Source organism: Sycon ciliatum, chromosome 11 (genome assembly GCF_964019385.1).
Source record: "Sycon ciliatum chromosome 11, ocSycCili1.1, whole genome shotgun sequence".
In the NCBI taxonomy this organism is placed as follows: domain Eukaryota; kingdom Metazoa; phylum Porifera; class Calcarea; order Leucosolenida; family Sycettidae; genus Sycon; species Sycon ciliatum.
Genome location: NC_088653.1, coordinates 2,944,565 through 3,002,181, shown reverse-complemented (window position 1 = coordinate 3,002,181; position 57,617 = coordinate 2,944,565). Strand labels below are relative to the sequence as shown.

General features: G+C 46.8%; 1 protein-coding gene and 2 long non-coding RNA genes across 3 annotated transcripts; 1 reads left to right on the top strand and 2 right to left on the bottom strand.

The window, feature by feature from the left end:
• Positions 1–685: 685 nt before the first annotated feature.
• Positions 686–35,420, bottom strand: LOC135827692 (sushi, von Willebrand factor type A, EGF and pentraxin domain-containing protein 1-like). The gene is made up of 20 exons (XM_065340147.1): positions 35,334–35,420; positions 33,144–33,213; positions 29,356–29,661; positions 25,719–25,865; positions 23,610–23,780; positions 22,387–22,692; positions 20,323–20,493; positions 18,744–19,049; positions 17,659–17,793; positions 15,796–15,966; positions 14,573–14,878; positions 12,512–12,682; positions 10,932–11,237; positions 9,847–9,981; positions 8,000–8,170; positions 5,968–6,138; positions 4,388–4,693; positions 3,303–3,437; positions 2,270–2,454; positions 686–1,366 (listed from the first exon to the last, which is right to left on the bottom strand). The coding sequence occupies exons 1-20, from the start codon at positions 35,418–35,420 to the stop codon at positions 686–688; spliced, it is 4,437 nt and encodes a 1,478-aa protein (XP_065196219.1).
• Positions 35,421–39,578: 4,158 nt separating this feature from the next.
• On the bottom strand, positions 39,579–41,467 carry LOC135827517 (uncharacterized). Its single transcript, XR_010555476.1, has 2 exons — positions 40,559–41,467; positions 39,579–40,242 (listed from the first exon to the last, which is right to left on the bottom strand). It is a non-coding gene; the product is annotated as an uncharacterized LOC135827517 (long non-coding RNA).
• Positions 41,468–54,347: 12,880 nt separating this feature from the next.
• LOC135827767 (uncharacterized) lies at positions 54,348–56,322 on the top strand. Its single transcript, XR_010555552.1, has 3 exons — positions 54,348–54,507; positions 54,804–54,835; positions 55,907–56,322. It is a non-coding gene; the product is annotated as an uncharacterized LOC135827767 (long non-coding RNA).
• Positions 56,323–57,617: the final 1,295 nt, after the last annotated feature.

The following is a 57,617-nucleotide window of genomic DNA, read 5'->3' as shown; positions in this document are numbered from 1 at the left end:
CCTGGTACGACGACGCTCGACGCAAAGGAGAGTTTCCCCAGGAAGTGAACGAGTTTGTGTTGCGTGGTCTGGGTGCAGCGTGACAGCTCGCTGAGGAGCTCGCGGAGGTCCGTCGGTTTGTCGTCTGGGAGACGGGCTTCCATGCGCACCGTGTCCAGCACAATTCCGAGGAGGGCAGTAATGTGTGAAAGCGGACAGTGTTCAGGGGAGTGGAAGTCGGCTTACTTTTTCTCAGTGGGCTTCGAAGTCTTCTCGTGGCTATCTGCAGGGCGCTGCCACCTGAAGCGGGTGGTGCTGGTGCAGGATGTGGCGGCATGTCCTTTGTCTTCACATGAGCTGCAGGCGTAAAGACGGTCGCAGGGTGTGCGGGAACAGGGCCTGCCGCGGTTGAAGTTAAAACAGACTTGGCGGGTGCTGCCCGCCACTGATGGAAAGGGCTGCGCGTGTTGAGCTGCGGCATGTGGGCAGGCAGCGGTCGCGGCTGTTTTGGAGCGTGCATTTGGTGCATGACAGACGGGGAGAGCGGAGTAGGCGAATACTCCACAGCGTCTGATTGATCACGTCCCAGCGCAGTGCCATGCTGGCGGTGTGTTGGCGAAATGCTCGATCATAGTTCAGCACAGGAGACGTCTGCATGACAGACGTGGAGAGCGGAGTAGGCGAATACTCCACAGCGTCTGATTGATCACGTCGCAGCACAGTGCCATGCTGGCGGTGTGTTGGCGAAATGCTCGATCATAGTTCCGCACAGCAGACGTCTGCATGACAGACGGGGAGAGCGGAGTAGGCGAATACTCCACAGCGTCTGATTGATCACGTCGCAGCGCAGTGCCATGCTGGCGGTGTGTTGGCGAAATGCTCGATCATAGTTCAGCACAGCAGACGTCGTGAACTGTTGGTTCGCAGTACAAAGTATGTGCTGGTAGCAGACGAGCTCATGAGCTCGGTCAGGACGAGCAAGAACGACGATGCCCATGTAGATCGTCCAGGCCTCCAGCCAAGCCGAGAAGTCGTTGATCGCGCGCGTGTGCTTTGCGCTGAGGTTGAGCGAGAGCTGAGCCATGTCGCCGCCAGCTGTTACCAGTTGTATTGGCTCCTGTCCCTGGGAGCTGAAATTTTCCAGCAAGAGTTCCTCAAGTTCCACAAACTCTCCGCGCTGGATTTTTTCAATCGCGCGACGTGGCGGTGTGGGTAGAACCGAGGGCTTGGAGAGAACTGGAGGTCCTGGCAAAGTCAGGGTTCCGATAGAACTGGAAGTTCCGGGCAGGATAGGTCCGGAGCTTGACGCTCGGAGCGTGGGAGCGATCTTTCGGGTGCGGAGCACGCGCGTGGGAGAGATCGGCTTCCAGATCAGACTCAGCACTGTCTGTTCTCCAGGCGTTCCACACGTTCGAGGAGAGAGTGGAGGGCGTTCATCTTCATAACGGCTGAGGAAATGATGTCCGGGGAGAGCAATGAGGGCTCGTCCTGCATAGAAGCGTCGGTGCCTGGAGCGGGGTCAGAAGTCTGAACTAGCTGCTGACGGTGTGTCGGAGGCATCAGGCGCGAAGGCGCGCATGCCGTCAGTCCGCGCGTATGGCGAGGTCGAAGCCCTACCCGAGCGGCGACGGGTAACCTCGACGGCATACCCGCGGCCGCGTCCACGTCTGCTTCCTCGTACAGAGCCTCGTGGCATGGTGAAAGAGAGAGAAAGGCAGTGAGAAAGGAGAAAGGAACAAACCGGTGTTCTTCTCACTACCCAAGCAAAGCAAATATCAAGTAGCAATGTGGCCAGCGCGAAGTATGGTGTATGCGTTACGGGTTCAAGCTCCGATGTGTGCTGCAGCCGCATATGGCTGGTTGGCTGGCGAGTTCAGGTGAGTTCCGGCGTACGCATGTTACATGCCACCACAGCGTGCATGTACGTGTTACTTGACATGCATCAATCAATAGCGTGGGATCTGCGGGCTCTTTGGAAGCCGCTGGAGCGCGTGTGAAGTGGTGGCTTGTGCAATGTGTTAACCTACATTACCGCAAGCTCTAATGTGCTACGTAGATTATTTTTTTATTTTACTATTTTTTATTTTCGGCAAACGCAGCTGATGATGATGATAATTATACAAGTATGTCTGCTGCAACGCAACCGCTGTATCAACAATGACGAAAATACCAGTTGGTGGTCCAAACCGACAACGATGGTGGCGATTCTGACGGCCTCACTTGGCTTTGTGATCTGTGTTCTACGGTATGGCAAGAGACTAGGATTCGATCAGAGTTCTACACAACTAACCAAGTAGAACTCACAGTCACAACGCGGAGCCACTGACGACAGACTCCCATTCTCCAAGCAACTTTGAACGGCATCGCCGATCAGAGCCAGATTGTTAAGGCAAGAATAGGTGACGGCTTCCTGGAACTGAATTACCATCCTATTAGCAATGCCACCGGCAATTTCAGATACATTACATTTAACAACTGCAGACAGAAGAAGAAATGGGAGAAACGTAACAGGCTATAAGTAAATCTGGTTTGTCATATCACATATCCACTTCAGACTACAGATTGTAGGCTCACAATGACAACATGATTAAGACCCGTGTTCTGACAACACTTCTACCAAGTACACCGCCTTTTCTGCGGAATATCTTCACTATAAGAACAACAATGGAGGAAGATAATACCTATACAGGTTTGATGTGATGTCTCTTCTGTAGCTGAGGTATCTCAGTTGTTCGTGCAACCTTCGCTCCATGTAAAGCAGATGAGGCCCGCAGAACCTTGCCCGAAAAATATCATCACACGTCATCAACTTTTTGCAGGCCGGAATAGTGGGATGGTCTCTAAGACCATGATTGGGAAACAGACGGTCCCAGGTTCAAGTCCTCCCGAAGGGAGCGGAAGGAATTTTTCTAGCCGTGCTGCAACCCACAGTTGATTGGGGATTTCGGTTTTCACCACTTTGGGATTGATGTGTTCTACATCTACTACCCTCCCTCCCCCTCCCCCCCCCACCACCCCCACCCCCCCCCCCACCACCCCCCCCCCCCCCCCACCAACATTTGTGCGTTCTGATCCTAGAGGGTGGTTGCGTTCCTGCATATGCGTTCCTGCGGATGCGTTCCTGCGGATGCGTTCCTGCAGCTTCCAGCCGAGTCTCAAACTTTGACGTCGCTGAGTACAGATCATGCCGGTATTCAGTGCAAATGGTGAAGTGTTAACGGACTCCAGTCTGAATAGAGAGTACAGAGTGGGAAGTGGGGAGTGGAGTGAGTGAGGAGGGGGATGCGCGTGGACAGATCAACAATAACCAAGCTTAAACTTACTGGTGCAGGTATGGATTTGCGTAGTTGCATTACTGCACACTGGTTGTGCATGGAGGTATTCATAACCACGTTCACATGTGACAGTACCGTTCTCTGAAATATTAGATATTCTGTCTCCATCCGTACGTTGGCAAGCTTGGAGCACAAATAGAACAGTGGAAAATCGAATGATCAGATTGGGCGGAAAACTCTAGAGATCAAGAGGATAATTCTTTTGGCATGAAAACGTCCCATAATTCTCCCTAGGATGGCTTATGATTCACTATAGGTGACATATAGAGCGTGTGCAGTTCATCCACCATCTGTATGGGGCTCAATTTGCCAAAGACTGGAATACACAGACAGCAGAACAATCAGCTGCGGTTTCGTAACTCTGAGTTTCACGAGCTGAATCGAGCATCAGACGAAAATTGGTAGTGACCCTGCCCTGAGAGTACTGCTATTAAACCGTAAAGTACCGTTGATCCGCCCCCTCTCTAATTCCCGCCTCCTGTCGATGTTCTACCTGTGAAGCGACTTCGGCTTATACAACGAAAACACGATGTTGAGCCGACGCATGCACTGCTGTACAAAATATTTGCCAATCCAGCATGTAAATGTGCACACTCCAGTCTGAACTTCTGCGTTGTTGTACATCGTACTGCACTTGACAGCCTTGATCTAATTCCCACCGCCTGCCGAAAACCCAGCTGAGAAGCGACATGGCGTGGTCCTTTACGGTACATGTACCATGAATGCGGCAAGCCCAGCATAGCAAGCACGATGTTAAATGCGTGAGCAAGAATTACCTATCTGTGTATTGTTCATTCCCATGGAATCAGGGGACAAAGCTTGACAAGAGATGACACAATTATATGACACATGTGACATTTAAGAACTGTGTATTCGATATTATGCTAGGATCCACCTCGTAGCCAGAACAGCTCATTGCTAAAAACTGAGCAAAACCAGTGTGCATTGGACCCATCAGCCCATCCTTTATTTCCCATCTTCTCCTTATAGCATATCATTATAATGGCAGTCACTTCAATCCTCATATATAATTATATAATGATAAAAAGAATTGGCACTGGGTTTTCTCTTACGTATTTCGCAAGTGACGTATATGGAGGCGTTCACGAAACGGGTGGAAACAGGGTGGGCTAGTGTTCCGGTTGCAAATGCAATCTCATCGGTTTTTCCATCTTCAAACTGGTTGATCCAGGCTATGCGGGTATCACCGAGCAATGTTGATGTGCATCCCGACTCGTACGCGTTCGCACTTAGTAATATGCCATTGCGTACCCTGCATATGTCATGGCCATCTGTAAAGTTGAATACCTTAGCATCGTGCGTCCGTTTCAGGACTGCGCCAACCTGAGGACAGTAGCTGTACCCAGTCAGTGACGTATCTGGGTGGAAGCACATATAGAAACAGATATAAAGATACAAGAACTGAGATTGTGAGCAGGGGCGTAGGAGGGGTTTTGGAAGTGGTACGACCAAAGGCAAAGGTCGGCGCGGCCGAAGGCCGTGTTGGAGGGGGTCCGGGGGACTTCCCCCGGGAAAATTTTGTAAAAAAGACACAAAATCCTGCGTTCTGGGAACTTCTGGCACACTTCACACACACTTCTGGCGCAGTGTGCATGCAGTCGAGTCGAGTACGGTAGACTCAGTCCGACTGCAGATGCATAACAGATCTACGAGTCTAGAAAAAGGTCAAAGTCTGATGCGCATATGCATCGATGGATCCTGATTTTTTTTTTATTACGGTTTTGCACATTCCGGACGGACCACACTTTTCGAAAAGTGGTACGGCCATGGTCGTACCAGTCGTAGCGGGTGCTACGCCCCTGGTGAGCCAAGGAAAGAAAGTTGTAACAAGGAAATCGTGGGCACGAGTCATGCTCTTCATGCCGTGGAATGTCTCAGTACTCCTAGTCACGTTTGTGCTAAGTTGTGCACGTCTGACTCTTCAAAATCTGGTTTAGTTAGCCGACGCGATCGCATGACTTGTGCCAACAATTTTCATGTTACAAGAAGTTACAAGTGGTTTCAAATACTTATCATCTCTGCTGGTCATTTTTGCAACACATCACTCCGTACTTGAGCTACTGTGGTTTGGGTTCGCAAGAAGACATAAAATGGCACAGACCATCATTGCACCCGGTCTTGTGAGGACAGGTTTTGAGAATTCTTTCACTATCCATGCACTGTTAAAATGTCAACCGTGACCCGTGAATTCAGCAAGTAAATGCAGGGCCATATAAGGAACGACCTGCATTGGCAATGCGGTTACAGTGGCCCACGTAATGACAAATAACTGTCCCAGAGAGTTGCTAATACACACAGTGTTTAAATGTGATGAACTACAAATTAATGTGTGTGAAAAGAGAAAAAGAGAGGTTGAACAAATCAAACACCAAAGTGGAAATTCGGTAACGGTGACTGAATGACTCCAACATACCACAAGCATTATGCAAGAATTGTAAGTGATCATCACCACTCTGCTACTGCAGTAAAGACCTGATGGGCAGATTCCAAAGGTGGCCTGGGATGAGCGGACCAGAATTGGCTTCTGATGTGAGTCAAAATGTTGGCGTGTGTTCATTTTTTGTGTTTCATGTCGCATTTTGTGACTTTTGTCAAAGTTCAAGACAATACATGCACATCGAACAGAACTTACTGGCACAGCGTGGCGGCACTGAAGACAGATTTCTGTCAGCCATACAACTTTGCGTGGCTACACCCACCACAGCTAGATTGTGAAGGCAAGAATAGGTGACAGTTTCCTGGTATTGAATTACCATCCTGTCGGTCAAACCATTAGCAATTGGTTGTACATTACATTTCACCGCTGTATAAAGCATGCGAAATGGAAGGAAAAAAAAGAGTTTCAAAGGTGTATGACATTCTGCATTTGGTCCAAAAAACAGATTGGAGGCATGGAACAAGGATTGATTTTTAGTCATTCTTTGTCTAGTATCAAGACAACAATTCACACAGTTGACCCAGTACACGTCGTGCCCCCCCCCCCCCACACACACCATTTGTCAAGAGGACTACGGCAATGGAGGAGGACCACATGGCCTATGACTGCAGGAGAGCGGGGGGGGGGGGGGGGTGGGGGGGGAAGGTATTATACGATAATGTATGTCCCACATCTACCCACGCCAACAAACTCTCATTTTGTGACTCATTGGCCTAAAATGATTTTGTCGTTCTTCTTGCCTTAAAAACTGCATGCAACACTCCAGTCAACGGGAGCACCAAAACGTGTCGGTATAACATGGAGAAACATTAGTTTTTGAGTTGCAAGTGCTCATAGCTTTTTTTAGTCGAAAATACACTTTAATCTGCAGCTTTAGGTGTAGTGCTAGAGATGTACTTACTGTCTAGACAACGCAACATGTTTCGTGCTCAGATATGAGTTTGCACGTACTTTAGCATGAGCATGAACCTAAGAGCTTGGCACCGGCAATTGACACCAAGTAAGCCTACCCGAAAGAAAATGAGGAAAATCAAGTTAAAGAAACAGCGAGGAGACGCACTGACACTAACAGTGAGATCAACACCTCACGGCTACGAAGCTGCGGGACTCTCCGCTGATCGTCTATCCGTGTGGAGGCAAAGTAAGCGCGGGCAACATTCTGCTGGAGCGAGCGCTGAGCTGAAGCTGGATTGGTGACTGTCATACCTGCTGTTTACTCCTCCACACCGGCGCATAATGATGTACAAAACTCAGGGCCTGCTAGAGAGCCGGGTCACGCGCCCGGCTGGGGAACTGCATGACCTGGCTGAACAGATATCACCGGGTCCAGTCTCACCCGGCTGAAAAAAATGTCTCAGACTGACAATGGATTCCTAAAATACTGGTATTTTACGACACGCTGACCCCATCTGTTGCAAATCTAGCGCAACCGTACACACTACAATCTACAAGCGACAGACTCGGCTAGGGTCAACTGGGGTCAACTGGTTCCAGCGCGATCTGGCCAGCGGCGAGCAGGAAGTCGTGACATTCAAAGTCGATGGGGCAGGCAGTCAAAAGCGTAACTAATTACTTAGGCTATAGCTTTTGACACAGTTGCAAGTTTTCATCCGACTGGTGATTTGGACGATGGAGCTCGCAGCGAAGAGAAAAAGAACGCACGCTTTCCAAGACTTTTGGAAGAAAGGTCGACCCTGGCTGGACTACGAGCATGTCAGTCTATCCATGTCATACGCATTTCCAAACTTTGGAAATCCACCGCCGCTCGTGTTCCGGGAACGCGAGCGGCGGTGGATTTGGTCGCGATGCGTGGTTGAAAGTTCATACATGTCACGTGCCTGTTGTCAGGTCGTTGCTAGCATTTGGCCAATCAGAGCAGCACCGTACCAGGGCATTATCGTCTGGTACTTTGGCAGGTACTTTGGCAAGAGATCTCTAGTTAGAAGCTGCAGATCAGAGATTTTCACTGGTGTGTGCCATGTCCGGCATGCAACGAGACTACGGCACGATCAGAATTCTACACAACAAATCAAATAGCGTATCTCCCAGATTGTAAGTCGCTCCTTTTCACACTAAACTTCAAGTGCAAAGAAGGCGGTGTGACCTACAATCAAGTGTGACTCCTTACTTATGTGAATGCATTGAGACGATTTGGTTCGGACGTGAGAATGGGCTGCGACTTATAATCAAGTGCGACTTGTAATTGGGGAAATATGGTAGAACTCACAGTCACAACGAGGCGCCACTGACGACAGACTCCCATTCGCCAAGCAACTTTGCGTGGCAATGCCCACAAGAGCTAGATTGTCTTGGCACGTATAGGTGACCGTATCCTGGAACTGTATCACCGTACGGTTAACAGTAGCATTAGCAATAGCTGGTACATCACACTTCACAGCTGTACAAAGGAATACAAAAAAAGGAGAAAAGCACCAGCCCGAATGTAAAGCAGTCGTGTGATCTCAAATCGTTGTAAGCTATGTTTGGACGACACTTCAACACAGCACACTGCCTCGCCTTTGAATTCTCCTCACAATAAGAACAGCCATGGAGGACGAATACACCCAAAGTATACAGGTTTGATGTTAATTTGATATCATATTATGCCTCTTCACTAACTGAGGTATCCCAGTTGTTCGTACAACCTTCGCTTCCTAAGCGTCAGGCGAAATAGCACGTCATAGTACATTCGAGATCAGCGGGAAGAAGATGACGACGTCCACTAATTTAGTATCTGTGCACACGAATCTGTTGTGTGTGTTACTCTGTGTGTCAGCTATGGCATCATCGCCTGTGGTTCCATGCCTAGCCTGTACGTCTGAATCATCCTGCAAAGTTTGAATGACGTAGGTTGAGCGATCGCTCCACGAAACATACTTTTTGAAATTCTCTTCATAGTATATCTTCCACCACTGAAATTTCGAATTTCTTCGAATTTTTAGCTGAGAGGGGTGGCTTGCAACCTCGATATGGCTTGTTCCAGGCTTGCTTTGGAGCCATCGCCTGTTGAAACAGTGGCGGGAAGCTGCCCTGCAGCTGTTCCAACAGGAAATTAATCGATCCGAGAAAGCGTGAGTCCGCGAATCTCGGTTGAATATTGAGTATTTCAAGCCTTTTCACGACGAAGATGGAGTTCTTTTTGGAGATGGACGTCGCGGCAAAGGACATGGTGTCCGACTTCTGGCGTCTGGTGAAGCCAGGGATCATTTGTCCAGTCAGGTCGGCAGCCTAGCCGTCGGTAAGCTTGTGTTTGGATCCCGTTCTGCTCGATGTGGTAGATCACAAACAATTTGATATCGCACAAATTGATCTAAGCATCGTGCGTACGATATTTTATATTCAGAAAATCCCAAAGTGTCTCTGTGTGGTCGTCCTATGCCACGAGGAACTCCAATCAGGCTCCTGTGTCCTCTGCCTTCATGATTGAATGTCCACTTCGTTTGAACAACGAACACAACAATCGAGGACGGCTTTGCAATGAAAAATACAGCTATACTGGAGCTGAAAAAAAAGAAGAAAAAAACGTGCTCAGGATGAGACTCGAGTACACGCATACTCTCCCAGCAGGTGAAACGCAAATTTTTGTGAAAAATGCGTCTCTAAGACCATGATTGGGAAACAGACGGTCCCAGGTTCAAGTCCTCCCGAAGGGAGCGGAAGGAATTTTTCTAGCCGTGCTGCAACCCACAGTTGATTGGGGATTTCGGTTTTCACCACTTTGGGATTGATGTGTTCTACATCTACTACCCTCCCTCCCCCCTCCCCCCCCCCCCCCCACCACCCCCACCCCCCCCCCCCCCCACCACCCCCCCCCCCACCAACATTTGTGCGTTCTGATCCTAGAGGGTGGTTGCGTTCCTGCATATGCGTTCCTGCGGATGCGTTCCTGCAGCTTCCAGCCGAGTCTCAAACTTTGACGTCGCTGAGTACAGATCATGCCGGCATTCAGTGCAAATGGTGAAGTGTTAACGGACTCCAGTCTGAATAGAGAGTACAGAGTGGGAAGTGGGGAGTGGAGTGAGTGAGGAGGGGGATGCGCGTGGACAGATCAACAATAACCAAGCTTAAACTTACTGGTGCAGGTATGGATTTGCGTAGTTGCATTACTGCACACTGGTTGTGCATGGAGGTATTCATAACCACGTTCACATGTGACAGTACCGTTCTCTGAAATACTAGTTATTCTGTCTCCATCCGTACGTTGGCAAGCTTGGAGCACAAATAGAACAGTGGAAAATCGAATGATCAGATTGGGCGGAAAACTCTAGAGATCAAGAGGATAATTCTTTTGGCATGAAAACGTCCCATAATTCTCCCTAGGATGGCTTATGATTCACTATAGGTGACATATAGAGCGTGTGCAGTTCATCCACCATCTGTATGGGGCTCAATTTGCCAAAGACTGGAATACACAGACAGCAGAACAATCAGCTGCGGTTTCGTAACTCTGAGTTTCACGAGCTGAATCGAGCATCAGACGAAAATTGGTAGTGACCCTGCCCTGAGAGTACTGCTATTAAACCGTAAAGTACCGTTGATCCGCCCCCTCTCTAATTCCCGCCTCCTGTCGATGTTCTACCTGTGAAGCGACTTCGGCTTATACAACGAAAATACGATGTTGAGCCGACGCATGCACTGCTGTACAAAATATTTGCCAATCCAGCATGTAAATGTGCACACTCCAGTCTGAACTTCTGCGTTGTTGTACATCGTACTGCACTTGACAGCCTTGATCTAATTCCCACCGCCTGCCGAAAACCCAGCTGAGAAGCGACATGGCGTGGTCCTTTACGGTACATGTACCATGAATGCGGCAAGCCCAGCATAGCAAGCACGATGTTAAATGCGTGAACAAGCATTACCTATCTGTGTATTGTTCATTCCCATGGAATCAGGGGACAAAGCTTGACAAGAGATGACACAATTATATGACACATGTGACATTTAAGAACTGTGTATTCGATATTATGCTAGGATCCACCTCGTAGCCAGAACAGCTCATTGCTAAAAACTGAGCAAAACCAGTGTGCATTGGACCCATCAGCCCATCCTTTATTTCCCATCTTCTCCTTATAGCATATCATTATAATGGCAGTCACTTCAATCCTCATATATAATTATATAATGATAAAAAGAATTGGCACTGGGTTTTCTCTTACGTATTTCGCAAGTGACGTATATGGAGGCGTTCACGAAACGGGTGGAAACAGGGTGGGCTAGTGTTCCGGTTGCAAATGCAATCTCATCGGTTTTTCCATCTTCAAACTGGTTGATCCAGGCAAAGTGGGTATCACCGAGCAATGTTGATGTGCATCCCGACTCGTACGCGTTCGCACTTAGTAATATGCCATTGCGTACCCTGCATATGTCATGGCCATCTGTAAAGTTGAATACCTTAGCATCGTGCGTCCGTTTCAGGACTGCGCCAACCTGAGGACAGTAGCTGTACCCAGTCAGTGACGTATCTGGGTGGAAGCACATATAGAAACAGATATAAAGATACAAGAACTGAGATTGTGAGCAGGGGCGTAGGAGGGGTTTTGGAAGTGGTACGACCAAAGGCAAAGGTCGGCGCGGCCGAAGGCCGTGTTGGAGGGGGTCGGGGGGACCTCCCCCGGGAAAATTTTGTAAAAAAGACACAAAATCCTGCGTTCTGGGAACTTCTGGCACACTTCACACACACTTCTGGCGCAGTGTGCATGCAGTCGAGTCGAGTACGGTAGACTCAGTCCGACTGCAGATGCATAACAGATCTACGAGTCTAGAAAAAGGTCAAAGTCTGATGCGCATATGCATCGATGGATCCTGATTTTTTTTTTATTACGGTTTTGCACATTCCGGACGGACCACACTTTTCGAAAAGTGGTACGGCCATGGTCGTACCAGTCGTAGCGGGTGCTACGCCCCTGGTGAGCCAAGGAAAGAAAGTTGTAACAAGGAAATCGTGGGCACGAGTCATGCTCTTCATGCCGTGGAATGTCTCAGTACTCCTAGTCACGTTTGTGCTAAGTTGTGCACGTCTGACTCTTCAAAATCTGGTTTAGTTAGCCGACGCGATCGCATGACTTGTGCCAACAATTTTCATGTTACAAGAAGTTACAAGTGGTTTCAAATACTTATCATCTCTGCTGGTCATTTTTGCAACACATCACTCCGTACTTGAGCTACTGTGGTTTGGGTTCGCAAGGAGACATAAAATGGCACAGACCATCATTGCACCCGGTCTTGTGAGGACAGGTTTTGAGAATTCTTTCACTATCCATGCACTGTTAAAATGTCAACCGTGACCCGTGAATTCAGCAAGTAAATGCAGGGCCATATAAGGAACGACCTGCATTGGCAATGCGGTTACAGTGGCCCACGTAATGACAAATAACTGTCCCAGAGAGTTGCTAATACACACAGTGTTTAAATGAGATGAACTACAAATTAATGTGTGTGAAAAGAGAAAAAGAGAGGTTGAACAAATCAAACACCAAAGTGGAAATTCGGTAACGGTGACTGAATGACTCCAACATACCACAAGCATTATGCAAGAATTGTAAGTGATCATCACCACTCTGCTACTGCAGTAAAGACCTGATGGGCAGATTCCAAAGGTGGCCTGGGATGAGCGGACCAGAATTGGCTTCTGATGTGAGTCAAAATGTTGGCGTGTGTTCATTTTTTGTGTTTCATGTCGCATTTTGTGACTTTTGTCAAAGTTCAAGACAATACATGCACATCGAACAGAACTTACTGGCACAGCGTGGCGGCACTGAAGACAGATTTCTGTCAGCCATACAACTTTGCGTGGCTACACCCACCACAGCTAGATTGTGAAGGCAAGAATAGGTGACAGTTTCCTGGTATTGAATTACCATCCTGTCGGTCAAACCATTAGCAATTGGTTGTACATTACATTTCACCGCTGTATAAAGCATGCGAAATGGAAGGAAAAAAAAGAGTTTCAAAGGTGTATGACATTCTGCATTTGGTCCAAAAAACAGATTGGAGGCATGGAACAAGGATTGATTTTTAGTCATTCTTTGTCTAGTATCAAGACAACAATTCACACAGTTGACCCAGTACACGTCGTGCCCCCCCCCCCCCCCCCCACACACACACCATTTGTCAAGAGGACTACGGCAATGGAGGAGGACCACATGGCCTATGACTGCAGGAGAGCGGGGGGGGGGGGGGGGGGGGGGGGGGAAGGTATTATACGATAATGTATGTCCCACATCTACCCACGCCACCAAACTCTCATTTTGTGACTCATTGGCCTAAAATGATTTTGTCGTTCTTCTTGCCTTAAAAACTGCATGCAACACTCCAGTCAACGGGAGCACCAAAACGTGTCGGTATAACATGGAGAAACATTAGTTTTTGAGTTGCAAGTGCTCATAGCTTTTTTTAGTCGAAAATACACTTTAATCTGCAGCTTTAGGTGTAGTGCTAGAGATGTACTTACTGTCTAGACAACGCAACATGTTTCGTGCTCAGATATGAGTTTGCACGTACTTTAGCATGAGCATGAACCTAAGAGCTTGGCACCGGCAATTGACACCAAGTAAGCCTACCCGAAAGAAAATGAGGAAAATCAAGTTAAAGAAACAGCGAGGAGACGCACTGACACTAACAGTGAGATCAACACCTCACGGCTACGAAGCTGCGGGACTCTCCGCTGATCGTCTATCCGTGTGGAGGCAAAGTAAGCGCGGGCAACATTCTGCTGGAGCGAGCGCTGAGCTGAAGCTGGATTGGTGACTGTCATACCTGCTGTTTACTCCTCCACACCGGCGCATAATGATGTACAAAACTCAGGGCCTGCTAGAGAGCCGGGTCACGCGCCCGGCTGGGGAACTGCATGACCTGGCTGAACAGATATCACCGGGTCCAGTCTCACCCGGCTGAAAAAAATGTCTCAGACTGACAATGGATTCCTAAAATACTGGTATTTTACGACACGCTGACCCCATCTGTTGCAAATCTAGCGCAACCGTACACACTACAATCTACAAGCGACAGACTCGGCTAGGGTCAACTGGGGTCAACTGGTTCCAGCGCGATCTGGCCAGCGGCGAGCAGGAAGTCGTGACATTCAAAGTCGATGGGGCAGGCAGTCAAAAGCGTAACTAATTACTTAGGCTATAGCTTTTGACACAGTTGCAAGTTTTCATCCGACTGGTGATTTGGACGATGGAGCTCGCAGCGAAGAGAAAAAGAACGCACGCTTTCCAAGACTTTTGGAAGAAAGGTCGACCCTGGCTGGACTACGAGCATGTCAGTCTATCCATGTCATACGCATTTCCAAACTTTGGAAATCCACCGCCGCTCGTGTTCCGGGAACGCGAGCGGCGGTGGATTTGGTCGCGATGCGTGGTTGAAAGTTCATACATGTCACGTGCCTGTTGTCAGGTCGTTGCTAGCATTTGGCCAATCAGAGCAGCACCGTACCAGGGCATTATCAGACGATAATGCCCGGATACGGCGTACCCATGCCCATTAGGAATGACCCCAGGCGTACTACGTACGCTGGTGCACTGCCAAATATGCAACAAGCCATGCCTTTTACGGCAGTGACCTGGTACAAAATTGGCAGTACTCCAGCGCAAGTAGAACACATGGGACCATCCCTAAGGACACCACATGCACTCGCACACACCACACAAAACGAAACTACTTACGTGCACCATGAGGAGAGGAGGAGGAAGGGGAATGAATAATAGTCATGAAACATGTGAGAGACGTAAATTTAGTAGTGTCGTAATGAGGTTGGAGATGTTAAACCTTTCAATGATTGGAGTGCTTCACTTACGTATTTCGCACACGACGTATACTGACGCGTTCACGAAAAGAGTGGCAACAGGTTTGGCTGGTGTTCCGGTGACAAACGCAATCCTATCGTTTGCTCCATCCTCAAACTGGTTGACCCAGGCAACTCGTGTCGCACCAAAAAATGTGAATGTGCAATTGCTCCCGTACGCTTTTGGACTTAGTAATCTACCATTGTGCAGCTTGCATATAAAATCGCCATCTGTAAAGTTGAAAAGCTTGGAGTCGTGTGTCCGTTGCAGGACCGCACCAACTTCAGGACAGTAGCTGTACCCAGTCAGTGATGAATCTGGAGAGGAGCACAACATATATATGCAATTAAAAAAAAACTTTATATCTCTGCTGGTCGATAATCTTAATTAACCGTCCACCTCTCCACATTGCGCTCGTGGCCCACATTCACAACACTATATTCCATAGCGAGAAAGTTCGCTCTTGGATAGAAGTTCCATATCCTCCAGACAGCTGTTTTGCTCATTAAGAGCTCCTCAGTGGAGGTAGAGAAGGAGTGAATGGCAGATAAAGGCCAAGAACAAACTTCCTCGCTATGGACTGGTGTTTTGAGTGAGGGCCAAGAGCGCAGTTTGAAGAGGTGGACGGTTAAGATTATTTTCAAATTACCGAGTTTGTCGCTACATCTGAGTCATCTGTGCAGGTCATTTTGCAAAACATCAGTACTTGTGCTGCTGTGGGCTTACCAGGAGCAATGGCATGGCACATATTCTTTCAAAATCTAAGCAGGAAGTCGAGTTGTTGTTTGTCATTTTGTTAGTTTGTCAGAAGTTACTGCCACAATTGCATTGGGTGTTAGAGGTGATGTGCGTCTTGAAGAAGCACTCCCTATTCCCTGCAGAGCAATTTCCCAGTGGCAGTCGTCACACGACGGAAGATGCAGGTACTTTGGCAAGAGATCTCTAGTTAGAAGCTGCAGATCAGAGATTTTCACTGGTGTGTGCCATGTCCGGCATGCAACGAGACTACGGCACGATCAGAATTCTACACAACAAATCAAATAGCGTATCTCCCAGATTGTAAGTCGCTCCTTTTCACACTAAACTTCAAGTGCAAAGAAGGCGGTGTGACCTACAATCAAGTGTGACTCCTTACTTATGTGAATGCATTGAGACGATTTGGTTCGGACGTGAGAATGGGCTGCGACTTATAATCAAGTGCGACTTGTAATTGGGGAAATATGGTAGAACTCACAGTCACAACGAGGCGCCACTGACGACAGACTCCCATTCGCCAAGCAACTTTGCGTGGCAATGCCCACAAGAGCTAGATTGTCTTGGCACGTATAGGTGACCGTATCCTGGAACTGTATCACCGTACGGTTAACAGTAGCATTAGCAATAGCTGGTACATCACACTTCACAGCTGTACAAAGGAATACAAAAAAAGGAGAAAAGCACCAGCCCGAATGTAAAGCAGTCGTGTGATCTCAAATCGTTGTAAGCTATGTTTGGACGACACTTCAACACAGCACACTGCCTCGCCTTTGAATTCTCCTCACAATAAGAACAGCCATGGAGGACGAATACACCCAAAGTATACAGGTTTGATGTTAATTTGATATCATATTATGCCTCTTCACTAACTGAGGTATCCCAGTTGTTCGTACAACCTTCGCTTCCTAAGCGTCAGGCGAAATAGCACGTCATAGTACATTCGAGATCAGCGGGAAGAAGATGACGACGTCCACTAATTTAGTATCTGTGCACACGAATCTGTTGTGTGTGTTACTCTGTGTGTCAGCTATGGCATCATCGCCTGTGGTTCCATGCCTAGCCTGTACGTCTGAATCATCCTGCAAAGTTTGAATGACGTAGGTTGAGCGATCGCTCCACGAAACATACTTTTTGAAATTCTCTTCATAGTATATCTTCCACCACTGAAATTTCGAATTTCTTCGAATTTTTAGCTGAGAGGGGTGGCTTGCAACCTCGATATGGCTTGTTCCAGGCTTGCTTTGGAGCCATCGCCTGTTGAAACAGTGGCGGGAAGCTGCCCTGCAGCTGTTCCAACAGGAAATTAATCGATCCGAGAAAGCGTGAGTCCGCGAATCTCGGTTGAATATTGAGTATTTCAAGCCTTTTCACGACGAAGATGGAGTTCTTTTTGGAGATGGACGTCGCGGCAAAGGACATGGTGTCCGACTTCTGGCGTCTGGTGAAGCCAGGGATCATTTGTCCAGTCAGGTCGGCAGCCTAGCCGTCGGTAAGCTTGTGTTTGGATCCCGTTCTGCTCGATGTGGTAGATCACAAACAATTTGATATCGCACAAATTGATCTAAGCATCGTGCGTACGATATTTTATATTCAGAAAATCCCAAAGTGTCTCTGTGTGGTCGTCCTATGCCACGAGGAACTCCAATCAGGCTCCTGTGTCCTCTGCCTTCATGATTGAATGTCCACTTCGTTTGAACAACGAACACAACAATCGAGGACGGCTTTGCAATGAAAAATACAGCTATACTGGAGCTGAAAAAAAAGAAGAAAAAAACGTGCTCAGGATGAGACTCGAGTACACGCATACTCTCCCAGCAGGTGAAACGCAAATTTTTGTGGAAAATGCGTCTCTAAGACCATGATTGGGAAACAGACGGTCCCAGGTTCAAGTCCTCCCGAAGGGAGCGGAAGGAATTTTTCTAGCCGTGCTGCAACCCACAGTTGATTGGGGATTTCGGTTTTCACCACTTTGGGATTGATGTGTTCTACATCTACTACCCTCCCTCCCCCCTCCCCCCCCCCCCCCCACCACCCCCACCCCCCCCCCCCCCACCACCCCCCCCCCCCCCACCAACATTTGTGCGTTCTGATCCTAGAGGGTGGTTGCGTTCCTGCATATGCGTTCCTGCGGATGCGTTCCTGCGGATGCGTTCCTGCAGCTTCCAGCCGAGTCTCAAACTTTGACGTCGCTGAGTACAGATCATGCCGGCATTCAGTGCAAATGGTGAAGTGTTAACGGACTCCAGTCTGAATAGAGAGTACAGAGTGGGAAGTGGGGAGTGGAGTGAGTGAGGAGGGGGATGCGCGTGGACAGATCAACAATAACCAAGCTTAAACTTACTGGTGCAGGTATGGATTTGCGTAGTTGCATTACTGCACACTGGTTGTGCATGGAGGTATTCATAACCACGTTCACATGTGACAGTACCGTTCTCTGAAATACTAGTTATTCTGTCTCCATCCGTACGTTGGCAAGCTTGGAGCACAAATAGAACAGTGGAAAATCGAATGATCAGATTGGGCGGAAAACTCTAGAGATCAAGAGGATAATTCTTTTGGCATGAAAACGTCCCATAATTCTCCCTAGGATGGCTTATGATTCACTATAGGTGACATATAGAGCGTGTGCAGTTCATCCACCATCTGTATGGGGCTCAATTTGCCAAAGACTGGAATACACAGACAGCAGAACAATCAGCTGCGGTTTCGTAACTCTGAGTTTCACGAGCTGAATCGAGCATCAGACGAAAATTGGTAGTGACCCTGCCCTGAGAGTACTGCTATTAAACCGTAAAGTACCGTTGATCCGCCCCCTCTCTAATTCCCGCCTCCTGTCGATGTTCTACCTGTGAAGCGACTTCGGCTTATACAACGAAAATACGATGTTGAGCCGACGCATGCACTGCTGTACAAAATATTTGCCAATCCAGCATGTAAATGTGCACACTCCAGTCTGAACTTCTGCGTTGTTGTACATCGTACTGCACTTGACAGCCTTGATCTAATTCCCACCGCCTGCCGAAAACCCAGCTGAGAAGCGACATGGCGTGGTCCTTTACGGTACATGTACCATGAATGCGGCAAGCCCAGCATAGCAAGCACGATGTTAAATGCGTGAACAAGCATTACCTATCTGTGTATTGTTCATTCCCATGGAATCAGGGGACAAAGCTTGACAAGAGATGACACAATTATATGACACATGTGACATTTAAGAACTGTGTATTCGATATTATGCTAGGATCCACCTCGTAGCCAGAACAGCTCATTGCTAAAAACTGAGCAAAACCAGTGTGCATTGGACCCATCAGCCCATCCTTTATTTCCCATCTTCTCCTTATAGCATATCATTATAATGGCAGTCACTTCAATCCTCATATATAATTATATAATGATAAAAAGAATTGGCACTGGGTTTTCTCTTACGTATTTCGCAAGTGACGTATATGGAGGCGTTCACGAAACGGGTGGAAACAGGGTGGGCTAGTGTTCCGGTTGCAAATGCAATCTCATCGGTTTTTCCATCTTCAAACTGGTTGATCCAGGCAAAGTGGGTATCACCGAGCAATGTTGATGTGCATCCCGACTCGTACGCGTTCGCACTTAGTAATATGCCATTGCGTACCCTGCATATGTCATGGCCATCTGTAAAGTTGAATACCTTAGCATCGTGCGTCCGTTTCAGGACTGCGCCAACCTGAGGACAGTAGCTGTACCCAGTCAGTGACGTATCTGGGTGGAAGCACATATAGAAACAGATATAAAGATACAAGAACTGAGATTGTGAGCAGGGGCGTAGGAGGGGTTTTGGAAGTGGTACGACCAAAGGCAAAGGTCGGCGCGGCCGAAGGCCGTGTTGGAGGGGGTCCGGGGGACCTCCCGCGGGAAAATTTTGTAAAAAAGACACAAAATCCTGCGTTCTGGGAACTTCTGGCACACTTCACACACACTTCTGGCGCAGTGTGCATGCAGTCGAGTCGAGTACAGTAGACTCAGTCCGACTGCAGATGCATAACAGATCTACGAGTCTAGAAAAAGGTCAAAGTCTGATGCGCATATGCATCGATGGATCCTGATTTTTTTTTATTACGGTTTTGCACATTCCGGACGGACCACACTTTTCGAAAAGTGGTACGGCCATGGTCGTACCAGTCGTAGCGGGTGCTACGCCCCTGGTGAGCCAAGGAAAGAAAGTTGTAACAAGGAAATCGTGGGCACGAGTCATGCTCTTCATGCCGTGGAATGTCTCAGTACTCCTAGTCACGTTTGTGCTAAGTTGTGCACGTCTGACTCTTCAAAATCTGGTTTAGTTAGCCGACGCGATCGCATGACTTGTGCCAACAATTTTCATGTTACAAGAAGTTACAAGTGGTTTCAAATACTTATCATCTCTGCTGGTCATTTTTGCAACACATCACTCCGTACTTGAGCTACTGTGGTTTGGGTTCGCAAGGAGACATAAAATGGCACAGACCATCATTGCACCCGGTCTTGTGAGGACAGGTTTTGAGAATTCTTTCACTATCCATGCACTGTTAAAATGTCAACCGTGACCCGTGAATTCAGCAAGTAAATGCAGGGCCATATAAGGAACGACCTGCATTGGCAATGCGGTTACAGTGGCCCACGTAATGACAAATAACTGTCCCAGAGAGTTGCTAATACACACAGTGTTTAAATGTGATGAACTACAAATTAATGTGTGTGAAAAGAGAAAAAGAGAGGTTGAACAAATCAAACACCAAAGTGGAAATTCGGTAACGGTGACTGAATGACTCCAACATACCACAAGCATTATGCAAGAATTGTAAGTGATCATCACCACTCTGCTACTGCAGTAAAGACCTGATGGGCAGATTCCAAAGGTGGCCTGGGATGAGCGGACCAGAATTGGCTTCTGATGTGAGTCAAAATGTTGGCGTGTGTTCATTTTTTGTGTTTCATGTCGCATTTTGTGACTTTTGTCAAAGTTCAAGACAATACATGCACATCGAACAGAACTTACTGGCACAGCGTGGCGGCACTGAAGACAGATTTCTGTCAGCCATACAACTTTGCGTGGCTACACCCACCACAGCTAGATTGTGAAGGCAAGAATAGGTGACAGTTTCCTGGTATTGAATTACCATCCTGTCGGTCAAACCATTAGCAATTGGTTGTACATTACATTTCACCGCTGTATAAAGCATGCGAAATGGAAGGAAAAAAAAGAGTTTCAAAGGTGTATGACATTCCGCATTTGGTCCAAAAAACAGATTGGAGGCATGGAACAAGGATTGATTTTTAGTCATTCTTTGTCTAGTATCAAGACAACAATTCACACAGTTGACCCAGCACACGTCGTGCCCCCCCCCCCCCACACACACACCATTTGTCAAGAGGACTACGGCAATGGAGGAGGACCACATGGCCTATGACTGCAGGAGAGCGGGGGGGGGGGGGGGGGGGTGGGGGGGGGGGGGGAAGGTATTATACGATAATGTATGTCCCACATCTACCCACGCCAACAAACTCTCATTTTGTGACTCATTGGCCTAAAATGATTTTGTCGTTCTTCTTGCCTTAAAAACTGCATGCAACACTCCAGTCAACGGGAGCACCAAAACGTGTCGGTATAACATGGAGAAACATTAGTTTTTGAGTTGCAAGTGGTCATAGCTTTTTTTAGTCGAAAATACACTTTAATCTGCAGCTTTAGGTGTAGTGCTAGAGATGTACTTACTGTCTAGACAACGCAACATGTTTCGTGCTCAGATATGAGTTTGCACGTACTTTAGCATGAGCATGAACCTAAGAGCTTGGCACCGGCAATTGACACCAAGTAAGCCTACCCGAAAGAAAATGAGGAAAATCAAGTTAAAGAAACAGCGAGGAGACGCACTGACACTAACAGTGAGATCAACACCTCACGGCTACGAAGCTGCGGGACTCTCCGCTGATCGTCTATCCGTGTGGAGGCAAAGTAAGCGCGGGCAACATTCTGCTGGAGCGAGCGCTGAGCTGAAGCTGGATTGGTGACTGTCATACCTGCTGTTTACTCCTCCACACCGGCGCATAATGATGTACAAAACTCAGGGCCTGCTAGAGAGCCGGGTCACGCGCCCGGCTGGGGAACTGCATGACCTGGCTGAACAGATATCACCGGGTCCAGTCTCACCCGGCTGAAAAAAATGTCTCAGACTGACAATGGATTCCTAAAATACTGGTATTTTACGACACGCTGACCCCATCTGTTGCAAATCTAGCGCAACCGTACACACTACAATCTACAAGCGACAGACTCGGCTAGGGTCAACTGGGGTCAACTGGTTCCAGCGCGATCTGGCCAGCGGCGAGCAGGAAGTCGTGACATTCAAAGTCGATGGGGCAGGCAGTCAAAAGCGTAACTAATTACTTAGGCTATAGCTTTTGACACAGTTGCAAGTTTTCATCCGACTGGTGATTTGGACGATGGAGCTCGCAGCGAAGAGAAAAAGAACGCACGCTTTCCAAGACTTTTGGAAGAAAGGTCGACCCTGGCTGGACTACGAGCATGTCAGTCTATCCATGTCATACGCATTTCCAAACTTTGGAAATCCACCGCCGCTCGTGTTCCGGGAACACGAGCGGCGGTGGATTTGGTCGCGATGCGTGGTTGAAAGTTCATACATGTCACGTGCCTGTTGTCAGGTCGTTGCTAGCATTTGGCCAATCAGAGCAGCACCGTACCAGGGCATTATCAGACGATAATGCCCGGATACGGCGTACCCATGCCCATTAGGAATGACCCCAGGCGTACTACGTACGCTGGTGCACTGCCAAATATGCAACAAGCCATGCCTTTTACGGCAGTGACCTGGTACAAAATTGGCAGTACTCCAGCGCAAGTAGAACACATGGGACCATCCCTAAGGACACCACATGCACTCGCACACACCACACAAAACAAAACTACTTACGTGCACCATGAGGAGAGGAGGAGGAAGGGGAATGAATAATAGTCATGAAACATGTGAGAGACGTAAATTTAGTAGTGTCGTAATGAGGTTGGAGATGTTAAACCTTTCAATGATTGGAGTGCTTCACTTACGTATTTCGCACACGACGTATACTGACGCGTTCACGAAAAGAGTGGCAACAGGTTTGGCTGGTGTTCCGGTGACAAACGCAATCCTATCGTTTGCTCCATCCTCAAACTGGTTGACCCAGGCAACTCGTGTCGCACCAAAAAATGTGAATGTGCAATTGCTCCCGTACGCTTTTGGACTTAGTAATCTACCATTGTGCAGCTTGCATATAAAATCGCCATCTGTAAAGTTGAAAAGCTTGGAGTCGTGTGTCCGTTGCAGGACCGCACCAACTTCAGGACAGTAGCTGTACCCAGTCAGTGATGAATCTGGAGAGGAGCACAACATATATATGCAATTAAAAAAAAACTTTATATCTCTGCTGGTCGATAATCTTAATTAACCGTCCACCTCTCCACATTGCGCTCGTGGCCCACATTCACAACACTATATTCCATAGCGAGAAAGTTCGCTCTTGGATAGAAGTTCCATATCCTCCAGACAGCTGTTTTGCTCATTAAGAGCTCCTCAGTGGAGGTAGAGAAGGAGTGAATGGCAGATAAAGGCCAAGAACAAACTTCCTCGCTATGGACTGGTGTTTTGAGTGAGGGCCAAGAGCGCAGTTTGAAGAGGTGGACGGTTAAGATTATTTTCAAATTACCGAGTTTGTCGCTACATCTGAGTCATCTGTGCAGGTCATTTTGCAAAACATCAGTACTTGTGCTGCTGTGGGCTTACCAGGAGCAATGGCATGGCACATATTCTTTCAAAATCTAAGCAGGAAGTCGAGTTGTTGTTTGTCATTTTGTTAGTTTGTCAGAAGTTACTGCCACAATTGCATTGGGTGTTAGAGGTGATGTGCGTCTTGAAGAAGCACTCCCTATTCCCTGCAGAGCAATTTCCCAGTGGCAGTCGTCACACGACGGAAGATGCAGGTACTTTGGCAAGAGATCTCTAGTTAGAAGCTGCAGATCAGAGATTTTCACTGGTGTGTGCCATGTCCGGCATGCAACGAGACTACGGCACGATCAGAATTCTACACAACAAATCAAATAGCGTATCTCCCAGATTGTAAGTCGCTCCTTTTCACACTAAACTTCAAGTGCAAAGAAGGCGGTGTGACCTACAATCAAGTGTGACTCCTTACTTATGTGAATGCATTGAGACGATTTGGTTCGGACGTGAGAATGGGCTGCGACTTATAATCAAGTGCGACTTGTAATTGGGGAAATATGGTAGAACTCACAGTCACAACGAGGCGCCACTGACGACAGACTCCCATTCGCCAAGCAACTTTGCGTGGCAATGCCCACAAGAGCTAGATTGTCTTGGCACGTATAGGTGACCGTATCCTGGAACTGTATCACCGTACGGTTAACAGTAGCATTAGCAATAGCTGGTACATCACACTTCACAGCTGTACAAAGGAATACAAAAAAAGGAGAAAAGCACCAGCCCGAATGTAAAGCAGTCGTGTGATCTCAAATCGTTGTAAGCTATGTTTGGACGACACTTCAACACAGCACACTGCCTCGCCTTTGAATTCTCCTCACAATAAGAACAGCCATGGAGGACGAATACACCCAAAGTATACAGGTTTGATGTTAATTTGATATCATATTATGCCTCTTCACTAACTGAGGTATCCCAGTTGTTCGTACAACCTTCGCTTCCTAAGCGTCAGGCGAAATAGCACGTCATAGTACATTCGAGATCAGCGGGAAGATGACGACGTCCACTAATTTAGTATCTGTGCACATGAATCTGTTGTGTGTGTTACTCTGTGTGTCAGCTATGGCATCATCGCCTGTGGTTCCATGCCTAGCCTGTACGTCTGAATCATCCTGCAAAGTTTGAATGACGTAGGTTGAGCGATCGCTCCACGAAACATACTTTTTGAAATTCTCTTCATAGTATATCTTCCACCACTGAAATTTCGAATTTCTTCGAATTTTTAGCTGAGAGGGGTGGCTTGCAACCTCGATATGGCTTGTTCCAGGCTTGCTTTGGAGCCATCGCCTGTTGAAACAGTGGCGGGAAGCTGCCCTGCAGCTGTTCCAACAGGAAATTAATCGATCCGAGAAAGCGTGAGTCCGCGAATCTCGGTTGAATATTGAGTATTTCAAGCCTTTTCACGACGAAGATGGAGTTCTTTTTGGAGATGGACGTCGCGGCAAAGGACATGGTGTCCGACTTCTGGCGTCTGGTGAAGCCAGGGATCATTTGTCCAGTCAGGTCGGCAGCCTAGCCGTCGGTAAGCTTGTGTTTGGATCCCGTTCTGCTCGATGTGGTAGATCACAAACAATTTGATATCGCACAAATTGATCTCAGCATCGTGCGTACGATATTTTATATTCAGAAAATCCCAAAGTGTCTCTGTGTGGTCGTCCTATGCCACGAGGAACTCCAATCAGGCTCCTGTGTCCTCTGCCTTCATGATTGAATGTCCACTTCGTTTGAACAACGAACACAACAATCGAGGACGGCTTTGCAATGAAAAATACAGCTATACTGGAGCTGAAAAAAAAGAAGAAAAAAACGTGCTCAGGATGAGACTCGAGTACACGCATACTCTCCCAGCAGGTGAAACGCAAATTTTTGTGAAAAATGCGTGTCGCCGACTGACCAGTAATTTCGCCTGACGAATGACTTGCCCAGGACAACTTGATAGTGACAACAACTGAGCTTGCTTACTGCAAGAGCTGCCATTGTTAGCATAGCGAAACTCCCCAATGACAGTTCATGTGATTATTTTACTGCTGTAATTTCCCAGCGTACCCAACATCAGCTCTTTCACTCTTTAATGTCCCTGAGCCCTGATCATAACAGTGATCAGATGTTTGCCTCGGTCGGGGGGAATAAGAAGGAGACAACCAGCTCCAGTGGCTGTCACCTTTCACCACTGCTGTCATTCGCACTTTTCGATGTGCCCCATGATGCATTCATTTATGCTTTGCACTGCCGCCATTCACAACTTTTCGATTTACGCTGTGATTCAGCTCCAGATTTACTCATTAACGTTTTCTGATGATCGCTTAGCGCGTGAAACTCAGAGTTAAAACGCTTTCTCTGTCCTTTTATTGTTTAAGTAAAAGTGGGGAGGCTTCCTGCAGTTTCATGAACAGTTAAGTTGTAGAGCCCACACGCTCTCATCCATTAACACTGCAATAGTTCAACTCATTTCACAATATTATTGTGAACCTGATGAAGGCAATTTGCCGAAACGTTGTAATAATTATTGTGAAATGAGTGGAACTATTGCAAGTGTTAATGGAAGAGAGCGTGTGGGCTCTACTACTTTTAGCTCTTATTGTTTGTTTCAGGTGTACGTACATGTGGACAAGTGTACACTTACGTGTGCAGGGAGGAATTTGTGTACTTGCATCATTACACACGGGTTGTGCATTAAGGTATTCATAACCAGGATCACATGTAACGCTACCGCTCTCTGAAATATTAGTTATTCCATCTCCATCTCCAGTCGTGGTGATACGTTGACAAGCTTCAAGCACAAATAGACAAGTGGAAACCAAATCAACAGATTGGGCAGAAAGAAAGAGGGTTTTATTCAAAATCTCGATGATGCTCATGAAGACGGAGACGTTCTAACGATACTTCTAATGGATTTGCGTGTAATGCAGTGCTCTCTTGAGTGTAGGCAAGTTGCCTGCAAACTATTTCAGGGTTGTATTGGTCACGAACCCGACCCTGGTTTCAACTACGATGCCTCTTGATTCACCACACATTCCATATGTAGCACTTTGCAATCGATAGTCATGTTCGGATTCAAAGCAAAGAATTTAGGAGCTAGTTATGCCCAAGCAGCCATCATGGCCACTCACGGAATCCATACGCCACGCAAACCTTTTGCCTAGTGAAACAAGCAGAAGAGAGATGGCTCTTAGTTCCTTTGATGCATGTAGTCAGGAGTAGATGAACAAGAGCGTGCAACTCCCCCCGGATCTCTTATTCACAATCTGCAGATACCCCGGCCCACTGCGGAATTTGTTTGTTGACGTCACCTTCTTTTTCAGAAAAACGCGCTTTTGCCGCAGAGCAGTGTGAGAGCACGTGCTGGGCACTGACCTTGCAAGGTAAAACCCGGTCAAGTGGACGAGGCAAAACTTTCCAAAAGACTGGCAGCGCTTGTGTCATGGAAAAGATGACGTCAACAAAAAGTTTCGCAGGGGGCGAACCCATCTTGGAATTGCACACTCTTGTTTATCTACTCTTGATGTAATCCAAGTGTTTTAGGCTAATTTTGTTTTTACCAGTCGAACTGTTTGTCTTCCAACATGGTTGACGTGCCACACTATAGTCAGAGTTTTCACTCAGAGGTTTAACACCTCGTTTTGGACATGGGACCCAGGCATCTGAAAATTAAAAGCCTTTGAACCCGAGTGTTTGCTTCAGAACTGTTCTAGTTTGTATCCAGTAGCCGAGACCGGTCATTCAGAGAATCCAAATAATAAAAAATCAGGTTTTGGTCCAAAACGAAGGGTGGTGAAATGGGTAGTTAAGAATGAAGAAGTAAAAACTGAAACAAATCACTGTGGATAGACATGTTACTGGCTATAATCCTATTTCCTCTGGTCCCGTTTTCACCTCGTACACTCGTAACTTGTCATCATGGCAAACAATCAAACAGGAATTTCGAGGATGTAGATACAGTGTATGCTAGCTTGCATGTGATGACAGCCTAGATTAATGTGTACCTGCTTAGCGAGCTGGCGGTAGCTGAAAGCCGGATCTAAACCAATTGCTCGTTTAACCCTTTCACTGCTGCAGGGTTGTGCACACAGGCTCTGGAAAAAATCCGAAAAATGGGGCCGATGGCCAACTCCACTACGTTATGGTTCAGGCAACTGGGTCGGTGAACTTTCGGGAAATGAAGGCCAAAGCTACCAACACCACACTGACAACTCGATAGGTTCCCCAAAACGAGGTACAAAGCTGTATAGGACACGTAAGTTTGCTGAATTTGCATAAAATACGGCAAAGCCGGCAATTGCAGTTGAAAAACCAGACGAAAAAAGGGAAAAAAGAGACATAGAACGTAACTAAGCGGGATCCGTACCCGCAACCTCTCGTACATGAGGCAGGAACTGTACCAACTGACCAGCAGTGACTACACACATGAGGAGATGACTAAAACCGGGTATTTAGACCATGACGTACATGTACGTCATCAGAGCCTGGACGTCATCTAGGATGACATACATGTACGTCATCCGCGGTGAAAGAGTTAAGTGTAAACCTCTCACACCTCTCAAGGGACATTATGTTACAGACCTGCGTGATTTCCTATCATACCCTGGGTTCTCATCATATTGTGTTACTTTGGTAAGTGTGCCTGCGGAGTAGGAAATAGGGACAACGTTGAGTTCCGTTGCACTTTAGAAAGCAGGAGCGAGTCAGGAAGAGTTACTATTTGATGTTGTTTTTTACATTAAAGGGGAAGTTAAGGCAAAAATTAAAATTTCACCAGTTGTAGTCTTCGGGGTGCTGAGTCGAATGGTCTTGGTCCGAGGAAGCTGAGACGCTCCCTTCCTACTTGAATCCCAATCGAACTCGCGCACTTCCACCGAAACTGGGTGACTGCGCCCTACTAGATGGGGATTTGTATGCAAAATGTCACTAAAAGCGCCATTTCGTTCTTATAAAAGCACGGGTGACCGCGATTGGCCCATATGTTGTAGTCTTTTGGACGCTGAGTCGACTGGTTTTGGTCCGAAAAGGCTGCGATGCAGCGTTCCTCCTTTATTCCCAATCGAACATGGTTGAACAAGTGGTCACGTGCTCCTGCGTACACCAGTCACCTGGTCACCGTGCCTGCAGGGTACAACTTACTAGCCTGTTTGACCTTTTTTGGATGCACTCCTGTCACTCGAGTTGAACCTTGGTGTGAAATTTGTCGCCTGCTGGCGCGGTGACCAGGTGATTTGGGCACCCAGGAGCACGTGACCGCTTGTTCAAGCATGTTCGATTGGGAATAAAGGAGGAACGCTGCATCGCAGCCTTTTCGGACCAAAACCAGTCGACTCAGCGTCCAAAAGACTACAACATATGGGCCAATCGCGGTCATCCGTGCTTTTATAAGAACGAAAGGGCGCTTTTAGTGACATTTTGCATACAAATCCCCATCTCGTAGGGCGCAGTCACCCAGTTTCGGTGGAAGTGCGCGAGTTCGATTGGGATTCAAGTAGGAAGGGAGCGTCTCAGCTTCCTCGGACCAAGACCATTCGACTCAGCACCCCGAAGACTACAACTGGTGAAATTTTATTTTTTGCCTTAACTTCCCCTTTAACTTGGTCAGTTATACAGTTAAACCTGTTGTAAGTGACCTCTGCTTTTGGCGACCACCTGCTTTTAATGACCGTTTTCCATGCACGGACAGTTCTACACAGAAACTGCATCGGACACAGCGATCACCTGTCTTGCACGACCAGCAACCGACTTTTAGTGTACCAAGTGCCATACGGAACCTGCACACAGCGACCAAAACTAACCAAAAATGCCATCTCGGCTGGCAGAGCTGACTGCAACAGGGTTGAAGTGCGCTCTGAAGCAAGTGCACGCAGTCGACTGAAGTGACATGTGACAATGCAGGATGCGCTGCATGTACTTGAGTGAGGTGTTCTCTGCCTGCATGAGAGTATTCTATGCTCCACACCTGTCAGTACGAATACATGGAAGTTCAGTCATGCACATTTATGTATAATCCGATGGGACCTGGCTCTTACTTGCAGCGTGGGGTGGTCTGGGTCTTGCTTGCAGCGTGGGGTGGTCTGGGTCTTGCTTGCAGCGTGGGGTGGTCTGGGTCTTGCTTGCAGCGTGGGGTGGTCTAGGTCTTGCTTGCAGGGTGGGGTGGTCTGGGTCTTGCTTGCAGCGTGGGGTGGTCGTTTACACCCGGTTTACTGTAGGTAGAAGAGCTGAGCAAAGGGTTAAAAACAGAGCAAAACCAATTGCTATTGGCACTGGGCTTCACTTACGTATTTCGCAAGCGACGTATATGGAGGCGTTCACGAAACGGGTGGAAACAGGGTGGGCTAGTGTTCCGGTTGCAAATGCAATCTCATCGGTTTTTCCAACTTCAAACTGGTTGATCCAGGCAAAGTGGGTATCACCGAGCAATGTTGATGTGCATCCCGACGTGTACGCTTTCGCACTTAGTAATATGCCATTGTGTACCCTGCATATGTCATGGCCATCTGTAAAGTTGAAAAGCCTGTGATCGTGTGTCCGTTGCAGGACTGCACCAACTTTAGGACAGTAGCTGTAGCCAGTCAGTGATGCACCTGGGTGGAAGCACATATAGAAACAGATATAAGGTTGTTAGTGTTCTCAAATGCTTAGCATCTCTAAAGTTCATCTTGCAACACGTGAGTACTTGAGCTGCTGTTTTGAGAAACCCTACCGCTATGCCGACAGTGTTAAAATATCAACTATACATCATCCCAGCACGTAAAGACAGTAACAGTCCATTTCAAAGCTGTAGACGCGTACCTAGACAAAATCGTTATGGCAGCATGTATACCACATAAAATCTGTGATCACTTTGTGCATAATTTTTTCCAAATTGGGCGTCTGTTATCCAATCGTTTAGAAACTAAATGAGAGTAATTGTGGAGCTGACCTGAGCAATATTTCGAAAACTATTCTAAAAAGGTTCCAGCCAAATTTGACAGATTTCAACAACACTGTGCGTCTAAAAATGGCCTCTGCTGGGATGACGACTACACCATAGTTCAGCGGTTAGAGCATCGCTGGCTACAAGCGAGGGTCCCTGGTTCGAGTCCTGGTGGTGACAGTCAATATTTTCTTCAGACTTTTCCCGTTTGTCTCTTTCCCTCAAAGTTAATATTCTAAAAATCTTCCAGCCAAATTTGAAATATTTCAAAAACCCTACACGTCTATAGTTTTGAAATAGACTGTAGGCAAAAACCGTTATGCCAGCATCTATACCACATCAAATCTGTGATCACTTTGTGCATAATTTTTTCAAATTGGGCGTTTGTTATCCAATCGTTTAGAAATTATATGAGAGTAATTGTGCAGTGGACCTGAGCAATATTCCGAAAACTATTCTAAAAAGGTTTCAGCCAAAGTTGAAATATTTCAAAAACCCTACGCGTCTATAGTTTTGAAATAGACTGTAGGCAAAAACCGTTATGCCAGCATATATACCACATCAAATCTGTGATCACTTTGTGCATAATTTTTTCCAAATTGGGCGTTTGTTATCCAATCGTTTAGAAATGATATAAGAGTAATTGTGGAGTGGACCTGAGCAATATTCCGAAAACTATTCTAAAAACGTTCTAGGCAAATTTGACATATTTCAAAAACACTGTACGTCTGTAGTTTTGAAATGGACTGTACATGCGAGGCCATACAAAGACCAAACTATATTATCGCATGCTTATAGTGGCAAAAATAATGGCAGGTGAATGACCTACTTCCTCCGCGTCATCGAAATTGTCGCAGTTTGACTTTTGACATAAAACGGGGTATTTACTCACCAGCACTCGTGATGCAGGCAAGAAATCGGACATAGGCGATAGTCATCAGTATAGGGTGACGGCAAAGTTCTATTTTCTGTTATTGGAAGCTGAAATTTTTGAACTAGACCCAATTTCTTCGCTGATGTCGCTGCGATGGTAATTTCGACTCGCTGAGATCAGCCAGGCGTTGCCGCCTGCACATTTCTTGTGCTTATGGCCATTCACTCAAGCCTCATCACTGGTTTACCTTAGCTGGGGTGAGAATGACTTCGTGGAACAAGTGGCAGTGCTTGGAGAAACATCGAGGGGTCAGCAAACTAAATGCATGCAACAGCAATAAAATGTGTCGCTCTGGCTGAGACACTCAGTACATGATTGTACCTGCAAGAGCCGTGTCGACTCTACGCGTTGTGCTAGTGATGCACGCGCAGGTGCCGTACCAGTGATGCTGAAAAAGAGGTCGTGCTGGACGTGATAGTACACTTACCTCCACGAGCTGTGACCACACAGCTAAAATAAATGGGCATGCCACGGCTAAAAAAAGTTCATTTCAAGATCGAGGTGATTCCGCCGACGGTAATCAACCGACCTCGCAACGATCATGTATTTTTACTAGGCTTCGTTGGTGGTGAAGTAGAAATCATCTAGAGCTAGCAGACAACAAGCATAGCAGCCCTTGTCCTGTGGAGAAAGTCAAAGCGTTTGAGATGAGGCGCGACCAAATTTCAACCTTCCTTGAAATATTTCGGAACGATATTTTTTCGTCCATTGACATCAGCGACGACGAGGACTTCATCTCTGCGTGAAAAATCTCAGTCCAACTGTCCTGGAACGTTACTCTAGTCTACAGACTATCATACTGTGTTATAATTTTTGAATAGTTTTAGCTTATGGAGTTGTCAGTAACAAGTGACAAGTCACCAGTCAAACTGCGACAATTTCGATGACGCGGAGGAAGTAGAAAGTTGACAATAATTTGTGCGAGATCTCGATCGGCTTTAAATATTGCAGTGGATAAAACAGAAGGAGGGCAATTTCAAACGGCAATTATCTTTTTGCCCATAGGTAATGCAGCTTAGATCTTCCCGTACGGTTGTTTCGGTTTACTCGGATGTGGTAGTGTGCAGTTGCCATTCCCTTGAACTGCAATGCTACCCAGGACTCGCACGAGAACTCGAAGTGGGCAGACTGCCGTAATTTTAATAATAACATGTCTTCTATCTTTGCATTTGGCGAGACATAGGTGAGGAGACAGGCAGATTATCCCACAATCTTCCTCTTTAGATCATAATCATGTTGTCAGAATATGCAGCCAAGCGTGCCAAGACTAATGAAATAGGGACGTCGTGTATGTACAAACCCTTGACTTTAAACTCCATATTTCGATGTCACGCCTCCAAATTATCAAAAAAAAACATTCTTACTATCGAAATGAAGCTGGCACAGGGCTCTCTTCCACTTGGGGTACTCGCATAATATTGCTATCAAGAACATTTAAAAGCTTTATGGATTTCCTTGAAATACCGTAAAAGCCCATGTATACGCCCACTCGAAATTACGCCCACCCTCCGTGTACACTCGCAGTCAGGGGAAGTCAACACTTTTGTTTTCAAAATAGTGCCCATGCCCATGGTTACGCTCAGGTATGCAGGCAACACTGATACCCAATACGTACTGCTTTCTCTATTTCAAGTATACGCCCGGTTCCAAAATAGCGCCGTGCCCTTGTATATGCCCAGGAAATCAAGGCTGCTATTCTATACACCCGGGGCCTATACACGGGATTTTGCGGTATGACAAGCATATTCCTGTATTGATGACTAATTGTCGCCAAGTTTCATGGTTCTACTTCCGATGTCTCTGAACTCTGGTTTTTCCGCCAAAGCACCGAATAGGGAAAACCATGAAATGTCAGGCCGTTTGCCTCCGCTTGCAACAGTGTATTGTGCGTTTAGAACCCCAGTTGAGGAAGTTACCTTTTTGGAACCTTTTTCAAATTTCAAATTTCGCAGCACTGTGCTGTGTAGAATAAAATCACTTAACATTGCCATTCAGAAGAGCTCGCTAGGTGTGTGTCTGTGTGTTTGTGTGATTACAGGGTATGTTTTTTGACATCGCAGAAATTCAGTTGGATAAATACAGACTCACTGCATGGGTGATACACGAAACTGCACAATAAAAAGAAATATAAAAAAAAGTTAATTATCGTGTCCGTTCCCAAAGGGAATTCACGACGGCCGCTAACACCCGCTAACTGCACAATGCAAGGTGCTAACCTGGCAAGACTATTCCATCGCACGAAATGATCAGTGTTGCCACAAAGCAGAGTGCCAGTAAGCCTCTCATCTGAAAACACAGGAAGAGGTTAAGTTGACAAGAAAGCATACACCCGAAGTTAAGTCATGGGGGAAATACAGGCAAAGACGTGACAATAATGTCAGCAAACAATGGATCACTCGTATCGTTTTGCTACTCTAAGTTTCATGCACTATGTGCAATCATCGTCCACGGTAAAAACATGACAATATTTCAGGCATGACCACACAAAACCTGTTTCATCTACTTCAAATGAACAAAAAAAACGTACGTTGTGACTCGGAAGTTTAGCCAATAGTTTTTTTTCACTAAAGAGAATAGACCAATAAGTTTGGAGCTATGACTAAAAGTCCAAGTAGGCACAAGTCAGATGGGGAGACAACAATGCACGAAACTGACAAGGAAATTGAAACATTCAACGACCTGATACCTAGCTCCAAAAATCTACAAAACCCAAGCCAACCACCTTCCGACTTGGAAGGCTCACGTGGGGAAAGTTCCAATAAGGAGAATTCTAAGCGTGAAGGTTGTTGGTTTGTATTTCGCTGATTTGTTGGAGCTAGGTTTCAGATCGTTGCATGTCTCAATATCCATGTCAGTTTTGCCCATTGTTGATACACTATCTAACTGTCTCGTCATAACTCGTAACTCCTCGGTTCTTTCCATTTACTAAGAAATAATATAGCATGGCTTTCAAACCTGTTAACGTTTGTCCAGTGAGACATTGTCAATGGACATTTACTTTTTTATTTTTTTACTAGAGCCATGTAAACCCGTCATGTGTGAGCAATGAATACGAGGAGTGGTGGCGTGGTCTGGGATGCTCTGCCGACCTTGGGTCTCGGCTTCATCACAACCAGGCGCGCCAATAGCAGAGAAAGAGAGAGAGGGAGAGACAGAGAGAGAGAGAGAGAGAGAGAGAGAGAGAGAGAGAGAGAGAGAGAGAGAGAGAGAGAGAGACAGAGACATCGTCAGATAGTCAATATCATTCACCGAAGGCTCCTTTTATCACGTGGTGTATTTCCTTGATAGAACATTCGCCAAATATGAACGTTTTACGACAGGTCAGTTCCTGGGATAAGGCAAAGTCTAGAATCCAACATTATTTCCAGACCAATCCAAACCTCAATGGGGCACGGTAACGGAGGGCCAGGGCTTCGCATTACAAAAACCACGACACTACATGAATGTCTGCATGCCAACCGAAGTTATTGTCATTCATCAAATAATCGAATCGACAATGGAGAGTCAACTAACTAACTAACTTGTAGCTCTCTTACCATCTTAGTTATAGGAACAAGTCAAACCTAGAAGGTGCTGACAAGTTTTTCACTCCAAATGCATACTGGCCAACCCTCCCGGTTTCCCCGGGGAAATCCTGGGAAATCAACACTACTCCCGGGGTCCCGGGGATTTTCACCAAACTCCAGGGGTCCCGGGGATATCAACCAAACTCCAGGAAGTCACAGTTTTTTTCTGATACAGGATTTTCCTGAAAACTACATGGATTTGCCCCGAATGTCCCGGTTTTTTCCAAAATATGTAAGGTGCCCATTCGCACTTCGAAATGTGCACGGCAGTTTCAATACCTGGCTAGCTTAGAGCTAGATAACGTGCAAGATCTGCACTGACAAAGTGACAGGCGGGCGCCGACTGATCCAACTGCACTGCAGAGTCGAACTGTGCTGTACGCAGATTTGCAGAGTCGAACGTTTTTTTGGCGGGAAATGCTGATTTTTGTGCCGTCCAGTGATTTTGAGAGAAATCTAGGAGTTCTGCATGACTGGTCAAGGGATTGAGGTTTTGGTGGTTGGTCAGTATACAAGTGCAGCTCACAACACGTGCTACACATGGTCATGGCACTGATCCTTTGAATTGGAAGTTTTCCAATATTCTGCGCATACATAAATGTTTCGGCTTATGCCATATCAGCCAAAGCGTTGGAACAATACATTTTATTATGGTTGTATAGTGCACAGTAAGTAAAAAAGTAAATGATCATGTCCGTTCCTGAAGGGAACTCACGACGGCTGCTAACACCCGGTAAACCCTTGCGGCAGATGCAGAGCCTAACGATGGGGGTGAGTGGATAAGTCTCCAACCCACTGGCATAGGTGCTGAGAAAGACCTCATTAGCCGTATCCATGTACCCCTTGTGCCTGGCCACAAGTTCCCAGTTGACGGTGGGTAGCAGCACGGCTGGAAAACCGCTCCAAGGCATGACTTGAACCAGGCATCTCTTGCATCGCAATCATGAAGCAACCGAGTGTGCCTGCCTGGTCGGCCTGGTAGTGCGCGGAAGGGCTTACTTAAGAGTAAAGGTAGAGGCGGTGACATTTCGAAGAAATCTGTGCCCGTGAAATATAAAAAGAAGAGTGAAAATTGATCAAAAGGATTTTCCAGGTTGACTCGCTTTCAGAATCCGCCTGTTTCTAACTACTGTCCAACATTTTATGTCAACTCGGTTTGTCAAATCTGGACTAGTGTGTAAAAACTAGGGGCATGTTCGTTTGGTAGGATCGGGATCCCGATCCACCAGATCCACAGGATTCGCACCCTTTCGATTGATCGAATCCGGATCCGGATCCTTCGGATTTGGATCCGATCAACCCACCTCGGGGAGAAGGGTTGATGGGATGCAAATGTGACCTTTGTCCGTATATGGCAGGTAAAAATCATTTTTCCTCACATTGTGGTATGCACACGTGGATGCAGATAGAGCGTGTTGACTTTTCGTAAGACACACGCGATGAGTACGACGTTCACCCTTTTGGGTGACTTTTGAGCGTCAATATGGCACCCCCAAAATAAAGTGTTCAGTTGAAATCTGAAGGATCCGATGGATCTGAGATCTGGATCCCGATCCTACCAATCGAACATGCCCTTGGGTAACCTTTTGAAATTTTCATTGTTCTTTTGATTTCAGGCTATTTTTCCGAATCCTACACATATTATTATAATAGTCCTAATAAATGTAGAAAGGAAAAGGACATATGGAGACGAGTTTAGAGTAACTCTCCATCACTGTAACTGGATACTATACAGTCAGAAAGTAGTCCTAATAGCTGAAGACTATGTTGACTTGCATCACTATCCGACTCCACAACATCCAGCAAAGCAAACACCATAATCTTCTTGCGGCACTTTCTCATCCCTTGTTCATCACAAAACTCTGCTCAACAATTCAATTCTTGACACAACAAATGCTGGCCCTGATATGACACCCACCCACTGAAACATACCGTTGGAATTTGCTAGTGCGGCTCGCTGCCCAGGCTGCTCGCTCTGAGGGCTGAAAATAACCTGGCAAGACACCAAACCTCTCCTGTTCAGCACCCGGAGGAATTCACGGTGATGACAAACTCAAGAAGAAGAACTTGACAGACAGGAGCCTGATCGGATAGACTACTCTACGCTCATGGTCTATCTTTCCACTCCTTCCTCTCCTCTCCTTGCTATCTGTACTGTAGTCTTGGTACTACTGATCAAGAGTACTTACTCTTGCCTTGGTGCTATCCAACATCAAGTAGGTTACTGGGAAAAACTGGGGAAAATAGTAGCTTACTGTTGTTGCAGTTGAAACTGATTCAAATGACCGACTTGAAAATTCGAAAGATCTGGATCTGGATACTGATCCAATTCGGAAAATTCGCCAGGCAACGTCTTTCCAACCGCGCTTCAAGTAGTGTATAGCATGACCTTTCCGTCACTTTTGGCGGAAAAGCAGCACCTGAAACAGTACACCATTGTGTACCATGTCCAATGTGGGGTCAAGAGTCCACGCTCTACTGCCACAAGTCTTCAGCGCTTTGCGCTGGTGGCTCTCGCGTGCGCGCGCTTCTGGTTGCCATGGTGCGAGAAATCCGGCCCACCTAGACCACGACAACGCACGGCCAGTTTTCCGTTTTCAGTCCCGCATTTCTTTTTTCGTTTTCGTACGTTTACACGATCAAAGCCGATCCGATTTTGGTTGGTTCCAGAAAAATTCTGGAACCAACCAAAACATCTGTACAAACCTACAACTTTCACCTACAGTTCCTAGTTCAACCCTATGGTTCATTTACTTTTGTACAGCTTTACAACTTTTCACCTAGCTATTTCCTAAGGTTCACGCTACCCATGTGTATTAGCCACATTTGCGCCAAGACAATTATTTTCAAGTACTGCATTGCTACACGCTCAGCTACTGGTGCATAGCGCAACCTGACTAGCAACCTTCTCCACTTTACACTACAAGTATGCCAATTCATGCCTACCGTGTACATAAGCTAGTGTTTTCTACCTCATTCTTCATCCTCTGATGAAGCATTCTAATTGCAGAAACCGGTCAGGTATCCATTAAAATGTAAATGTATGAATTATAACTAAAATTACTGTGCTCTTGTTGTGTCGGGAGTTCAATGCATCTTCCCCACACAGCACTCGTGAAGGCTTGTACAGAGTGAGGGGCTTCTCCCCAGTGATGCAGGCTACCTTGAAGCATGATGAGCTACGTGAAAAATACCGCGCGGTGTGTTGAAGCGAGGAATGGAGCATGCCATTCAGCTTGCACTGGTGATTGTTTTACTGAACGATGATGAACTGCACGTGGCATTTGATAGGGCTTGTGCAGGGTGAGTGTCTTCTCTCCAGTGATGCAGGCCACCTTGAAGCGTGAATCCACTGCATCTCTCTCTCTCTCTCTCTCCAAATTCTTTGGTAATGCAGCCTTTCACTAACATTGTCCGGTTGCACGCCTACTGTCACTCAAACAGGACCAATGATGCAACATGTGCCTAGCAGATACACTGTTGATCATAAACAACTCCAATAACACCCCCCCTTACCATTATCTTCAATACACATCCAACTAGAACTTGAAGTATATCAGTCGAAGCTGCTTGTATAGTCTCTACTTCTTGATACTACCCACTCTCTTTTTCTGTCTGTCTTTCTCTTTCTGTGTATGTATGTGTGTGGGTGTGTGCGTCTCTCTCTCTCTCTCTCTCACTCTCTCTCTCTCTCTCTCACGCACACACACACACACACACACACACACACACACACACACACACACACACACACTCCCTCACTCACTCACTCACAAAGCATGGATCCACTGCACTTTGTCGTTGAACATCTCAACACGCATGTTGACGTACACTCTCTCTCTCTCTTCTCTCTCTCTTTTTCTCTCTCTCTCTCTCTCTCTCTCTCTCTCTCTCTCTCTCTCTCTCTCTCTCTCTCTCTCTCTCTCTCTCTCTCTCTCTCTCTCTCTCTCTCTCTCTCTGTGTGTGTGTCTCTCTCTCTCACACACACACACACACACACTCACTCACAAAGCATGGATCCACTGCACTTTGCCGTTGAACATCTCAACACGCATGTTGACGTACACTTTCTCTCTCTCTCTCTCTTCTCTCTCTCTGTCTCTCTCTGTCTCTGTGCGTGTGTGTGTGTCTCTCTCTCTCTCTCTGTCTCTCTCTCTCTCTCTCTCTCTCTCTCTCTCACACACACACACACGCACACTCACTCACTCACAAAGCATGCATGGATCCACTGCACTTTGTCGTTGAACATCTCAACACGCATGTTGACATACACTGTATCTCTCTGCGTCTTTTGATTTCTGTGTCGCTCTTTCTCTTTTTCTCTCAACCTGTGGATCTACAATGTACTTTGCTGTAATAAATTCTTTTGAAGTTCTGTCCTTATTTGATTGGATTATTGATCGCGTATTGATGAAGCTCGGCACGAAGTATTGGCTTGCTTTCTCACATACTTACCCTCTTTTCCTGTCTGTCTCTCCATCTCTCTTTCTGTGTGTGTGTGTGTGTCTCTCTCACTCTCTGTTGACGTACACTGTATCTCTCTTTGTCTATCTCTGTGTCTCTCTTTGTCTGTCAGTTTCTATCTCTCTCTCTCTCTCTCTCTCTCTCTCTCTCTCTCTCTCTCTCTCTCTCTCTCTCTAACACACAGGCACAAGCTCTTTCTCTCTTTCAGTTTCTCTTCTTTTGTTGCTTTCTCATGAACACTAGCACACACACACTCTCTCAACATTGATCACTTATTCCCATCATGCATTTTTGGGTTTCGTTGTGATAGAATATTGTACTACTAGTACTACTGATGTACAACACTATTCTCATGCAACTGGAGGGTATATATTCGGGTGCTATTTGTTGTTGTGGCTAAGAGTGCATGTGTGCGGCCAGCTAGTTCCAGCATTCAAGGTGTTACATTTGCTACACTGTGGTCTTACAAGCACAGAGAACCATATGTTCTAACTTTCCTTGATACAACTATGAACCGAAGCACAACTGCTGCAAACATTAACTGCCCATTTAGGCAAGATAGCAACAACTCAAAGTAGAAGAAGTAAGTAAGACTAGCGTCCTTCCAGCTCCAGGACAGTATGAACAGGCAACAACATAAATTTTAACAGCATTGCATCGTACATGCATGTAGCCATGCAGAAATAATTGTACATTTAGTTGTGAATGCAAATCCACGGCGGAAAGCAGTCAGGCGTAATAAATGCAAGCAATAGAAACCAGATCTGTGACGCATGTCACATGCATTCATGATGATCAATGCATCGTGGTTCACCACCATTGAACACAGTAGTACATGTAAATTACACAGAAATAGGATATTAAATCTAACATATCTCCCTCGTGAAAGAAAAGTGATAAATATCACATGAGTGAGTAAAAGACGAAGACAACAAGAAGAAAAACATGACAAAAACAATGGCAATTAAATATGAAGACTTGAATTTGAAAACTCGGATGGAAGAAAAGGACCAAGGACCTACAAGACGTGCTAGAGCTCATAGCCAGTTTGTTGTAGAACGTCAGTACTGTCGGTCAGTTTGGTGCAATGTTATAATTATTGAAAAGAATTCGGGTGGACACACCCATTCCCATAGCGCTGCATATCACATCCGAACCAGTTCCGTTATTTTACAACGTTTCGGCACTTGGCCATCATCAGGTAATAACAATGAATACCGTGGAAGCCACACAAGAGCAGTATATACGCAGAGTGTAGCGCCAAAAAAGATGCGAATTATGTCACCTAGTATGACAGAGAGAGAGAAAAAGGCGCAACTAGCACATCACGGAGGAGAAGCAGCAAAAGGTAGCGCGCATTGTGCTCTGTTATAATTATTGTTATTGCATGAGCTGATTGTCAAGTAACTGGTGGTGTTAGTGAACAGTATAGCATAACGTGTAGTTCTTTGGTCTTTTTTTCTTTACTATGAATATGAAAACAATCACAGTTCGCTCAGTACTTGCACCTTTAACTTCCAGTGGCTCAAGATGATGAACTGCATGCTTGTGTACCTTCCCAGCTACTTAAACTTCTACTATCCGAACAGCACCATCCTTACCTGGATAGGTCATAAGCACACGTCCAAGTGGCTAGTGTGCAGTTGCGGTGTGCTTATCCATCACAAGCACGATATCTCCTGAGGGTGATGCTGTTGAAGCAGCCACATCCCTTGGATACTTAGCTTCGGAACAATCTCTTTCAGCTAACGTTTCCATACCTGATCTACAATACGTTGCACAAACTCCCGGCGCTTTCTTGGGTGAGCTTGAGTCATTGTAGATGTGTTCGCTTCAGCAGCAATAGTTGCCCTAGCATGGCCAATGAGAAAGTGTTGTGGCAATAGCAGCTGAAGGTCTTCATGCAGCACTAGTTTCATTGCCTTGGCCATTACCTAGAACACACCACCAAAGTGTGGTGCACTTGGTGGCTTGAAGTACCAGGTCGCGGTATGACCTTTCTGCTGCTAGTCTGAAGTTGTCGAGAAACTCGACAGCTGCTTTTACCTCTTGATCAGCCACACGGAAATTGGTACCGTTGTCCGATTGCATCTCTCGTGGTACACCACGTCGCATGGTGAATCGGGGTCTAAGAGCAAGGACAAAACCGTCGTTGTCCTCGAAATGACAAGCCCTAGTCAGCAGGCATGTAAACACACATACATATCTCTTTGAGTTGTGACCGATCTCGACCCTGGCGTGCATAGAAGGGGATGACATAGCCGACACTAATTATGGCGAATGACTGATGTGGTCCAGTTGTCTTGAAGTCGGGAGTTGGTGGCATTGCTGGTGTTGCTGTTTTGATATGGCCCTTGCGGCAAAGAACGCACTTGGCCCGATGCCTCCAGGTGGCCTGCATCACTGGAGAGAAGCCACTCACCCGGCACAAGCCTCCACGAGTGCTGTGTGCTCCTCATCGTGAAGTGATACCTTTCCCAGTGAACGTCAACAGGCGTGTTGATGTGTTCGACGACAACTTTTTTGAAGTGCAGTGGATCCATGCGTTGAGGGGGCTGGATCACTTGAGTGAAGCCAATAATCATCTTGCGAGAGCAGTAGCGAGTGCGTGTGCAGTTCAGCTCGTTCTCTGCCATGATCAAGTTGCTACAGACCTTGCAAGCTGATTTCATACACCACTGCCACAGGCTATGTCTGTCAGCTAGCTACAGCAACAATATCCTCTTCATGAATGTTCAAAACTATTTTCTTGGGTCAAAATCAGCTCTCCACTGTCTACAACACAGCATGATCGCATGTGCATGGACAGGATCCGACTGCGATGCAGCTCTCCTGGAAGGAAGCAAAGTTCTCCTGTCGCCAATGCCATCGCTTGTCAGTGTCACTCAAGAAAAAATAAATTTCAAATTCAGAAGCTACGAATTCAACGCATTCCAGTCTGCTTCCACCAAGACTACTTACTACAGGCCATCTGATTTGACAAGGTATATCAGTAGGACTTGGAAAAGTCACAGTAACATTTCGATCACTAGCCATTACAACAAGTATCAGAACATCAAAACAAACCTCGTGTAGATCCACAATTTCAGATTCAACCCATCGATCTACAAAATAGGTTCCCTTTCCCGCCAGCTGGATATGCATGCATGCATGCTCTCACCAGGCCAGGCCGGGAGTCGTCAAACGCCCGTACTTGACGACTCCCTGGCTCTCACTTGTCAGCCAGCTCCCACGTCTTGTCGTGCACGCGCAGACGTCCAGCACACACGCGTGTCGAAATGTGTTTTTTCAAGACTGTGTTCGAAACTTCATAGCAGTTTCTCCAACTGCAAGAATCGTGCAATATTGTAGGGAGAGTCGGCTACAGCTTGACTGACGGATGAAGACGACTGAAGAGCTATAGAGTGGCGGCTTTGTGCTCTTCCTGGGCAGTCGAAAAGGCATATACATATATACATGATGAATTGCTGCTATTATTATGTGAACTCTCATTACTGCGGTATTAACGTCCACATAGTCATTAGTCTAGCATGGCGTCATAATATATTTGTCTCAATTCAGTGTTTTCCGAAGAATAAAAAAATGTGTTTTTTGTCGGGTAGTCGGCAAAAAATTAAGTGAGGGTCCCTTTAGTCCTTCGCGTTTCAAGCAGGGAGTAGTACAATACGGGGAGATCTGAGATGACACGGGCACACGTCCGGGGTTACGAGCTGTGCCTCACAAATAAACACAAACCGCGCGAAAATTCAAATTGGACAAGCCCAACTTTTTTTGCAGTTTTCTGTCATAAAAAAACGTCACAGGCTGCTCTTCGCAGGTGTCCGCGTCGGAGCGGTCCGGGCAAGCGACCGCATCTCAGTGGGACACTGGTCCGTGGCCGTTGTACTGTAAAACGACAAACTTTCGCGAGCGATTAACTTTCGCGACTTTCGCGAGCAGGGTCGAATCGCGGAAGTTTGACACGCGAATATGAAATTTGTACTATTACGTACTACGCGATGCGTCGATGATCGATCGTTTTGCAACAGATCTGTTAGATATTCGGACGGGTTTTGGCTGAAAATCCGGTTTTAAATGGTTTTCAGTGGATTTTGATTTTAAAACGAAAGTTTTAGCCAGGAAAGCTCATCACGTGCATGGTGTCCGCCAGAGTTCGAATGCAGAGGTCATTATCTATCATCATGTCAGTGCTTGTCATGATAAATAAATACAGTATACTAGTAGTCAATCAGTAAAATCCAAAGAAACCGCTAGAAGCAGTATGCGTAGTAGTCTACGGCCAAGATACCAGAAACCGTATCAAACTCAGCACGGGGTTCGAGGTACTAAAACGATTACCAAATTAAGTCAAGGATTGACCATTACATGCTGCATTCTGCCACTGCTAACGTGATCGAAGGGCAGCCGTTGATTCTTGACGCTTTGTGCCGATGACCTCTCAGGGCTGTGACTGCGGCATTGACCAGTGCAAAAGACAGTTGAGTGCGGATGTATGCCATGACGATAGAGAAAGGCTCGGACCTCTTATCGGCCAACATGGATGCAATCCGAGCGTAGAGATTGCCAGCTGCCTTGCCATGACCACCTGTAGTGCTGAGCACGACCGGGATGAATGATCCATGCTCTACCTCAACGACTCTTCTTTCATAACTTCTTCTCTTTTCCTTTTCGTGCTTGCGGTACACTGCAACAGATCTGTACAGTACATGCGCATGCATCACTCACTGCACTGACTGTACATTCACAGCGCTGATCGATGCTTGCACGGCCGGCTATGTCCAACCAAAGCGCGCAGCTGTTGCAACGACGGGTTACGTGCCAACACCAGTCTTGCAAGGCTTTAAGCCTAGTTCACATTCGACGCAACGCCGACGGGACGGGACGTAAGGGCTTGTCGGAAGGGCTGGGGTGAGCTGTAAAATCCTGTACGATTCGTACGACACGACATGCAGCAGTCGTTGCGACGTTGAACGTCGAACGGCGCGAGTCATAAGGCACGGTCTGTAACAGTCCAACTAACCTCAAGAGTCATTCTTGGAATAAGCAATGATCCTTGCCATAATGCATTCTTATATACATGAACAAGCAATGATGGACATAACACCTAACAGCAGCAGCGTGATAATAGCAGGTGATAAGTGTATCCTATTCCTAGTGTTAGTAGTAACAGTGAATCTGTTACACCATTCCCCCCTCTTAACTGTCAGAACAGTACCAATTCGAAGGAACAGTTATGGTAACTAATGATCATGCATGGATATGTGGAATGCATGGTAGCCGAAAACAACACTGATGAACTCAAGATCCAGTGCATGTCCTCTGCAAATAACGCCTGGCTGGCAGGGAAGAACAATCATAATCATGCAGAATGCTACATTTCTATTGCAACACGTAGAAACTAGCAATACAACTGTGGCTGCCAATTAAATAGCAATTTTATGAAAAACGGTCCAGGTAGGTTTTCAGCGGAATAATAGCGTTTCCTGCTTCATCCATCAAGTATTCCTCCGGCTCCCAGGTGGCATCTCGGTAGCCCTTCCATTTCACTAGGTACTGCGTGCGCCGTCCTCTCTTCTTGTGCGACAACACCTTTTCGACAATGTACCGCGTATGGCCATCCGCATCGGTTAGGGGTGGAGGTGCCGGCTGAGTACGGCCCGGTATCTCATTGCCATGGTACAGCTTGAGGGCAGCAATATTGAACACTGGATGGGCCCGAATGATTCTTGGAAGAGCTAATCTGTACGCATTCGGGGCCACTTTCTTCTGCACCTTGAACGGCCCATACCACTTGAGCCTTAATTTGTGTGAAGGCCTGTCTCGTTCCTCGGGCGTCAGCAGGAAGTCCCTGAAGACCAACACCTGAAATCCATGCTGATGTCTGTCCAGGGCTGTTCGGGGACTGGAAGGGACTGCAACAGTCCTGCCTTGGTCTGGCTACCCTTTACGCGTTGGCACCGGTCGCAAGATTTAACGAAGTCCTTCACAGTCCTTCTCATGCCTGGCCAATAGAAGTATCTGCTCAGCTTCAGGTAGGTCCTGTCTCCCCCCGGATGGCCGGCCGTCAGGCAATCATGATTCTGTTTGAGCAGTTGCAGCCGTACCGGACCGCGAGGAATGCAGAGGCGAGCATCGCCCGATGTTACTAGGTACAGCCACCGGTCCACACTGTTCCAGACGTATCGCTCATGCATGGCGTCTTCGCTGCAAGCCATCAAGCGCTTGATAACTGGCGAAAGCTCTGGGTCACTATCATACCCTGCTGAGATCTGATTCGCAATTCCTTGATTCACATCCAGAGAGAACTCGATTCCATTCAGTTCCAAGTCTGGTCGACGTGACAACGGGTCTGCTATGATAATGTTACACTTCCCTGGCTTGTGATGTACCGTGTAGTCATAGTCGGCCAGGAATTCAATCCATCGAGCCTCTCTCTTGGTTAAGTTTGGTTTGGTCCTGAGGTAGACAACTCCCATGTTGTCGGTGTAGAGTTGAAAGTGGCGAGATAGGTAGACTCGCCAGCACTGCAGGGCGTACACTACAGCCAAAGTTTCTCGCTCGGCGGCCGTGTAATTCCGTTCGGCAGAAGACAGCTTTCGGCTCACGTAAGCCACAGGATGCCAGGACTGGTCCTCTGCTTGCTGCGTTAAGACTCCTGCCACAGCAAAGTCACTTGCGTCAGTCTCAACGCGGAAATCCTGACTGACGTTTTCTAGTCGCAACACTGGTGCATCCAGCAGAGCAGACTTCAATCGCTCAAATGCCTCCTGTCGAGTCTGGTTCCACTCGAAGCGCACATACTTCCCTGTCAGTTCCTCCAGGGGTTTGGAGATGGCCGAGAAATGGTTAATGAACCTTCGAAAGTAATTAGCGAGTCCCAGAAACTGTCTTACGTGCGTGACCGTCGTCGGGACAGGCCAGTTATGCACGGCCTTGATCTTCTCTGGATCTGGAGAAATGCATTGGCCGTCTATCCGGTGCCCAAGAAACAGAACGTCTGTCCGGCCGAATTCACATTTAGACGGTTTGCAATATAGCTCATTCCTCCTGAGGGCGTTTAAGATGATTCTGACATGATCGAGGTGCTCCTCCCATGATTTGCTGAATATGAGGATATCGTCTAGAAACACCACAACGAATTTACGCAGGTATGGCTGGAGGACACTGTTCATCAAGGTTTGGAATGTTGCCGGGGCATTTGTTAGGCCGAAACCCATCACTGTGAACTGAAAGTGACCGAATGGGGTATTTATTGCTGTCTTCGGAATATCTGTTTCTTCTATTCGAATCTGATTGTAACCGGACCTCAGATCTAGCTTGGTGAAATACGCACTGCCTTGGACGGTATCAAAGAGGTCGTCAATATTCGGTAGGCATGCCTTGTTCTCAATGGTTATGCGGTTTAGCTCACGCCAGTCGCATACCATTCGAAGTGTTCCATCCGCCTTCTTTACGAAGAACACAGGGGCTCCGTATGGGGATTTGCTGGGCTGGATGAATCCTCTACGGAGCAGCTCGGTGAGCTGAGCTTGAAGCTCATCCATCTCTGGTTTTGGTAAACGATATGCTGCACGAGATGGCGGTTTAGCTCCTTCTTCCGTTTTTATCTCGTGATCTGCGCCTCTTCTGGGTGGCAGCTTGTTTGGAAGCTCATCGGGAAAGACGTCCCCAAACTCCTTCAGCAGGTCCTTGAAATCCTTCTGATCCTCCCTACCCGGACTATCCACCGTCTGTGGCTCGTCCGGATCTGCTGTCACATACGCTAGGATTCCTTCTGCGCCACCTCTCATTGCATGCCTAGCCTGCTTCCCTGAGATGAGGAACGTCTCGATCGGTTGGTTGGATTTGTCCGTGCCATCACTTTCACTCGGTTGACAGATGATGGATCCACCCTCCAGCTTGATTTCATTGGTACTTCCTGCGCGTCATCGAAATTGTCGCAGTTTGACTTTTGATATAAAACGGGGTATTTACTCACCAGCACTCGTACCACAGGTAAGGAATCGGACATAGGCGATGGTCATCAGTATAGGGTGACGGCAAAGTTCTATTTTCTGTTATTGGAAGCTGGAATTTTTGAACTAGACGCAATTTCTTAGCTGATGTCGCTGCGATGGTAATTTCGACTCGCTGAGATCAGTCAGGCGTTGCAGCCTGCACATTTCTCGTGCTTATGGCCATTCACTCAAGCCTCATCACTGTTTTACTTTAGCTGGGGTGCGAATGACTTCGTGGAACAAGTGGCAGCGCTTGGAGAAACATCGACGGGTCAGCAAACTAAATGCCTGCAACAGCGATAAAATTTGTCGCTCTGGCCGAGACACTCAGTACATGATTGTACCTGCAAGAGCCGTGTAGACTCTACATGTAGTGCTAGTGATGCACGCGCAGGTGCCGTACCATGGTATACCAGTGAATCAGGGCCGGGCAGTGATGCTGAAAAAGAGGGCGCGCTGGACGTGATAGTACACTTACCTGCATGAGCTGTGACCACACAGCTAAAATAAATGGGCATGCCACGGCTAAAAAAGTTCATTTCAAGATCGAGGTGATTCCGCCGACGGTAATCAACCGACCTCGCAACGATCATGTATTCTTGCTAGGCTTCGTTGGTGGTGAAGTAGAAATCATCCAGAGCTAGCAGACGACAAGCATAGCAGCTCTTGTCCTGTGGAGAAAGTCAAAGCGTTTGAGATGAGGCGCGACCAACTTTCAACCTTCCTTGAAATATTTCGGAACGATATTTTTGCGTCCATTGACATCAGCGACGACGAGGACTTCATCTCTGCATGCAAACTCTCAGTCCAACTGTCCTGGAACGTTACTCCAGGCTTCAGACTATCATTCTGTGTAATATGTTTTGAATGGCTTAGCTTATGGAGTTGTCAGTAACAAGTGACAAGTCACTAGTCAAACTGCGACAATTTCGATGACGCGGAGGAAGTACGAAAATTGATCTGTGGGTTCGTCCGGGTCAGCCATGGCTTGCCGAGGATCACGTCATACCGCGTCATAGGGAATACTAGGAACTGTTGGTGCTCGCTAAAGTCGTCGACTACGGTCTTCAAGCTGTTCGTTTTCGTAATAGGCTGTGTGCGGACCGATCCATCAGCAAGTGTGACGTTCAGGACGTCGCTACCGGTTGTTGTGGAGATGTTGTGCTTCTTGACAAGGTCAGTTGAAATGAAGTCGTGGGTTGACCCAGAATCCAGTAGCATGGTAACGCGACGTCCATTTATCTTGCCCTGGACGCGCATTAGGTCGAGTTCGTTGTCGGCGGAAATGCTCCCTGTGCTGGCGGTTACTTCATTAGGCCGGCCAACAGTATCAGGTGACGAATGTTTGACAGGCGAGGCTTGAATTTCGGTCTCCTCGAGGCGTGGTTCCTCATTTGCTAAGGGGCTGAATTTGTTCTGAACTTTGATTCGTGGCCTATTCCTGGGTGCTCTCGTGTTAGCCAGTAGTCGCACTCCCTTCCTTACTGGCGTCCATCGTTTAAAGAAGGCTTGCTTGTGGCGTTCCTCCCTCCTTCTGGACAGAATCTGGCAATATGGCCGGGTTTCCTGCAGGTGAAACACAGCCTTGAACGACCCTCTGGCTCCCTGGTTTCTCTCACACCGGATGGTGTTGGTTGGCTTGACCAGGGTCCAGGCTGGCGCCTCTGATGCCCTGGTGCGCGCACTGCCTTGGCGTAGCTTGCTTGGGCTAGCCGCATCGACTGGTCTGCTGAGACCGCTGCTCGTATGGCTTGGGCCAAATGTTGCGGATGCTTCCTAAGTACCTCACCGCTAAGGCCCTGAGCCAGCCCACGCGTGAACAAGATAGCTCTGGAGTGGTCATCAAGCTCGGGAACTTGTAAGCTAAGCCGCGAAAATTTGTTGATGTATTAGTCAAGAGTCTCATCTTGGTGAAGAGCGAATAAGTCGATGCCCGCCTGTTCCCTGTCATAAACCGGGCCGTACACTTCTCCCAGCTTGCTCTTCAGGTCTGGCCAGTCGGAAAACAGCGTGTTTGCCTCCTGAGAGGCGATAAACCAAAGACGAGCGTTGCCCTCCAGAAAACTCGCCGCGTAGCTCAAGCGCTCCTCCGCGTTGTCCAGCTGCAGGGACTTCATGGCGAGTTCGATGGCGAAGGCCCACTCCTTGAACTCTCTTGTATCTCCACGAAACACAGGCGGAGACTTAACATGGCGCATGCATGGCCTCTCTCCGCTGGGAGCTTGAGCACGTCTTGGCGTTTGATCTGATCCATCGCACTGACCGAGTGCGATAAGGTGATTCAGACGCTTCTGAATCTCGAATATACCGTAGGCGACTAATGCGGCCACTGCGCATAGCCCGAACATGACGAAAAGAAAAACCATCCTCTTGCTACCAGTGTAACAGTCCAACTAACTTCAGTAGTCATTCTTGGAATAAGCAATGATCCTTGCCATAATGCATTCTTATATACATGAACAAGCAATGATGGACATAACACCTAACAGCAGCAGCGTGATAATAGCAGGTGATAAGTGTATCCTATTCCTAGTGTTAGTAGTAACAGTGAATCTGTTACACGGACCGTCACGGGGTGACGTTTGGACCTATTTTCTCGGGACTTCTTTTCAATTAGTTCTCCTTGAAAGAAGCGGAATCAAGTTCACAATACCAGTTTTTCGTGAAGACCAAAAAATTAGCCCTGAAAGTTGTGGCATTCAAATAATACCCCCAGGAAATGAACGAATAGTTCGTCTGTCACGCTTCTGAACTATCCCTAAATACAATAAGTGACATGAGATCTTATGTTGCTAAAACTCAACTCAAGTCGTGCTAGCCATTCTGTGAGTTATCATGGGAAGCGCAGCGTTCGAAATGCTAAAAATGTCCAAGTACGAATCGGGAGTAGTCGGCGCACGACGGCGTCTCCTGTTCACACTCGAATTGCAGCCGTTTTGTACGCTTGCGTCCCCGTCTACGCCCGTCTACGGTATTAAAAGTTGGATCGATCCAACTCTTCCCGTCGCTTCCCGATCTGTACGGTAGTACGGTTGCGTTCCCGTTCCTGGTGTTCACATTGGACGCCGTCAGACCGTCCCGTCGCTTCCCGTCGATTCTTACGTCGCGTCCCGTCGCGCCCCGTCGAATGTGAACTAGGCTTAACAAACATTAGTTGTCGGTGGAGTACGGCGACTTGAACCGCAAGAGAATAAAACGATCGACTGGAGAATGTCTCAGTGTTGTGGAGAGTGTTGTTGAACTTCTTGGAGCGTTTGGCCAGCTTGCTGTTGCGTAGATTTTAGTGTTGTACTCCTCGAAGAAGTCTTCTGAATTTTATCGCGATGAGTATCGCAGTGGCTCAGCAGTTTGAAGAGAAAGTCTTCCGATGATCCCTCTTCGAACGTGCCATCCTTTCTCCCAGTACTAGTACTTACCTTATGGTTCTCTTTGATGCCTTGATTCCTTATTACATTCCTTGATTCCTTCTTTCCTTCTTTGATTTCTTCTCTCATTCTTCATGCACTCTGCGCCCAGCACTCCGAGGCTTCATAAAATAGAATTCTTTGATTTTCGGTGGAAGGTAAAAATCGCTAAAATTAATCGCCGCTAACTGGTCCAGTTTGCCAAAACGGTAAATTTAGCCGCCGCGAAAGTTTGTCGTTTTGCAGTACTGGAAATCTGTGGCAGAGTCTTGCCATGCCAGGGGCTACACACACCCGGGTACCGGGTATAACAAATCCCTGGTGTTGCTCCTTTCATTTTATTTGTTTTGGCTGAGAAAGAAACGTTGCTGCTTGGAAAGCTTTCTGTTCACTCCAGCGCCTTTCCTCTAGTAACATTGCTCGCTGATAATGATCATAGCTCGTGATGCCAATGGTGAAGAGAAGCTGGGTTTCTTACCATTTTCAGCTTCCTGGCTCTGAAAATATAGCTTGAACTAATAAGAGCTCCAAGCATTTTAGTTTTAGATTTCGATTTGCCAGACCTAGGTACCTATCGTTACGAGATGCAGAGATGAGGAGCAAGGGAGACGTTGGATTAATGCCAATAATGGTGTTTATGGCCCAGACAACGCCAGCCATTTTCACTTGTTAAGAGGACAGTCAAGTTGGAGCAAGCAGATGACATTTGAGCATTTATAGCGGAGTGGGTGGTTTGCTAAAGAGAATCGTCTCAGTACCTCATGGTTACTAGTATCTGACAAATGCCTCTTATTGCTAGTCTGCATTAGAGCATAGCAGACTTGATCATGTCACAAGTAGTGTCAAGACTTGATGTCCTACGATTATACTCAGATCATGTTGTAACTTCACGGGAATATTCGTCATGCCACTGTACGCTCTCCCAGAATTGCCTGCAGAAGTCACGTGCCTGTGCAATGGACAATGCGTTTGCCTTGCTTACGGATGCAAGCGAATGGAGTGTAGACCAGATGAGAAAAAGTGATCCGGGTATTCAACTAGCTTGGACCGCCGTTATAAATTTGCCAGATGCCCGGACTATCTGAACATTGCTCCAAACCAATCCAAAACGCAATACCCACACAGGCAGCCAAATGATAAACCCATTCATCAGCTATCGAATCTTTCCTCAGCTATCGAATCTTTCATCATAGCATAATGCAGTGCATGCCTACTACTACTACTACTACTACTACTACTACTACTACTCAAACGAGATCAACGGATGCCACATTAACAGATACAGCGTGGAGGCTCAGTATTTTCAAGAACCCAGTGCAGTCTAGACAACTAGAACAACGAGGCTTGCACCTAATGTCCCTCGATTTGCTTGCCGTATTTAGTTCCTTGCAATTCTCCCAGGGATATGTACCACAGTATGAGATATATCAGGGATTCCAGCAGCATGATAGATCAATCGGTGTGTGTGTGGGTTTGTGCGTGGGCGTGTTTATGGTAGTTTGAAGCAAGCCGTGTCCGAGAACCGGTCACTGAGTCCGCAGTGTCGTCGTCGCGTGTATGTTGCCGTTCTGCTCTCTACCCTCCTGTACGGCCCGGAGCCCTGGACAACGAAGGCTCCGGACCTACAATACCTCAACCTTTTCCACCATCAATGTGTCAGATCTATCCATGGAGTGTCGCGACGGAAGCAATGGGTGACCCACGCAACGTCCTCAGCTCTTGCAAAGATCCTTGGAGTGCCGGAGGACATTGGTCAAATCGTACGGGAATGGCGTTTGCACTGGCTTGGACACGTGGCACGGATGGAAGATCACCGGTTGCAAAGTGTGTTCTCATCGGTGAACTGCCTGCCCCGCGCCCCGCGCGTGGTCCACGCAAGAGGTGGAGGGGCGTCGTTATGGATGACTTTGCGTCGGTTGAGCCACCCGTGACCGGTACCAACATGTGGATGGTACGATGCAGCCCAGAACCATCCAGAGTGGCGTGCCATTGCCCGTCGACCACCGAAGGCACCCTCTGCTGCTGGCTACGGTTACGCCTGCGGCTGCATGTTCCTGAAACGCCATCAGTCATTCTGTCGTGGACTGGAGAAATAACAATTCGCTATCAATGCTACGCAATGGGCAAGGTCAAGGTGTCTTTATGGTGGTACAGGACATGCTATGTATGCCCACACATTATCCATTGCCTGCATTGGTTACACTTTATTATCAATTTGTTGTGACCTTTGCTGTGTGTGTGCATCCGTGAATGTCCCACGCTTGGCCCGTGGGTAAATATAAAGTCGTGTATGTGTTATGTGCCCCACCAATTTCGCTATCCGTATAATATTATGCAGCACAGTGGCAGGCATAGAGAGAGACGTTTTAAATAATGTCTCTGATGTGAATTCTTCACTACTACATAATCTACATTGTGCTTGTATGATCAAGCGTATGAGTGTGTGTGTGTGTGTACTTGTATGATCGAGCATACAAGTGTGTGTGTGTGTGTGTGTGTGTGTGTGTGTGTGTGTGCATTTGCAGATTTGCGTGCTTCTCTTGCGACGGGCGTCTACATGGTGTGTGTGTGTGTGTGTGTGTGTGTGTGTGTGTGTGTGTGTGTGTGTGTGTGTGTGTGTGTGTGTGTGTGTGTGTGTGTGTGTGTGCATCCGTGAATGCCCAACGTGTGGGTAAATATACAGTCATGTACGTGTTCTGTGCAATTTAATTTCATTATCTGTATATGCAGCACAGTGGCGGGCATAGAGAGAGAGAGAGACGTTTTAATAATGTGTCTGATGTGATTTCTTCACAACTACATGTACTTGTATGATCGAGCGTACGAGTGTGTGTGTGTGTGTGTGTGTGTGTGCGCGCGTGTGTGTGTGAATGTCCCACGCATAGCCAAGTGTGCGGTGCCACACATTTTCATTATGTGTAGAACAGCGGCTGGTAGAGAGATAGAGGCAGACAGACAGACACAGAAAGACAGAAACAGAGGGATGCGCATAAAGAGCGACAGACAGAGACACAGACTCAGAGAGAAAGAGACAAACAGACAAAGACATACAGACAAAGACGAACAGACCGACAATCAGACCCAGAAAGACCGAGACAGAAACAGAAGGACAAACATTAAAAAAAGGAAAAGAGAGACAGACAGACACACAGACTGAGGAGAAAACAGACCGAGACAGACAATCAGACACAGAAAGACAAAGACCGAGACAGAAACAGAGGGACGCACATAATGAATTACAAAAGGAGAGACAGACACAAAGACTCAGAGAGCCAGAGCCAGAGGGTCCTTAGGGAGAGACAGAGAGAGAAACAAACTGAGAAAGGGAGAGGCAGATCGAGAAGGAAGAAGCCCCAGAGACAGAGAGAAAGAGACTGAATGAGGGACAAAGAGAGACAGAAGTAGAGAAGCAAACGGAGAAACAGCGACATAAGTACAGGGCCACGAAGACAGACAAACGGAAAAGGACAGACAAACATAGAGAGACAAGCAGAGACAGACCAAGACAGGGAGACAGTTGGAGAGTTACACAGACAAACAGATAGGCAGACAGAAAGGTCGAGACGAAGATTCAGAGAAACACATAGACAGAGAGACAGAGAGAGATAGATATATAGATAGATATATATGTCCGCAGATTGAGTATTTCGCTCCTGCTCTTGTAGCAGTTGAGCACTCTTGCGTGGGGTAGTGCCTTTGCTGTTTGCGTTATGCAGAGCTCACTGACTTGTCAGTTTGAGCACTCTGGCAAGGTACGTTCGGGCCTGATTGGAAATTTTTATTTAGAAAAGCGATCCTGTCAGCTTTTCTATTATTGTGTTCACATGGCAAGAAAAACGACACCGCTATGCTACGTAAGTTTCTACGTAAGGTGCTCGGTATTTCACTCAGGCTACGTAAGTCTCTACGTAAGGTGCTCGGTATATCTACCAACGGTTGGTAGCCGCGTGCTGTGCACGTGCACGGCAGACATTGTGTTGCATGCAGTGCAGTCCGTGTTCGGATGTGCATGCGCGAGGAACTTCCTCCTTTGGAACTGCTTCTTGTATGAGCTGTTTCGGATATTTCGTCTCCTAGATCCTGGCCTGGCTTATTTCGTTTCGGCGCTGCTGAGACCTCCTTTCGCGGAATATTACTCAATATCGACAGGTGAGTTGACCAGTTACCTTTGATTCTTTTGCTTGTGTTGACTCTTTCATTTACGAAAAGTGTGCTCATTTTGGGCGGAATGCAATAAATAATGGAAAAGCTGGCAGGATCTCTTTTCTAAATTTAGCTTTTCCGCTGCCGAGGCCCCCTTTTACGGAATACTCGATGACAGGTGATCTCTGAGTTGACCGGTTTCCTTCGATTCATTTGCTTATGCTCACCCTTTCATTTACGTAAACGTGTGCTGATTTTATTCGGATTTAGATCCATTTTTATCTCTTTGCCCTTGTCTACAGTGTGCGAAGAACGCGAGTTCACCTTCTTGACGGTAAGGCTTATGTTAGATGTGTTGTCGAAATACTCATATTCATTGTACATTGGTACGTTACAAGTAAGGCACTGGTCAGTGGCATACTATCGTTGGCAGTTCCCAATCTGGAGGGAAAGGTTCAAGGACCCATTGACCGAGTTTGCAAAATAAATTCGCATATCAGGGAAAATCTCCATTGTGGAGAGGTTCAGTAAACTTGTATGATTAGATTTGTTTACTCGAGTCTGGGATGTTTGATTTATTATTTGTGAGTTCCGCCGAGATTGCACTGCCCCAAATGAAGTTTCGTGCCGCCAAGGCAAGAATTACGATCTGCAATCTGTTTGTAGTACCTGCAAGAATGTGCTGTACATGTATCGTACTTTCTCTGTTGCTGTTTCAGTTGCCGTCATGTTGCTAAAGAAACGTTCAGTAGAGAGGTTCTGCAAAACGAAAATTCGAACGAAGTTTCGCGACAGTCATTGCGAAAGTGTGTACGAATTTTTGCACAAACTTTGCGTTCTGCACGTTTTCGTAGTTTGCGCGGGCCAAGTGCACGTACGCCATGACCCGATCTCACGAAAGTGTGTTCGACTGTTCATTTCGCGTTCCCTGCAAGTTTCGCGTCCAAAGTTGCGAAAGTTCGTGCGAAGTTTCGCACTTCAGGACGTGGAGCGACTGTTTGTACGCATTTTCGTTTTGCAGAACCTCTCTAGTGACTCATTTGTTTCATACGAGACGAGTCAATGAGTTGGTGTGGCTTAGAATCTTTCGCTGTAGAAGAAATCTATTCGTATGTCTATTGGAGAAATAATTGTATTCACTGGTTATAAAATAGGTAAAGACAAACTCACAGAATAAATACCATCAGTCCCTTGGTGTTCGTCCTAAAGAGGTTCGACTGGATATCATTCATACTCACCAAAAAATGTGTACGATTCTATTATTATGGAGTGCCTTGTTTGTCTCTCACTACCTCTTTTATCCTCAGGATCAGTGTAGTTGTTGGAACGAGGTGTCGGACTCAGCAATGTATTTGTTTACATTTTAATACATGTTTATTGTTCCTCCTTTGCTGTGTTGTTTTAGAAAATCGTGGACTAACAGTTCGAAGTCATTGAACTACTTCCAAAAGTTGTATCCACATCAACAGGGTTACGATTTCAGTGCAATATGGTGCAGGATGACCTTATCACGATAACCCATGATTATAAACCATTATAAACACAGAATCAACAAAAACATCTGCGACACGCACCTGGTTACATTTCTCAAATAAATCTGATCGAGGGTGGGGAAATCTGAAATATCTGAAAGGCAAGACAATTTTATGACAGAGTCATGAAATTCTGCTACAGCAACATGCACAGAATGACCTCCGTATAAAAAAGGTATCACCACGGTCCACCACTACTCACATGTATCCCCGCAGAAGAACATGCTAGTCCCATTTTCTGCAAGAAAAGGCTTGCACATCAATGCGTATAATACGGTATTGATATGATGTGAAGGCCATCATTATTGATAGGGCATTTCATTGATTGGTGACAGAAAAAACAGAAGAAATTATAGCAATAAAAACTGCTTTATGGCAGTTTTCTAAAAAAAGTTATTGTGTTCTAGTCCATGGACCCCGTCTAAAAAGTAAGAAATTAACGAAATGTGATACCTGAAAATTAAAATTTCACACAAAACCTCACAATAATCACACACAGAATGAAAGCTACATGTAGAAGACCTTTTCTCCTCGTGATCCTCTTTCCTATGCATGCATGTTGCCAATTGTTGGTGGAGTACAAGTTTAGTGTTGAAAGCAGCATTTCAAGTGTTGTGATTATTGTGAGGTTTTGTGTGAAATTTTAATTTTCAGCTATCACATTTCGTTAATTTCTTACTTTTTAGACGGGGTCCATGGACTAGAACACAATAACTTTTTTTAGAAAACTGCCATAAAGCAGTTTTTATTGCTATAATTTTCATTGCTATCAGGTTCGGCCTCATTTTCTCTGTGCTGCGCTGATGAGTTCAAAAAGAACGAAACAGCATGCTGTCCGCAGATTGAGTATTTCGCTCCTGCTCTTGTAGCAGTTGAGCACTCTTGCGTGGGGTAGTGCCTTTGCTGTTTGCGTTATGCAGAGCTCACTGACTTGTCAGTTTGAGCACTCTGGCAAGGTACGTTCGGGCCTGATTGGAAATTTTTATTTTCATTGCTATCAGGTTCGGCCTCATTTTCTCTGTGCTGCGCTGATGAGTTCAAAAAGAACGAAACAGCATGCTGTCCGCAGATTGAGTATTTCGCTCCTGCTCTTGTAGCAGTTGAGCACTCTTGCGTGGGGTAGTGCCTTTGCTGTTTGCGTTATGCAGAGCTCACTGACTTGTCAGTTTGAGCACTCTGGCAAGGTACGTTCGGGCCTGATTGGAAATTTTTATTTTCATTGCTATCAGGTTCGGCCTCATTTTCTCTGTGCTGCGCTGATGAGTTCAAAAAGAACGAAACAGCATGCTGTCCGCAGATTGAGTATTTCGCTCCTGCTCTTGTAGCAGTTGAGCACTCTTGCGTGGGGTAGTGCCTTTGCTGTTTGCGTTATGCAGAGCTCACTGACTTGTCAGTTTGAGCACTCTGGCAAGGTACGTTCGGGCCTGATTGGAAATTTTTATTTTCATTGCTATCAGGTTCGGCCTCATTTTCTCTGTGCTGCGCTGATGAGTTCAAAAAGAACGAAACAGCATGCTGTCCGCAGATTGAGTATTTCGCTCCTGCTCTTGTAGCAGTTGAGCACTCTTGCGTGGGGTAGTGCCT

Bases quoted from the DNA above. Each gene is read 5' to 3' on its own strand.
- LOC135827692 (XM_065340147.1), bottom strand. From the start codon at position 35,420: ATGCCTGGTTCAAGTCATGCCTTGGAGCGGTTTTCCAGCCGTGCTGCT. The intron at 8,171-9,846 runs GTAAGTTTAAGC...TCCTTTGTACAG, and splicing joins GCAAATCCATACCTGCACCA to CTGTGAAGTGTGATGTACCA. The intron at 1,367-2,269 runs GTTAGTTGTGTA...CCTGGAGAACAG, and splicing joins GTGACTGTGAGTTCTACTTG to ACAGTGCTGAGTCTGATCTG.